Raw genomic sequence first — 60,948 nt, forward strand, 5'->3', positions numbered from 1 at the left:
TACTAAAGTTACAAACAGCCAAGATCTAAAATTATTCTTTGTCGACTAAGCAAATTTCTTGTGTTTAATTATCAGTGTCTATCATCTATCGTGCATCATATTTGTCACTGCATATCTGCTTATTGTAGTGGATGAAATATTAAGGAGTGATACTGGTTATTACAATTGTTTGTTATTGTTTTAATCTTCTTTCAGTATTTGCACTTATTGTTTCTGTGTTTTTAGTGTCTTGTCAGTACACGTGATGAATGTACAGTTACATGACCTATGTGTGTGTGTTTTCTTATATCAAAGCGACATACGGCTATTTGCTAAGTCCACCGAGGAAAATCGAACCCCTGATTTTAACGTTGTAAATCCGTAGGCTTACCACTGTACTAGCGGGGGACTACACGACCTTCATAAGCATACTAGCAAACCCGGTTAAATGTTGGGAAGTGGGGGAGAGGAACATGGATTTTTATATTATAAATCGCCCCCCAGTGGCACAGTGGTATGTCTGTGGACTTACACCACTAAAACCGGGTTTCGATACCCATGGTGGGCAGAGCACAGATAGCCCATTGTGTAGCTTTGTGCTTAATTCTAAACAAACAACAGTATTATAAACCACAATATCTATTGACCAATTTAGTTATTTTCTATTACACACTACATAACAAAAATTAGTAGTGCATTACAAAGAGTGCCTGGCATGGCCAGGTGGGTTAAGACTTTCGACTCGTAATCTAAGGGTCGCGGGTTCGAATCCCCACCGCACCAAACATGCTCGACCTTTTCGCCGTGGGGGCGTTATTATGTGCGGTCAATCCCACTATTCGTTGGTAAAAGAGTAGCCCAAGAGTTGGCGGTGAGTGGTGATGACTAGCCTCCTTCCGTCTAGTCTTATACTACTAAATTAGGGTCGGATAGCGCAGATAGCTCTCGTGTAGCTTTGGATGAAATTCAAAAAACAAACAAACATTACAAGCATTACAAAGTTAAATGTCCATCACTGTACTAGTAATTTCTTTCGCAAGTTGGGTCAGTGTTGCAAAACTAGTAAATATGCAATAATTAGAGACATTTACAGTCCGAAACCTAGTTTTCATTTTGTCTGTTTTGAAAATCATATTGTGTATGTAAAGTGTTCTCCTAAACTAAAATAAATAATGCACTAATATTCGGTTTCTATCAAATCATTTCAGAATTAAAAACCCCAGATACAACGCGAAGACATTTGTTACTTGAATAAACAGTAAAGAAAGTGTCAGATGAGCACTGCAGGTGGTTAATAAATAGTTTAACACTTTCCAGAAAATGAAAAACATAATTGATAAACAAAAATTGCTTAACTTGCATGCACGCAGCAGGTGAGAGCACAGATTCCATTTCCAATAAAATGAACACATCTTTAATGCTCTATCGACGCAAGCATGGAATGTACCTCACTTCAAGACGTTTGTTTGTTTGTTTTTCAAAACAAAGCTACATTCAGCTAACTGTTGTGTCTACCGCCGGGAATTGAATCCCGATTGTTATCGCTGTACCATCGTGTATACACGTGTTATGTAGTTCAGCACAACACATTAAAGGAATTAAAACGTAGATAAAATGTTCAGTCCCTAAACTATGTGGCTAAAGAATTAAAGAAGAAATTTCAACACGAGTGCCTGGATTTGAAGAGAGGTATAAAAGATACTTGAAAACGTTGAAGTGGACCCACTTATCTTCTGGTTATTGCAACTATGCTGAAGAGCATACTCGTCTCACCACTTTATGTACATGTACTATATGGTTATGGTTGACGTAATTGTTTTATGTTGTTTTTTTTTGTTGTTGTTGTTTTTTTTGGGGGGGGGGAGTGCACATGTTAAATTGGCTATTGGAAAACGCTCCGTTCAGTTTGTTTGTTCTTAAACTGCTTGCAAAGCTACTCGAGGGCTATCTACGCTAGCCGTCCCTAATTTAGCAGAGTAAGACTAGAGGGAAGGTACCTAGTCATCACCACCCACCGCCAACTCTTGGGCTACTCTTTTACCAACGAATAGTGGGATTGATCGTCACATAAAGCCCCCACGGCTGAAAGGGCAAGCATATTTGGTGTGACGGGGATTCGAACACGCGATCTTCAGATTACGAGTCGAGTGCCTTAACCACGTGGCCACGTCGGGCCGTATATTTTGAAGTATTCTAATGAGAGGTAGTAGCTTTAATAACATCTGAAGTAAAACGTCGAAGAGTTTGAAAATGAACTACGGTATGTTTCCATTATATTGTAGATTCAAATAAATTAATACCAGTAAACCTTTATCAGCCCCCAGCTAGTACAGCGGTAAGTCTCGAGATTTACCACGCTAAAATCAGGGGTTCGATCCCCTCAGTGGGCTCAGCAGATAGCTCTATGTGGCTTTGCTATAAAAAAACACAAACACACATACACCTTTATCAGATAGTAAGTGAAAGTAAACAGCCTCAACTTAGCAAGGTGCAACTAGGAATTAGGCCAAGATATATGCTCAGTAACACACTTGTAAAGCAGGTTGCCCTTACGGGGTAACACGAATTTGTTGTATGCGATGAAACAGAAAAGTGGAATCAAACTCTTATAATAATACAATCAAAATAATTTGTACACGTTTAATCTGAGAAAAGATTTTTTCGTATAGCTCATGAAAATAACGTCACTGTCTTTTAGATTGTTGAAACGATAGTGATTAACAGAAAGTGGAACTCAGTTCTGAAAACAATAAAAATTGAGTGCCCTTTTATTTTTGTACAAAAGCACTGGACAATGGTATGCTTGTAACAGAAGAACAAATAGAAAACTTGAGTGTGGCAACAGAATAACATTATGAATGAAAGTGGGAGTGAGAGGTATGAATATTGTAAACATGTAAACATTAAGTGACTTACAAACGATGGAACCAATCTTCATTGAAGTTTGTCATAAACAGATGAATAAGTTATAAAGTGTCTACCATTTGAAAGGAGTCTAAGAAAGTCTTCTTCTGTGATCTCGCATTTAAAAGAGATAGAAGAACGAATGGAAGAATAAAAACTCCATTACAAAAGATACCATTTTCTAATCACCTTCAAAACTGGCAGTGCAGCAGAAAAGTTGCATCACTAACCATCGTGTTGAAGATGTGACTCAACTTTTGGTTTTCGATTTTCTGGTTAGAGAATAGATCACAACATCTTCAACTTCAACCACAACTAAGTCCATAAGTTACTGTAAAGATTTTGTTTGTTTGTTTTGTTTAGAATTATGCACAAAGCTACACAACGGGATGAACAAGAGAAGCAAATTCATTGTAAAAATGAAAAAATAATGTAAGAACTTCAACTGCGGTTTTTCAAAAAAATAGAGAAGTTGAGGTCTTATCCAGTCTGCTGAGGTGATGAGAACCATTAATATAAAAATATAAGAAATTAGAGACCACTCAATGTTTGGTGATTTCTTGTTTACTACAGCAAACTGGTGAAGGTCTCAATAATGTAGACCCACTTGTTAACCTGTTTTAGTTATTTAATGCCTTCTTTTCTATTACAGACTAGAAAAATATTTTTTATTTGCAATTCTGAATCTGTAAAACATAAGTGCTTCATCTTTCACGTCAACAGAATTGCGAAGGGAAAATACCCTACGACCTCTGTCAGGTTGTGGAAAAGTTAAAACTGGATACTAAGAGTGGAACTAGTTAAGTCCTACTGGTGTTAAAAGTAATATAAGAAAAGTCTATAAATATAATGTCTGGAAAAGTATAAAACTAGGAATCTGTTTAGAGTATTAGTCGAATATTACTTAATAGCGCTTTATGGATTACAATCTGTTTAAGCTCTTCGTTTTATTCAACAGTATTTTTATGAATATGTAAAAAAATATTGTTAATTTTTAAGAAATTTCCCTTAACAAGTTTAATTTAGAAAAGCTAGCAATTATATAAAGCGAAAATGATCAAAAATTAATAATTATATTTTCCCATTCATTCAATTTTATGACTGTGAACGTTGAGCTCCTGTTAATAATTTTTTGGAATACATTAACACAAAGGAAGAATATTTTATGTACACAGTACGTTGCACAGAATAGCTGAATGAAAATGATCTTAACTTATTTTCTTTAACGAATAACACTCTAATGTTAATTAATGGGTTTATTTTACCTAACAATTTGCACTAGAGAATAAATGTAGCTCAATTATTAGATAACTGTGGAAAAGTTGGTTACAAAAAACACACATAATATTATGTTTGATTATTACAACAAAAGGAATCAACAGTAATAAGCGTTTTGTTTATATTTTTTTCTCTGACTCTTTAAATATACAGTTCGAGCCAATAAAGTTGGACCTTGTGTGTCCAGGTGGTTAGAATGTCATACTTAGAGAATAAAAGTATTGTTTCATGTTGTATCTCAGAACGGCTGGTATGGATATTAACACTTACGAAGGTCTAAACGTCGTTCTTTGCTCATCAATAAAAGTGCTAATACCCATACCAGCCGTTCTGATATACATTTTTATTTCAAGTGGGTTTCTCGTCATCAAGAATTGTTCCATACTGATTCTGTATGTTATCCTTATTTCAAAAATATGATTGTGTTTTTACATTGGATCCTCTAGAAACCGGATTTCGATACCCGTGGTTGGCAAAGAACAGTTAGCTCATTGTGTAGCTTTGTGCTTCGCTACAAACAATGTTGGTCAGTATGGCCAGGTGGTTAGAGAGCGAGACTTATAATCACCGGGTCGCGAGTTCGAATCCTCGTTCCACCAAATATGCTCACCTTTTCAGTCGTGGGGGCGTTATAATGTGACGGTCAATCCAACTATTAAGCCCAAGAGTTGGCGGTGGGTGGTGGTGGTGATGATTAGCTACCTTTTATCTAATCTTACACTGCTAGATTAGGGACGGTTATCACAGATAGCTCTCGTGTAGCTTTGCGCGAAATTAAAACAAACAACGACAAACACATCCATAGAGATTTACCTTACTTATAATACTAGATAACAAACTAGACAAAATAAAAGTTACCTTATTAGTTATGAAACTCAAAATATAGTGTCAGGAAATGGTTTTAAGTTGAACTAAGATTATTTAGGATTTTGTTTAAAACTATTTTTTATTCAAGTTATAGTTAGAGTATTTGATAGGATTGAACACAGTTTTGTCTAATGTCATACTCTGAGATTTTGAAATATTTAAGTAACTTTTCTTTATTTCTTATTGAATCCAATTGCCTATTTAATTCCTTTCTAAACTTTTTTTTGAGATGGAAGAATTAGCGTCCAGAAAACATTTTTTTCCCTTGTGTATAGATGCTTAAATTTATTGAATGACCCTTTGTGATTTCTGTTTTGTTTGTTTTCAGAAACGTTTCTGTGCGAATTCAGAAACCAGTTCATTAAGGTAACAATTTCTTATCATCAATGTAATTAGACTCGTGCGAAATAATACAAATTAATAGTTTTCAGATGGCTATGGCATAGAATGGCCAGGTACTTAAGGCACTTGACTCGTAATCTGAGGGCCACGGGTTCGAACCCCTGTCACACCAAACATGCTCGCCCTCTCAGCCGTGAGGGCGTTATAATGTGCGATCAATCCCACTATTCGTTGGTAAAAGAGTGGCCCAAGAGTTGACGGTTGGTGGAGATGACTAGCTGCCTTTCCTCTAGTCTTACACTGTTGAATTAGGGACGGCTAGCGCAGGTAGCCCTCAAGTAGCTTTGCGCAAAATTCAAAACAAACCAATGGCCTAGATAAGTAACCTACTGTTTGGTATACTTTTCGTGTTTATGTTTTTGCAGTCAAGATCATTGTGTTTAAAAACAAATGATGAAAAACGAACACAAAACACAATGTTATTAATCAGACTGTTGATTTACTGCTACACGTTTGAAACATTAAGCTAATTTTACAGGAGACACAGAATACGTAATAACCAAGAGCGTTAGAGTGGCTCATAAATTTTGATAATTATTTAAGTTACCGTTCTTATTGAAGATTTCTGTGCTCATTTTGACTGCTTTGTTTATTTTATTTTTACACAAATTTATACGATATCCTATCTAAGATCTGTCCATCGTGAGAATAGAAACCCAATTTTAACTTTATTACCCCTCAGATTTGCCATTGAGCCACTGTAGAGAGGATAGAGGTAAGGTTCGTATAATGTAATTATTACAAATTTTAGACTAGAGTAGAATGAAATAGGAACAAATGCCGAGAATAAGGCGTTCTTCTGTGACTGACAATCTACTAACTTTTATTTTACTCGTAATCAAATTTTGCCAACAGTTATAAATTCAGGAAGCTGTTTGATTTTTTCCAACTTATTATTGTTTTTTTTGTACTCAGTACTGGCACTCGTATTACTTCAAATAGTGTACAAAGCTTTAACATGTTTGAATTGTGGCTAATATGTGTATAACACTATTTACGTAAAGATTACTTTTATTTTATTTACCAAATTTAACAACTGCACTAGTTTGAACAACAAGATTAAAATATTTTAACTATATATTTAGATATTTACATCTCATCCTGTAATACGTTCCTTAAAATATTTCCATTCCGCTGTCACTCCGCCATTGGTTTAACGGCAAGTTTGATGCCTCACAACACTAAAATCTGGATTTCACAATACTCGTAATGGGTACAGCACAAATAGCCCATTGTAAAGTTTTGTGCTTAAGAAAAAAAATATATTTTGTTGCGAAAATTTGTTCGACAACTATTCCCTGTGTAAATACACTGCTTACCAAAATCTTAAGGCCAGTGAACATAAAAAAAATTGCATTTTCCGTTGTTAGACTCAACCACTTATTTGAGTAGAGCTTTGAAAGATGAAAATAAGAAAAGGGAAAATAAAAATAAAAACTTTTTATCAGTTAATAGGGAAAATGTGAACACTATGAAATTAGCCTAAATACTAGCTGGTCAAAAGTTTAAGACCATACTGAAACGAAGCATTAATCGGTAAACACGTAACGAAATTTAGTCATTTGTGTTCAACCATTAGCGTTGTCAACACCTCTCACTGACATCTCCCGTGTTACATTGGGTAAAAACATGGCAAAGGCTAAAAAGTTGACAGAGTTTGAACGTGACAGAATTGTCGAGCTGCAAAAGCAAGGTCTCTCTCAACGTGCCATCGCTGGTGAGATTGGGCGTAGTAAATCAGATGTTGCAAATTTCTTAAAAGACCCTGAGGTATACGGAACGAGAATTTCAAGTGGTCGGTCCAAGAAACTTTCGCCGGCGTTGAGCAGAAAGATGCGATGTGTTGTCTGGCAAGACACCAGCCGATCGTCAAACCAGATTAAGACCCTTACAGACGCAGAATGCAGCTCAAGAACAATAAGATGGCATCTACGAGAGAAAGGCTTTAAAAACCGTAAACGTCTTCAAAGGCCACGTCTCCTTCCACACCACGAAACAGCTCGGTTAAACTTTGCTGAGAAGCATCAAACATGGGATGTAGAAAAGTGGAAGAAGGTTTTGTTCTCTGATTAGAAAGAAATTAACCTGGATTGTTCAGATGGCTTCCAACGTTACTGACACGATAAGAATATCCCACCGGAGACATTTTCTATTCGACACAGTGGAGGAAACTCCATTATGATCTGGGGTGCTTTCTCCTTCCATGGGGTCAAACAGCAGCTGGCTACACTGGCATGTTGGAGAGAACATCCTTATTGAGTGAAGGCCCTCGCTTGTGTGGAAATGACTGGATCTTTCAGCAGGACAACGCTGCAATCCACAATGCCCGCAGGATAAAGGACTTTTTCATGGCAAATAACTTGATTCTTTTGAACCATCCAGAGTATTCGCCCGAACTGAACCCCATTGAAAATGTTTGGAGGTGGATCGCAAGGGAAGTGCTATAGAAATGGACGTCAATTCCAAACAGTGCATGATCTTCGTGAAGCCATCTTCACCACTTGAAATAACATTCCTTCCAGCCTTCTTCAAACGCTTATATCGACCATGCCAAAGCAAATCTTCGAAGTTATTCGCAATGACGACCGTGCAACTCACTACCGAGACCTTTTGTTGGGCATTTCCTACCCTGTTTAGGACTTCTTTTTGGCATGGTCTTAAACTTTTAACCAGCTAGTATTTAGGCTAATTTCATAGTGTTCACATTTTCCTATTAAATGCTAAAAAAGTTTTTTATTTTTATTTTCCCTTTTCTTATTTTCATCTTTCGAAGCTCTACTCAAATGAGTGGTTGAGTCTAACAACGCAAAATGCATATATTTCTCTATGTTCATTGGCCTTAAGATTTTAGCCAGCAGTGTATATTGTACGTAAATAATATCAAGTATTTAATTTAAAATACACCTGTAGTTATAAATGTTTATTTAATTACTTTTTATGATACTGAAATAACAGAGTCAAATAGGCTTATGGGGTATTGATTTCCTCTTTCACAGTTACTATAGATGTGAAATTTTATAAATTCAGTATTCTGACTTTCAATAAATTTGTATGTTTGTTTGTGATATTTATTTTGTAGACCACAGGTGCATTTGACTTCTTTCTCCTTTTTAATAAATTTGATGTCATTATACACGAAATTGAACAACATTACGAAATGGTGCCCATAACTTCTTTCTGATAGAGGTCTCTGCTTGCAGAGATCTGAATTGTCAATGCTTCATTAGATCTGACTCGCGAGTTGTACGTGTTTAAATGTAGAAGTAAGTGTTAATATTTATTTAAGAAAATAACATATTTATAGTTATTTTTAAATATTTAAATCCAGTAAGAAGTTAACACATAGTTGTATTTATACCAAGTTTCTTAATACATTTTAGTTGGAGTAGTTTTATGTATATTAATAATGTTTCTAAACTGGCTAAGCTACGCCTACTTATTAGTGGCTTTTCACATTTATAAATTGGAAATCGTGACTAGTAAAGGAAAATTATTACTAATTTCACAATGAAGCTGGTAGTTAATAAGCGATTACAAAATATTTCTGTTCGTGGAAATTTGATATAAATGATTTCCATTTCTTTCACGCACGTAATATATTGCATAAAAATTAACTTCATGAAAGTGTTTGTTCTTAAAAACATATTGTGAAACCAGTCTAAATGTTTTAGGTAAATTTTCAGATCTCACAATTTCATAATTGTAATTCAGCTACTGCTAACACTTTTAGTAACTGATATTTACCTACAGTATCTAGTAGTCAGTGACCTCAGGATGCATGAAACTCCAGAGGAATATCTCAAGATATTTCTTAACAGTGACTTGAATACAGATGTAAATGGTATATGAAGACCTGTGTATTTTGAAAGTTAAAATGGTTTTGAAGGGTCAGTTTCGTTGGCCTTCTCCGTAGATTATGATCCTGTGCTTTCAGTTGTACTGAGCTCCACCACATCTTAACACCATATTTATATTCTTTCTTTATCAATCCATTGGCATTTTCAATGCTGTTCACACCTAATATCTTTCTTCACTTCTAACTATATGTCTGAATCATCTGTTTTGCTTTTTTCCAAGATTTTACAAACACCAACTTTTTTTTTCATGAAATCATCTCAGTCTTTCTTACAAAGATATTCTGTGCATCCATCTTAACGTTTTCATCTTGGATATTTCTAAAACACCTCACTCCTTTCTTCTTATGGTGCAACTTTCTACACCGTAAAGTTTAACTATTATTTTCTGAAGTTTGTTCTTAAGCTTTAACAGTATTTCTCTATCAACAGTCATTCAGAGACTTCATTTTTTCCATCTAGCTCTTATTCTTTTCATCACTTCTACTTCACAACCTCTTTCCTCATTGATGCTGGAGCTGTGATACTTAAATATATTTGTTTTTTAAACTGCAACTCTTTTCCCCCCTGCTTAGTATTTGTTTTTCTCATTGTTTACCTTTAACCCACCTCTGTAGATGTTCCTGCTACGTCCTGCACCTCTTCCTTTGTCTTGGTTTTTATAATCAAGTCAATTACAAACAAGAGTTCCCAAAGCATTCCTCTCCTTGTCTCTTCACTCAAAATCTCTTGTCACTAACACAAATGGGACTTGAAGTCAAACCTCAGTGTAAACCTACTTTTACTTCAAACCTTTAAATTCTTCTTTGTTCTCTTTCTTATTGCTGCCTTTGCTTTGCTTTATTATACATTGTTTTGACTATACTTGCCAAATCCTCTTGGACTCCTTTCTCTCCGAGACACCAAAAAAATGATTTCTTGTGGCACCCTATAATACACTTTTCCAAATCCACAACCATCAATACAGCTTTCTGTTCCCCTCCAAAAACCTTTCCTTCAGCTACCTAACAACAAATATTGCATTTACTGCTGCCTTCCGAGTCATGAAAGCACAATCCATTTCAGCAGTCTTTACAACTTACCTTATCCTATATACTACTACCCTTTTAAACACTTGAAATATATTCAGTTACTTTAATTGCACCTTTATTTGTATATAGGAACCATATGATTTTCTCTAAATATGAAAATAATTTTTGTCTCTCCATATATCCTGTAGAAGCTGTCCTCCCATTCCAAGCATTTGTCATTTCTATTACTATTTCTGATGGGCTTTTCCAAGTTTCATTTTGTCAATGGCTCTTCACCTCTAACCTTCCAGGGAACCTTTCACAACTGCAACTTCTTTTATTTTATACATTCATCAATTCTTTACAATACTTTTTTCCATCTCTTCTTAATTTTCTTTTCATCAGCTTGAATACAACCTTGTTTGTTCATTATGATATTTTACTAAAGTCTCTTAGTTTGTTTGCTTAATTTTGCTACTCTGTATATTGCCTGCTGTCCTTCCATTGTTCCCAGAGTTTTGTACCACTCTTTCCAGGCTTCATTTTGGCAGCTACTTTCTGTGCTTTCTTCTTGCATATTCTATTCATCACAATTATTTATCATTTCTTTTAATGCCTCTCTCTTGTTTTATTACCTCTTGGTTTCCTCTAGTCAGTGTATAAAATTAATATTTTGGAACCTTTCATTTATTATCCCTGCTGCTACAGGTCAAAGGTCATGTCATCACATTTGTTGATTTGTATTCAAAAGTTTACTGAACTGTTGACAGAAAGTTCATGACAAAACTGTGGATTATAATTCAGAATTTAGTATTGCACATTATCCAGTTTCTGGACCACCTGGAGAATTATCATCCCAACTCAGTTAATATAAGCTCTGTAATTAGGGTAACAAAAATGCAAAAAATTAAATTGTGTTTTTCTACAACTATGTTAACAGGTTTCCAAGATCAATATACACAATAGTTGATTACATGTAATTGACATAAGATACAAAATATCTGCAGTATAACCGATCAAAAACTGAATGTCTTCATTGTGGCTTTCTTAGCTATTTTGATGTCTTAGGGGGTGCCATCGCATACTTTTGAAACAAGGTTTCAAGGTAGTAGGTTGTCTTTGGTCTACCCAATTTTGTATTTTTTAGGCCAAAGTATTGTAACTAAATGTGATAAATTATAATGGAATTTTGTGGTACTGATATAGTAATTTATCATTTTATTTATTCAAATGTGTATATAGAACCTAGAAAATTATCTTATTTAACCTACTCAGTGTGCAAAATTTCTTGAAGCTTGGCAACAGCCAAGTACAAAGGTTGTAACAAGAAAAGATAATTGTTTCCTTTACTTGTTTATTTATTGTTCTATGTTTTAAGGAAGAAAATAGGTTTAAGAATAATCTAGGTACATATATAATGTATAATAACTGAAATTATTATTTTACAAAATATTAGTCTGCTAAAACACAAGACAGGTCACTTTTCTGTTATTGGATATGGTTAACATGAATACACTGGATCATTGTAACTGCTGTGATGTTAGCCAACAGTGACTGAAAGTGAAATGAATAAGAATGACAAATATATATACTTGTATTTAGTTATGACACTTAAGATATTTAGGCTAAACATTTGTGTTTTTGAGTTATAATTTGTAGTCATTCTGGAACAAAAAAATGATTTATTTCCTGATGTTTTTTTGATGGTTACAAGATTGGTCAAATCTGCTGAACACACACAGGAATTCTGATTCAGTAGTGAAAATAAGAGTTTTTTTTTCTTAAGAAACATTTGATAATTATCTGGAGGTTATAAACATTTCACATGTGAAATTTCAAAATTTTCTGCTGCGTAAAAGTATTTTTAATCCTTAAATCAAAATTACCTTGCATGCTGGATAGTCAACATTCTAAAAAAAATTACAATAATTTTTTTTAAATTAAAAATTTTAATACTTAATTTAAAAACCTGATTTTTTTTATAAAAGCCTTGAATGTTTCCCAGTAACTTGCAAAACTTTGTAAAGATAGGTGTTCGTTATAAATTTATATATATATATATATACTCGTGGAAACTTTCATGGTTACAAGCTAAATGGATTCCAAACAATTCGTAATTTTGCTCTGTACAGTGTAGGAGTCTGTACCACTCCCAGTTACTGGAGTGATTCTTAACTCATTATTCCACTTAAGGAGGAGAGAGCAAAGCTGGGTGCCCTACTGGTAAGTCTGGATGGTTTTTCCAGACTGTATAAGCAGAACCAACCTATGAGAGGACTTCCTTATAATTCTGAATCAGAGATGACTCTTTGCTCTTCAGTTGAGTAAATCATGATCCTTCTTTTTGGTCATTCTCTTAGTTTCAATAATTGTAGAAAAGGGCCCTCAACTCTTTGTAATTTCACTTGCAGAGCATCAGTTCCTGTACCATTTGTTGAACTTTGTTCAACTTCCTCTTTTTAATTTTGAGTGCAGGAGGTATTACCTTGCCTTTCAAGTTGGAGAATTAGGAATTTGGTTCATGGTTAATCCCATGCTGAGTAATCTGTTTCTTCAGGTTGTGTGAGACATGGTAGGTCCAGTAATTCCAAGTTCAATGCATTGTATTTTGTCTTCATGTTGTGATGTGCAGTTGTACACTTTTGTGTTACTTGTCTTCTCATCATAATTTAATTGGCTCAACTTGCAACATTCTGTAATTTTCAGGTTTTGTTCCAGTAGTACTGCATTACTAAACAAGACCAAATACAAAGCAATCCTCATGCTCCAGTCACAACATCTTGGATCTAAATTTGGGTCCACAGCCCTGTAATCCCAGTGACAAAATGTGGAACCTGATCTGTCTGGTTGGAGCCTGTACTAATTTGTTCTTCTCGTTATGTTAGGATTTTGCCTTTGTGGCCATTTGGCATTTATTGCCCAGGAATTAGATTTTCTGTTATCAGGGTGAAGAGTGTACTTGTCCCAGAAGTAATGCAGACCCCATTAATGTGCTTGTATTATATCTCATTTTTGCACATTTCTATGCACCTTCTGTGTGGATCTTGCCCTCACTGGCCCTTCCACCTTGTCAGTGTGGGATTCTGGCTAAAGTGTGAGTGGAGGTGTGTTTTGAAACTTAAAATTTTCCTGTATTGAAAATATATTTTCATTAATACTTGTCCCCTCTCACATTCTCCTGCCTACCCTTCCTTTCACAAAAATGGCCAGTTTTGGGTCTACCAATTAGATTGTCTAAAAAAACTGAATGGGAAATAATAATGGGGAGCTTATATATGGATCTGGGATGGAGAAGCATTGAAATAGGTGGAGAGAAACACAATATTTAACTTGTTTGGACAATATTTTGAGGTATAAAGGCTGAAGCAAGTGGGGTAAGATGAGCATGGAAGAGAAACTTTCACCAAAATAGAGTTGAAGTGAGAAATGAGATCAGTGTTATTAGAAATATGTTTTCAGTATGGGAAAGTGTTAACTTCTGTTCATGTCAGTAACTTAACATACTCGTATCAGACTCAAATACTGAATCAGGAGGCACGTAGAAAATTCTAATGAGCATCTTTTTTGTTTTCCATCAGGTTTCTCTTCCCAAACCCTATATTTCAACACATAACCTTTTAATATTATAGGCCTTTCAGTCTATTTATGAAATTATTAATGTTTTGTTTTTTACAGTAAGCATACAGTGTTTATATCCATATTTGATAGCCATTCTGTGAACCCTAAAGACTAAATGTGAACATATCTTACAGTAATCTAAAACTTTTTTCTTCTCTTATCCATTCTGTGTATTGAGAGTTTAAGACATTTCTTAGACGAATGTTTCTGAGTAGATGAAACTTAAGGATATTGTGAATGTTTGTGATTAAACAAAAGTTCTATTTTTCATATATTTTTAGCTCACAAACATCCATGTTTTAAGACTGGTTTACAAGTAAAGGATGGAAGAACAGGTGAAATGCAAAAAATGTTATGTAGATAATCATAACTTTGAAAATGATTAAAAATGTGGCTTGAAGATGATGACAGATGTAGCCCAACCAATTCTGCCATCCCTGAGATACAGAATGAAAAAAAAACCTGTACAGATAAAAGACCACGTTGCAATTCGCCACCTTTAGAGGGAGGAGAATCACCTTGTGATTTTTTTTACCCAACATCTGGGTAAGTTGAAAAAAGTCGGATTAGTGACATATAATTAGACCAAATATTACATATGAGTGAATTATGAAGTAAATGATTTTTTTTATAAGACTACAAAATTAATCTTTACTTATGCAAGATATTTCTCAAAATTTATGAGTATAGAAAAAAAGTTTACAATGATACCTCAGAAGTCTAATATTTGAGAAGTAAGTTGTTGGTGGTTTATGTAAAATTGCATAAAACTTGAAACATTAATATGGAGTGTTTAAGTTTATAATCCATAAGTCGTATGTTTTAATTAGTAATAATAGTAAAAACATTTACTCACCATCATATCTTCAGGTACATTTTGGTTTGTTTAGAAATCAATAGATGGCACTTGTGTCATAAGTTTTTTGGATTATCAAAACTTGTGTCAAGAACTTGTATGGACACAACTAGAGTTTTAAACATGGTTATTTGTACGAGACCTTTAAATGTTTGTGAACAAAAATTACTTTTAATGTGGTCCTATCTATGTATATGAATCAGATGATATGGTCAATTTCTTGTGTATGTATGTATGTATATTTAGCTACACGTATGTGTGTGTGTGTATTCACCTGAAGCATAAAACAAAAAATTACTTTTCGCTAGCACGAGCGTGTGCGACTTCTGTACACTTTTTTCGACTGTCTTACCAAGAGTTCATTTATTTTTGTCTACGTAGTGTTTACTATAACTTCAAAACTTCTGTGTATATTATTGTGCACAGTAGCAAGTAACCTAAATCGCTGTCAGCCAAAGAATTTCTACTTGCCATGTTTCTAAGTTAATATGACCTTTGATTTTACATTTGAGCTCCCCTGTTTCCAAGAAGGATGGCGTATTCCAATTGAATAAGTCTTTATTTTATCATAAGTTTGATGTTAGTATAAAATGTACCTATCTGTATCTTAAGGTATATTGCTCAACTGTTAAGGAACGGTCGTAGTTTTCTGTACTGCTAGTAACTATTATCAGAAGCCCGGCATGGTCAGGTGGTTAAGGAACTTGACTCATAATCCGAGGGTCGCGGGTTTGAATCCCCGTCACACCAAACATGCTCGCCCTCTCAACCGTGGGAGCGTTATAACGTGACGGTCAATGCCACTATTCATTGGTAAGAGTAGCCCAAGAGTTGGCGGTGGGTGATGATGACAGCTGCCTTCCCTCTAGTCTTACACTGCTAAATTAGAAATGGCTATCGCAGATAGCCCTCGTGTAGCTTTGCACGAAATTCAAAACAAACTATCAACAGTGGCTCTTCCGAGTTTTGATGGTTTTTTCGTGCTATCCAGTAAGCACGTTTTTGTTGTTAATAAAACTGTGATTGTCAGGTGCCCGGAGACCTGTACGAGATTGACTACTGCGGCCAACCTCAAAAAAAAAGATAAAAAAAGACCGTTGTTTTAACAACATGGGTCTGAGGCAGCTTCCTAACTGAATTAACAGTTTAGAATATCAATACGTTAACAGCCAGAAATACCTTCCATAAGGTTGACCTTAATGAGAGTCGACCAATGGAGAATATTATTATATTATTATTCCAACCCCATGTTGGCGAAACATCCTCAGTCTTCATTGGTGTCAAGAACACGTGAGTTGGTGGAACGACAATTTAAAAGAGGTTCATGTATTTGGAGAATAACAGAAACCAAAACCAAATTCAGCATTAATGCGTTGATGACTTGCTGATCTGTAATAATTAATTGCAACAATCCAGATCATACCTCTCACTTTCTACAGACAAATGCAGATCAATTTGTTGAAGAACATACCCGGGGTTTAAACCCCGTGATAATCAGTAATCAGTTTGGCGATTCATTTTCAGAATTTGACTTCACTTTGATTTGAATATTAGTTTTGCGAGGATGCAACCTTGTATGTGCAGTTGGACCCAACTGACTCTTAACGCACTCTCCAACCATGACCGACCGATTAGCAACTTCCTGGTCAAATAACATATGGAGTGAATGAGCAGTCCAGTACGCTTGCTAGATTTTATTCCGATTGGACATGCGTAAGAAAGTGACATTTGTGTTTTAAAGTATTAAACAACCTCAAGATAAATAACTATGATAAAATAATATTACGAACTGCATTTGCTTATTACAGAGATGCTAACCATTACGATTTGAGCGTAATCATTACGATTTTGGTGTATACATTACGATTATACGCTCATACAAACAAATATTACAACTTGTTGCAACTCCCAAATTATTATATATTATATAGGCCTATACAATAAAGTGTTAAATTGTTCCCCCAGGGCTTGAAAAGGGTGAAAAGAAAATTTCTAGTGAGATACAAATAAATTTTTATAATAAATAAAAAACATAGTCCAAATGGCTACTTGCGATAGTCATGTTTGTGTTTGAAATAATAATAAAAAAATGTTTGTAACTCCGACGTCTATTAATAGTTGAGTGCGGTGCTTATCCATACTGGGTACGTGGGGGAATCCGTAGTTACGTCATCAGTGCTTGTCAACGCTTCCGTAGATGGGCATTTATCGTTTTCTAAGCGGCATAGAAACACCAATGCGATCGTTCACAAGATGGGAAAAAAGAGGCCTCGTTCACCAGATTGTCTTGTTTCTGGCAAATCTAAAAGGACTAAAACTGTGAATCAAAAATTTTGGAAAGAGTATAGTGCAAAATATCCGGTCATTGCATTAAAAGTCAGCGACAGTCGTGCGTTTTGTACAGTTTATCACGTTGATTTTTCTGTGGCGCATGGCGGGATAAACGATTACTCCAGACAAACAAATCGGCATCTCACCAATAAAAGGCTGAGGCGAAGTCATAAACGATGCAGATAACGTCATTTATAGGTAAGAATTCAGAATATGAAAAAGAATTTCAAAATATATTTTAATTAATTTATTAAATACACAAAACACAGTTATAAATGAGCAATCTGTAGCAGTAATAAATAATAATAGTTATAATAATAAACAGCTTAGAGACATTGGTCAGGTCTAGTAGCCGCAACTGATAAAGGGCTCTGTCTACAATCATTACGCTCAGTCATTTGAAATAGTTGGCATCTCTGTTGTTATTCTATATTTTCTGTTATTAATATATTAGACTTGTCAAAGTAAAAAGAAAGTTTAAGTGAAATATATTTTATGTTTTGTATTGTATTATAAGCTAAAAGTTTACCCTAATTTTAATTTGTTGCAAAGTATGCATAATATGTGTGCGCGTGTGTTTGATTTTTCCTTCAGAAATGTACAGGTGGTTGTGAATCTTTTTTGTTGTTTTTGTTAAGATGAAAAACTATAATATATACAACTGTTGTTGCCATAATACGTTGTTCTATTGGTGATGTACCTATTAACAAAGACGCTTGTACCGCATGGTTCACATCTAACCATTGTTAGTGAACTGGTAAACATGTATGATAGAAGAATCGACCATATTACCGCAGCAACTCGGTGATTTCACTCATTTTCAACTTGTTACATCACTGTTAGGCTCGCATTAGTGTCTGATTGTACAACGTGATAACAAATGCTTTCTGGTGATTCTTTATACTGCAAAGTCTACATTATCAAATGAATATTTCTGGACATAAATTTTAATAGTATACATTTGTATATAAGATCATATCACTGGTCATTTGGTAATTATTTGGTATAAAAATACTTTCAGGATGTCACTGGCGCTGTTTAATAACAGTTCTTATCATTATCTTATTATGTTATTCCCAATTTGCCCCTAAAGAAGAAAGAGACACCTTTGAAAATAGCTCAGATTATCGGATTTCATATTTTTGTGTTGAAATGGTTTCTTGAACCTGCGTGTTTTCTTAACACAATTATTAGTAATGTTTTGTTATTGTGAAAGCATATGAAACCCCTAATATCTTTTAATTGTTTTGAAACGTCTATAGTTACAAGGTTAAAAAAAAAGTAATATTTACATTGTCAAATATTCGGTTTCGAGACGGCGTTCGTTGAATTAACTAGACTTTTCGTGTTACTTTGTGCATTATTCCTGTGTAACTAGCGTATAGATTTAGCTATGTGATCTAAACTGTCAGTACGTGCTAACTGAATAACAGTTAACACTCCTACGAAAAGTGGGGCCTAATAGGCCCCAGAGCAACTTGAAAAGTTATTAATATTAGGCTAATAATTTTGTATTTAAATGAAATTTAAATGATATTTAATGAAATGAAATCAAATGAAATGGCAATTTCATTTAAATACAAATTTATTAGCCTAATATTAATAACCTTTCAAGTTGCTCTGGGGCCTATTAGGCCCCACTTTTCGTAGGAGTGTTAACAGTGCTAATTTAACTAAGCGCCTTAAAACAGCTTTACTTGTGAGTGTTATCATAGAAAAACTGATTCTTTTTTTAGGTCTGTTAGTAAAGTAAGGTAACTTATTGATGGTAGAAGAGTAAACGAAAAGACATCAGAAAAGTAGTAAAAATCACGGCCGTTACCAGTGTGTATAGAGAGAGAAAACATTTACCATTTGGTTACTTCGTATTACCCAGTTAATGTGTTGTTAGTTTTTGCTGGGTATCTCTAAATAGTTTTGTGAATAATACTAGAGGGAAATTGGTATTTTCGTAGTGTGGTACAAATGAGATAATTCACATCAAAATCACTTCATCTCATAGTTTTCTCAGTCAAGTGATATCGTGGCGTGTTATAAATTAAAACTTATCTGCGTTCGTGACTTCTATGGATTATTTTGCCTCAGTAATTTAGTTACTACTGTATGGGTCTATAATTGATCTAAACATCTTAAGCCACCCAAAATTTCTGGGATATTATTGAGATTACGGCCTTAAAAATGAGTTGTTTCCAGGCAGACTTTTGGTTAGACCCAGATTTTAAGTGATTTCTCCAGGTGCGTTCCCTTGGCTGTGGCTCATTGAGTTAATTTTGTTTTTTAGTTATAGCCCCTCTAGGCAGCTTACTTTGACAAGAAATTGTTAGTAATATCTGGTATTTGTTTTATAACAAATAAAATTAGTGTTTGCAATTAACCTGATGAAAGTGTTTGTTTTTTTTTGTCGCCACGCGGCGTCGAGGGAGATAAATTTATATATTCAAGTTCTGTGAGGGATTAATAAGGGTAAAGGGGATTTTCGAATTTCAGTATTAAATAAAGCCTTTCAGAGTGAAAGTCTTCGATCATTTAACGTGGGAGAATGAAGTTTGGGAAGCGATAATCAAAGGGCGTTATACACATTCTATATTGTTGTTTTTGTTAAGATGAAAAACTATAATATACACAACTGTTGTTGCCATAATACGTTGTTCTATTGGAGGTGTACCTAATAACAAAGATGCTTGTAACGCATGGTTAACATCTAATCAGATTAGCTTGTATACTTGTACAGAATGTTTTTACACTGCCACGACACACGATGTTACTGATAAGATTCAGTCGGCGACTTGAAATCCCACATCAAAGACTGGATTTCATCTCAGCATAATTTTGAAAACAGTTAGTTTTGAGCTCTTTTAACCGAGTGTTCGTACACGCGCATGTGTAACTTTAACACGAATGTTTTTTGCTTACGTTTTAAAGTTTCGCACACGAGAACATTGTGTTTATACGAAATGGCTCTATACTGAACTAAATATATGTCACGTAGGTTCGTGTCGCTACGGTTCATCACCTTGTATTCAACAGCACCCAAATACTGTTAATAATGCTTTTTTTTCTATCTATAAATAGCATTGGAACAGCTAGTAGGGCGATTGCCATATAGGCTGAGAAATTGTATTATGGCCAAGTGTCGGCACAAAGGTTTTTGTGTAAACATACAAGTAAGGAAAAGACTGGATGTTCATGTTAACAGCGGTTATCAACAGCAGACACATACTAATTTTTGTCATGCAATATGGAATCTCCGCACAAGTTCCAGAAACTAGATATTCACAGATATTTTGTAATTCCAAAAGAGCAAAGACCTCTCAGAAAAGAAAAAAAAGAGACCAATTTGATACAAGTTACTTCATGTGTTAGTAATTTTTAGCTTTTAATAATAACAAAAATTACTAAGAAAATACGCTAGGTTCTTTGACCTTGAGGCTAATGACTTGAAAAATGAGACTGCTTGTGTGACCCGTAAAAAGTTGTGTACATGAAATGGATGCGCATTCGGTCATCTGGTACGCATGACCTGGTTGGTAGAGCATTCAGGTCGCGGGTTTGATTTCCTTCACTGAATATGCTTGACCGTTTAGTCGTGGGAACGTATAATGTTATGGTCAATCCCACTATTCATTTGAAACGAATAGCTTGGGTTGGTGCTTCTTAGGCCTTTTATTGTCTGTCGCTTGAAAGTTGGGGAAGGCAAGTGTAGATGGCACTCGAATATCTTTGCACAAAATTCAACAAAACAAACAGTCATCTCTCACGCCATCGACAGTTCGTCGCGAATATCCAAATTTTACAGTCAAATGTTGACGTTAAAAACGCAGGTTCATTCGTTTAAGAGGGAAAGAGCTCGAGTTTCAAAACCTGTGATTGGTAGGTAAATAATATGGAGGATACAACAAAGGGTAACCGATTTTTATGCACAATGTAGGATATATCCTTTATTGAATTAGTTACAGAGAATGAAAAAAAAGGTGTCGGAGAGGAAGTTTCAGCCAAACACATTTAACAATAAAACCCAGAATAACCTGTCTCTGGTTCGTTTGTTTGTTTTCGTTATAAATTTACTATGAAAGTAAACTGAATTTGCGAACTAAATTCAGCGGAGAGTGGCTACGATTTTGACTTTTCTTTATTAATAGAAACATGAGGTCTAAACAGCAACAATTTCGACTTCGATAATTTACCGCTTTCCATGATTGGCACAGATAGCCTGGCTGCTTTGTGCCATAAAACACCAAATCAACCAACCAACCGCTTTATGAAATCAATAGAACAGTTATATTAAGTTTGGAGACTTTGAATACGCACACTTTATCTTGTCATAACTGTAAGTCTGGTTATTATGGTAAATGCCTACATAGGTTGAGGTTACACTGTATAAGTAACATATAAACTTAGCTATAAGATATTGGAAAGAAAGCTCTTACATTACTATAATAAATTTTCATATAAAATAGTATAAGTTAGGAAATAAGTCTTGTTGACAGATAAACACGTTTATAGATGCATGATTCACAAATTTCTTTCTTATATTATCTTTCCATTCTTATTTTTGCCATAAGAGCTGGAAATGTTGTGAAGTTATTTTTCAGTTGTCTCATCAACTTGTGATGGTAGAAAACTGGCTTAACTGTTAAGGACGTGTGTAACGGGTATGTACAGAAAGTAGACAAACACATATTGGTAGGGGAAGCCCCGTATATATAACGAACTTTGAAAGTGGATTAGATAAAGAAAAGAATAGCCGTGGTACGCCTTTGGTCACAAAGTTGCCATATGCAGTAACACTCAGCCCTCATAATGTTAAATATTAATAAGCGTTAAAATAGTAACGGGTATAAACTAAAACCTGGTGGTTGTAAAATAAACTGAATCTGTATGCGCAGATGAACACGTGATTTCATGGATATTTACGCAGCTCTATTTGCTGAAACTGTCAATGCTTGGCGCTGACAACGTCGGTGAAAAACAGGTTGTAAATATAACCTTCGGAACCGGGTCGAAGAGTATCACCAGCTTCAAGTTCAGCATAAAAATTTCACTTTGTATCCATACTGTACGCGCAATATCCAGTTCAGATTTATTTAAAACTGTGTAAGGGAAGCTACTGCAAATGTAGATAAAATTTAGTTTTGTCCAGTCACTTACGTACATGGTTTGAAGAAGTTAGTGGGGCTGAATAAATCTAGGCTTCACGATGCCAGTTCATGGAGTAAGTAAGAAAAGTCTTAAATGGTAGTTGTGTCTACGCTAATTGTATAACTGGAAGCAACTGATTGTAATTTATGTATATTACCGGTACTTTTAATATGTTTCTAGAGGACAGAAATTCGTGTTTTTTTAAGAATTATTTTCATGTATACCCAATGAACTTAAAATTTTATCTGTTATCTGTTGAAATTTTTAGGTCTTGCATCTTTAGCTTACTCTGTTTTCTTGTACCATATAAGCCTAATTCAATACTTTTATATTTATCTAAATTTCATTGTAAGGTTATTGATGATTGTTGTCACTAAAAGTATATTTTGTACACAAATATTAATATATACAAATTAACAAGTTGGCATGCTCAGTTTTATTATTCAAAATACAATTATTGTAGTCTCTCAAGATTTTAACTTTTTATTGTTTTGTCAACACAGAGTATTCAATGTTTAACATGCTACAGGTGTAAGTTTGGATAGATAGATAATAGATTATTTATCAATGCTGTTTATGAATATCTAGGTGATTTTGTGTAATGTTTTAATATACTGAGGGTTGAGTACATTTATTAAAACAAACTTGAGTTTTGTCACATCATTACAGACAATGCCACTGTGTCCAGTCATGCTGTTTGATGACTGTGCATACTGACAGTAGCCATACTGTTTGGAGTCCAGCACAGTAGTTTTTGTTTTAAAGTTGTCATGTTCAAAGTGTGCAACTTCACATTGGGTTTTCATAGTTCATCTAGGATACATGGATAAGAGTTTCTCAGCTCCATGTACAATAGTCCTGTCACACAGAAACCCATAGGTGTTACACCCAGTGTGTGTTTACATAGAATAACACATATACCCACTTCATTCTACAGCTGCTTGAGGCATGTAGTCATTGAAAGAAAGGTATGACTAGAAGCCTTATATTTGTGAACATATTCCCTGTTGGAATTGTTTATTTATAGAGATCCTGTTTTTTGAGTTTGTTGCATACTTTTACACAAAACAGTTACAGATTTTTCACCTGTTACTAAATGCCACGCTTTACTTACTATGACTGAGTTATAAATAATTTCAGATCTATTTCTGAATGGTCATAATACACCAACTTAATTGTTCTTTTATTTTCCATTGTCATTAAATACAAAGGGTATCACCATCTAGAAAATTGTAAATTGCCAACCTGAATATGTTTGTGATGTGTACATGTGAATATTTTGGGTTGTAAGGGGCTTTTACCTATCTTTCCCCCAAACCACCAGTTTTTGGTGGTATCCATCACACTACCTATGAAAAGCCAGAACAGTTACAAAATCTAATGCTTAAGTTCTGTTCCATACAACTTTAAATCAATTAGCTATCATTCGGGTGACCCGGCATGGCCAGGTGAGTTAAGGTGTGCGACTCGTAATCTGAGGGTCACGGATTCGAATCCCTGTCACACTAAACGTGCTCGCCCTCTCAGTCGTGGGAGCATTATGAAGTGACGGTCAATCCCACTATTCGTTGGTAAAAGAGTAGCCCAAGAGTTGGTGGTGGGTGGTGATGACTAGTTGCCTTCCCTCTAGTCTTACACTGCTAAATTAGGGACGACTATCGCAGATATCCCTCGAGTAGCTTTGTGCGAAATTTAAAAACAAACAAGCTATTATTTGACTTCACAATCATTTTAATATCTAATATACACATCTGTGTTTAACAGAGTAATTTTATTTCCTTTTGTGTTGTGAGATTATTAGTCACCTGTTTTGTAATAGATTTTCAAATCATTGGTATTTTTTTTCTTGAGAAATTTTCATGTGTAGCGTATATTGTAGTAATTACTTTTCACATCTATATGTTATGGATTTGACCAATAGATGTTATTTTAAAGTGGTTATCATTTCATAATGGTGTTTCTAAAATGAGAAGTCTACTTTATAAATATTGCTGAAAATGTTACCATTAATAGCATGCATGCAGACCAAGGGTTTAATTAAGAATTTCAACTGTTTATTGCTGTTTTTTGTAATTGTGAAAAAATGTTTCATTTAAATTGAATAAACATGATTTTAATACCTGTTAAGTTTCAAAGAAATTAAAACATTATCTAGAACGTGAAATTTTCGTAATTAAAAATTTCCTATTTGGAAGATACTACAATTGATTATTGTGGTTGGAAAAACTTGGTCTTGCTATAAACTCATTAAAACTGTCACAATTTCTGGAACTTTTTATTATTGTAGAAAAAAAACTGTTGCTTTCCAGTTCTTATCTGATCTCTCAGCTTGCAGAATGTGTATACAAGTGTATGGTATAATGATAGCTGGTATGTGTCATTAATTCTCATTAAGTAATGTTTTTGAACTAACCTAGATAGTGTTTCAAAGATAATAACCAGGTATTTGTAAACTGTTATGTTTGGCTTTGTGACAGCACATTTTGTACTACTATTTTGAGTGAACATTCAAAGATCCAGTTTTGTGATTAATACCATCATTGTTGTTAATAGTTTTATTTCACATATGTTGTTTATATATTTTATTATTTAGTTCATATGTATGTTTGAAACTAGTGGTACTTACTTGTAGATAGTTCTAAGTGTAGGTTTAAAAAAAAATGATACGTAATGATCTGTAAATGGAAGTCGTAATTTAAGTCTGTTTGCAGACTCTCTTTGTTAACCTGAAGATGACACAAGAATGTTGAAACATTGTTCTGTACTTAATTTTAATTAAAGTTTTAACACCCATACCAGCTGTCATTAGAATACAATTGAATAGTTTATTGGTTTTCGCAGAATAACCAAACATTTAAAAATCGTTTATCTATTTGTAAAAGCAAAGTAAAATTATTATTTCAAAAAACAAATAAGATAAAGTTTCTAATTATTAAAAGCTAGAAATATAATACTCTTCATACTGTAGTGGTATTAAATGATGTTCTTTATGGTTATTATATAAGTTTTAAATAGCTATTAAAAAGTTAAGCTCCTAGACTAAGTATCATTCACTGTAAAGGTTTCTTGGTTAGTGATATTAAATATATTTAATTGAATCTCATAAACAGGTAAATATTTTTATGTTGTTTGTGAAAACAATGTAATAAATGAATTTCATGGATTAAATAAGTAAACTTCTCAGCTTTTTATTTTCTAGCTCAAAAATTAAGATTTAAAAAAAGCAGTGTTAACCTAATTTTTTAAAACCTACTTTATCAATTGATATGTAGTTCAAATGATTGAGCTGTAGTTGATTATAATAATTAGTAAGTATGAAATGCTGTTGTAATGGCATTGTTTTGAAGTGAAGGGTATGAAATTTCTGTATATTTTTTGTGCATTGTCTAAAGTTTAATATATTTGTTTCTTGTAACACATAGATTTATATTCTCATGCACTTATTTCCATTACATTTTCTTATGTTCATTCTTACATACGTAAGAAAATACTAATAGTTTATTCTAGTTTTGTACCTATACATTTTTATTTTACTTTTTCATCTCCATTGTTTCCTATAGGTCTTAGAAAAGTTGTTCTAATAATACCTATAACTTATTCTACAGGCCTGAACAAGTAGAACAAAGAATAAGAAATTTAGAAGTGAAAGAAATTGATGATGGGCATAATCTTTCAAATCCTCAGGTAAAATGATGGTTTGAATTCTGTGTAAAATAACCACAGATAGTTAAGCAAATTGTAGTTACAAATATCCCTTTTTAATAGTGGAAAAATATAAGCTACTACAAATATAAATATTACAGAAATATAATTTGCAGATAAATTTTCAGACTTCAGGTTTTGAGTTCTAAACCATGCCTATATTCAGTGTACCTTTCCCTTTAATGATAGATTTTTTATCTGTATTTCTCTGCACCAAAGAAAAGTTTTAACACACTTCACTTACATTTGATAAGCTTATTTATTGAGGGGTGAACCCTGTAAAACCTTGAACCTATGCTGTCTTCTGTTTGGTTATTGCTCTTGTTTGGATATGAGAATATTTGAGGGGAGTGGGGTATGCTTGTTTTGTCATTAGCCTGTCCCAGGATTCTTTTTCAGCCATCAGTGCATCATACATATCTGTTTTTAAAGAAAAATAGCTTTATTATTTTCCTTTTATATTTGTATTTCTCCATATGCAAAAGTTCTTTTGTTTGGTTGTTTGTTTGTTATTTTGTGTTCCTTTTCTTTTGTTAGGCTCTTATGTTTTTTTTTGTCGTTACCAATCTCACCTTAAGTCTTAGTGTGTAAGTGTTTAACCTGGTATAACAGGTTGGTATTAGGTTTGATATTACAGTACAGTTAAACTGATAATAATTTAATTACATTCCAACTGCACTTGACATGATGTATGCCACTATGTTTTCAACCTGGAAGGAAGGATGTGATTAATTGTATTATCAGTGTCATTATGATGTAACATTATCACACCTATTACCAGCTGTTGCTTTATTACATTTGCCATAATGTTTTTCTGTGTTCTTGTTTTACTAAGAATGTCTGAATCTTTATCCAAATTGCTTTTCCTGTTTCAAATTGAGAGCTTATCTTATGAGTGATAACATTTTTGGCCATTAGTATTCTTTTACTGTCAAAATTTTTAGGTCACTTTAATTTTGAATTAATGGTTATTTCTGATTCAGGTGTTTGTTTTGACCAGTGTCTGTTGTTCTTCAGCTGTTATTGAATCTTTATGAACTTTGGACTTTTGTTTAGGATCTTTTATTTCCTGAGTATTTCATATTGAAATAATTTGTCTCCTGTCACACTGGCTTTACCAACAATTTCGTATAGTTTATTAGTTTTTTTTGTTTAGGTGGTTTACACAATTTCTTATCACAAACCATTAGTTTCTGCCTTTTAGGCTTTCTCACTGCTCCATTGGAGAGTCTGTAGATAAGTGATTCTTTTATTTCATGTTTATTACCTTTGTAATGGTTTCTCTTCATATAACTCTTTAAGTTAGTTTTTAATTAGTTTTTCATATTATTTTGATCATTTAAATGGATGCAGGTGGTTGTGCTGCTTTGTGCCAATAAAATCCAACAATCAACCAGTCAGATAACTTAGTCTGCAAGATGAGTGAAATATTGGATCATAGGTTGTATTGGTGTTGATGTACCCAAGATCAGCTGCTATCAGAATCCAGTTTTAACAATCTGAACACTTCTAGTGTGTGCGTATGTGTTGGTGGTCTGCAACTAGTTTCAAAACTCATCTTTAAATAAAGCATGCACTTATCACACTACAGTTGAATACATTTTTCAGAATGCAAAACAGGTATATCTTAGATGAAGTTGAAGAATTCATCCTCTTTCATTTATTTTCCTGTAAATCCTATAAACAAATCAACATGAATTTTGGGATACATTGTACTCTAGATCGCGGAGGTACGTGAATGCATAGTGTATTTTCATAGGTGAAGAAACTTGCCAATCTAGTGTTATAAATAAGATTGTAAAAACATCAGGTAGAGCAGTTTGGAATCAATGACCACAGACTTGCATTTAGCTATCTTTCTTGCTCATTGTCCTCTTAGCAGTTGATACTTTTGTAGAAAAGAATCACTTTACTTAAGCAGAGCACAGTATGTGCATTGTTCTTTGGAGTTTCAAATATAGGGCACTCTCTTTATACTTGCTGATTGGAACCAGTGTCTTTAATTTATAATCAATTTATTTGCTGTACTGTTCTTTTAACCCCTTTGCAAGGAGAGTCCCTTTAAATGCTTTATTAAACACCTTTAATATCAATTTTTGTGAATGAACTTAACATTATGATGTGTCATGATTTAGTTTTATCTGAATTTTATGCCCTATATTTCAAAATAAATCTTTAAAAACTAATGTATAATCAAGAGGTTTGAACATTTATATATATATATATCATACTTTGCACCTGTTCTCAATGCTGTTTTAGTAACTGTCATGTGCCTCAAGGGCACTGTTTACTTGTGCCGAAATGAATTACAAGTTGTGAAAGACATGAAAGGAAAGTTAAACATTAAAAATTAACCATGTGAAAAGAAAAAAGAGTATTTGGAAATTAACAAAAGGAAAATCTTTAAATGTATTATATAAAAATTTAAAGGTATGTTGTAGTTTATCTCTTACCTAAATTTAATTTAGTTCATAATGATAGCTAGTTAGTGATATGGTAGAGAAAATGTAAAATAAATTATAAAAATTTACCTTAAAAAAACTTTTAATATCCTTTTTGGAGATTCTAGAAATTATGCAAATGAAATATGAAAAATGTTTATACTTAAAATATAAATCTCTTTGCACTCAATTTGTTAATAGTTTAAATTTGAGAACTACAATAAAAAAAACATTTTTATTAAAACCAATTACAAAATTGTCAGTATTTGTGTACAAGATACTTATGACCTTCAGCAGAATCTTCCCAGTTTTTGAAAGGACACATTAAGAAATCTGAGCTACTGCATTTAATGTTGTACTAAGTTTCTGCAAATTACATGAGCCTGCCATGAAAGACTTGAGTAGTGAGGCCTATATGGACTGTGGAGGTAGGCTGAAAGCCTATTTCAGTTCACTAATTTGCATTGGTATGACTTTATCTTACTACTAATCTGATTTTTCATTCCTTAGATGTGGCCATTGTAAAAATGGTTATGGATATATATGCCCCTGTAGAAGGTGTCAGTAATCTCTCATGTTATTTCTTCATCTGGATAGATTGTTATAGGGAAAGTTTACTGATGTTGGGCTTTCAGTTTGTCATTTTTTGTGCACACTGAGTATATTATCTGTTGTTTCTTTCTTTTTTAAAGATAACTATTTTTTTAATCAAGTTGCTACTGCCTCAAGACAAGATGTTCTGGAAGTGACACTTCAGATTACTGAAAACAGTCAATGAGAATTTAGATAGCAAGACAATAAAAATATTTCAGTAAAAAAGACAATTTGTTAAATAGCTGAATATGAAAGTTACTTTTAAATCTTTTAAAGTTTTAACTGTTTTCCAAAGTTGGATATACTTTATAGAGATGGTTTGTATGGATATTAAAACTAAGATAAAACACAGAACAATGTTTTGACCTTCTTAGAACATCTTCAGGTTAACAAAGAACAAAGGTTCTGTGCTTTATTTTAATTAGTTTTAATACTCATACCAGCCATCTTTAGAATACATTTTCACTTCAAATGGATTTCTTGTCATTATGAATTAGACATGTTTTGTTTCCTGTTAGACATCTGTTGTTTTTCTATGATTTACCAAGATGAAATGTAAGAAAATAATTTTAAATGGTTTTATTTCTAAATAGGATGGGAAAACAAATACCTCTTTGCTAGCTACCTTTTATATAGTTTGACTTTTCTAATTGAGAATTGTTTTCCATTGTTGTTTTGTTATTTCTAAGTGTTAAGTAAAGTGTTTGTTTTCACTTTATATTTCAGTTAAATATTTTGTAGTATTAGTAATGGGAGTTATCCTTTAAGATTTAAAACTGCTGAATTTAATTTTAAAAGATTTTTTAAAGTAAAAATACAGTAAATAATTTTTTCCTTCGCCCTTTAGTATTGAAAAAAGGAACCTCTTAATTGTAAAAAATTTTGAAAGATCATGTAAACATAGCTTTTGTATGATTGCTGTTGTGTATCTGATAAATTTTGTTCATTGTTTTTCGTAGGTTCAATTAGCATTCTCACCACCTCATGATGACAGACTTGGAGATGGAACACCTTTCTTTTCACTGTTTAGCCAGGAGTTTGTTCCTTCTAACACTTTCACACAGACATTCTTGCAAGGAATCCTGTCATTTGTTGAAAGCAGAGATCCTGGTAAGGTTGACATACCAGGTATTTCAATACACACCTCCACTGTTGAAGATAGTGATGGCCATATGTTATGAAACTTGGGTTTCAGACCTATTTGACCACATAGAAGGCAGCATTGAGCATTCATAATCATGTTATATTATGATGACTCTGATTACACTATGTGGTACTCATTTCTATAAAAGCCATTGGCCAAAATAATGTTCAAGCAATTTTGTCTGAATGGTGAAAGGTACCTCTTGGGTAGATCAAGTATAATCTAATATTTTTTGTAACAATTTACAGAATATGGGTGCCACTATTAACAGCTATTGGTATATAAAATAGAATTAATTTAGTTATCAGTTGAATTTATCTGAAAATGTTGGTATGAATACTTTCATAGTTTTATTTATGTATCTATATGTATGCATTACATTTCATATTCAGTTGTGTTTCAGTCTTAGATTTGTTTTTGATGTAATCTCTGGCTTTTAGTGATCTTCTTGTTTGATGAATAACATTTCATTTACCAGATCTGTTACTTATTTATGAGGTGTTTGCAGCAGCCACTTTGGCAAGATCTTTAATCCCCTTTTTTATTAGAACTACCAAACTACTAATTTTGTATGTTTTTGAAGTATTTATGTAGAAAATGCTGTGAATGGTTGCTGTCTCAGTTATATACTGAATTGAAAGTGTTTGTACAAATACTACAGTTTAGATAGAAATGATATTAAATTGTTAGTAAATAATGTAAAAAATGTATCTGCTGTTATACACATGGGTTTATTGAGTTTGGTTTTGAAGTTTGTATTTAAGTTCCAAAAGTCCAAATGCCAAAATATCATAGTTTAAATGTGTAACTACTTTGGGCTAATTTTGATACATATTATATTTAAATTTGTAGTGGTGGCCAATGCTTGGATGGAAACCCTGCTTGATGTCATTGACTTACTTCCAAAAGAAATTATCAAAAGAGATGTAAGCTATTTTACTTTTTGCTTTGTTACCTATAATCACTGTATCTAATATATATAGTTGTTACATACATGGATACATATAGGTTCTACAAAACAAATCATATTCTGGAATTGTTAAAACTTATGATTGTACAATTTAAGATACACTAAGAAAAGGCTTATTGATAGTTTTCTATGCTTATAATGCTTAGCTGTAAATTCTGTGGTATCTGTCAAGTATTTTGCAGTAATAAGAGTGTTAAAATGGTGATTAATTTGTGTGTAGTTGTCTGATTTTCTCATTACTGTATCCATTGACATTTGCTGTATTTGTTTTACATCATGTTCAAGAATACTTTTTATTGGTTATAAGATCTGACAGTTCCCAAGAGTACTTGAGTTTAGGTGCAGTTTTTAATAGAACTATAAATAGTTTAAAACAAAACAATTGTGGCTACTTATTACATTACTACTGTACCTGTAACAACATTACTATTGCCAGAAATTTCTCTTAAAGGTGAGCTACATATGTAGAAGAGAATGAAACAAGCAAAATATAATTCGATAATGAAAATAATGTTTTTACAAACTGAGTAAAATAATTCTTAAATGTTGGAAAGAAATGTGGAAGAAAGCTAAATATTGTAAGGTTTTGATTGGATTTAGTAATTATTTAAATATCTTCTGTTAACAGTAGTTTCAGTCATAGTGTTAAAGATTATAACATAAAAATTGAAGGACAACAAAGGACCTGTCATTCTTGATGATGAGAAACCAACTTGAAATAAAAATGTATCTCAGAATGGCTGGTATTAATGCTTTTATTGTTAAAGAGAGAACAATGTTTCGACCTTCAGGTTAAGATGATGAAGATGAGCTAGGAGGGTTGAAACATTTTTCTCTCTTTAACAATAAAAGTGTTAATACCCATACAAGGGACCTGTAAGCCCATCTAAGTTATCTAATTCACTAAAATTTAGAAAAAATTCAAAGCCACCCATTATTTTTCAAACATTTATGGAACCTTCCCTTAACCCTTTCAGTATGGGAAGGTCAAAGTGCACATCATGACTTTTTTTTTTTTTTATTAAAGTCACATTTACAATTCAATCAAGTTGTTCATTTACATAACTAGAATTTATTTCAAAACATTATTAATAAATTAAGTTTTTTAACAGATATTTTAATTTATTAATTTCAAAAATAAATATTTAAACTAAATTCTTTATCTCCTTGTATATGTATTGTGACATTTGTGTGCTCTGAGTTGCCTATCATGTTTCATCAGTCCTTCTTTGTATTTCATGTTTAACATATACTATTCATTATAATATAGGAATTATTAAGGAATATTCTAATTTTACAGCCTTCAATCTTTGTTTTTGGAGATGTAAACTAGAAATTCAGTCATGCTTGCTACACTCACTTGTCACGTTCTCTCTTCCAAAAACTGCCAATAATCCTCTCTAAATTTTACTATTACATCATTTACAACCAACAAAAAGACACATTTTAATTTCACAAATGATATGTAATGCTACCTTATTTTCAGCTGATTTTATTTCAGGTACAGATAGAAAGTTACTATCATTGAGTTCAGACTGAGTAGCTAAGAGAATTATTTTAAGGTTATTGTGCATAAATTAGAAAGCCAGTTAAATTGTAATATTTGTAGGACATTTCTTGAATTTTATGTTTTGTTATTTTGTGTCCTGAAGTACATACTTGAAATAAAGTGATTTAAGGTAATAGCATCATAATTACAAAAAAGTAGGTTTAAGTTTCATCAACAATCTAACAGAAAAACAAACAAACAAGAGGCCAAATTTAACAACTAAGTTTCTTGTTTTTTTAAGTATATTTTTATTGTTTTCAAGGTAACTGAAATGTAAAAATCAAACTTTTTATTAAGGGTAGATTAGGTAAAATAAAAGAATTATTTATGAGATACTGTTCATGTTATCATGTCATTCAATACAGTAACTTGATTTATAAATTCAGTAGGTGATTTACAGCTTCTATTGATGGATTATTAGTTTAGATACCTTTAAAGGGCAACAAATCAGTAAAATTAGCTAGATAGATGTAGACTTGAGTCTTAAGATGTCTAGAACAAACAGTTGTAGTTTTTGGTTAGAATCTACAGTCATTCTAGAAATAAGTGACACTTTAGATATACATTTCTCTCTCTCTTTATTTTATTTATTGTGGTGGTGGTTACAGGATTGGCCAGATTGACCAAGTTCATACAGCATAAGGAAAAAGCAAAATAACATAAAACATAATTTTACTGAAAAAATATGAGGTTATGCAAATGCAATTTGAAAACTAAGATTAATAAAAATGTTAATCTTATGGTGAAAAATCAACTTGCATAGCAAACTGCTTTAAGATTGTCAACGTGGAGCAGAGATGCTCACATTGTAATTTAGTTTTCAGAGTTATCAGTGAAGTCGTATTTTAATTTTTCTTACTTTGTGTGCAGCATATATAATCATGTTTACTTCAATTTAATTTCTATTAAAGGTGGTTCTTCATCTGTCTCCAGTTCTATACATTTCTTTTTTAGGTATAAATAAATTTGTATTTTTTGCATTTAAATTTTAAATTACATTGCAACAGTCTCACCACCAACTGATCAGTCTTCTTCTTTCATTTCTTTGTAGTTTAAGTGTTTAAACTTTAACTACATATCATGTGTTTTCTTTTAGTCCAGTCACAAAATATCTCTGCAACTGTGTTGTCTGTTAGTCCCAACTACAAGATATAAATGCACACTTAAATACATGAATTATTACAATAGCTTATCAACTAACTATTGATTTCATGCTGTGCTATAAGACTAAATAATGGGTAGTGAAAAGCAATCTGTTGCTGTATTGAGATTGCCAATGATCTTTATCGTTCTATAAGAAAATGAAGATAATTAACAAAAATAAACTTGTGTAATAATCATTGTAGTTTAGAAAAGGTCATTGAACTATATCTCAGAATGGCTGGTATGGGTATTGTTATCTGCTTTATTAGTGAAAATGTTAATACCCATACCAGCCATTCTGAGATGCATGTTTATTTCATGTGGGTTTCTTGTCATCAAGGTCATTTAGCTGCATATATTTTTCATTTGATGTTTAATGACTGTAAGGAGTAAACATTGTAGCATAGTTTATAAATGTTCCACTAAAAAGTTACATAATTTTGTTTTCACAGCTTTTAACACTTGCTGTTAATAAAGGTCAGCTTTCACAACCTGTGTCCTCCCGACTTTTGTGTTGTAAGATGGTTGGTAAAATCTCAACCAAGTTTGATCCTTACATGTAAGTGAGTTATACGTGTTTTAAAATTACTGGTTAATATTTTGGTAATGTTGTACATTATCATTAATATATTATAGCAGTATATATAATGTTTAATAGCATCATACATATTAATCTATCATATTGTTGTGTGATACAGAATCTAATATACTGTTGAGTTGTATGTATTGAATTGTACTGTTATAAAGGATACACACTTTTAATACACCATTGAATAGTATGGGACAATATTATATTCTTATATGTGACACAGAAATTTATTAAACACATTGTTTGGTTTAGTATAGTATCACAGTGTATTGTTACATAGGATACAGAACTTTATTGTATTGTTTGTGTTGTTGGAGTACATGGTGTTGTAATTAATGTTACAGTAGTTCACTGTTTTAAAATGTGTAGCAATAGCTTATAACACTTTATTTATGATTTTAAAGATTTTATAATATGTACATTTGTAATTTTTTAGAATTAAGAAAGAAATTCTACCAGTTGTTCAGTCACTTTGCCAAGATGTAGATTTTGAAGTCCGAGGATGCATGTGTCGTCAACTAGACGCTGTAGCACGAGGAATTGGGTCTGTATTTATCAATTCTCTAACACTGTAGACATTATATCTTGTTCATTTTAAATAGATATGTATTCTTCAATCATTTGTAAACATTAAAATTTCTTTATTTAGGATATTTTGATTTGTATTTCATTGCTTAATTTGTTTACATGTGTCAGTGGATATGTTACGGTTATATTTTTGTAAGTTCTAAGTGCTTAGTGGACTACTGAACCCATCAAATGAAAATGGGACCTAAATCTGCAGTAAATAAGAAATTGCTCTATGTTTCAGTTTCTACTCATCCTTAAAAACAGCACACACAATTGGAGATCAACTTGTATTTGAAACACATTTTAATTGAAAGATAAGAACATTTGAGTACAATAGTGGTGGCTTGCTCTTGCTCAGTGAATACATACGTGTTACCATACATGTTAAAAACATTACTGATTCTAAACTGCTAAATAAATATAGTGATCCATAATTCCCTTATGGAGACTAAAACTGAGAGTGTGAACAGAAACTGATATTAGCTGTGTTTCCTGTATTAAGCTTTAATATATGTTTTCAATTTTAGCTGTTACAATTAATTTTAATCTTATTGATGAAATACTCTAATTTCAGGCTAAGAATTATAAATAAAAAATATAAATTACTAGAATTAGAAGATACATAGTAGTTAAAAACAATATAAAATGAAGCATTACAAAGTCTTAAAGTAATGTATGAGAAAAGATTCCAATAAACTGGACAGTGTTAAGATAAATATTTAGCCTTTTCTATTTAATATATATGTGTATATATTTGTAATATGAGAACTTGTAAATATTTTATTCAAATAAGAGGATTTTATGAAATAAATTGTGTTTACCTTCGGTTTGTTTTTGTTTGTTGTATAGTATATTTTGCTCTTTCTTCAAGATTTTACAAAGCTGTTGAATTTGGCATACATTTGATGCCTGTCTTTCCAAAGAGACGAACATTACCCTTTGACTACTGTGCCAAACTATGGGTCTATTATTCACATTCTGTTATAACAAACAAACAAAATCATGATTTGAAATTTGAGGAAATGGTTTAGGAGTAAAGAGTCAGTCAGATTTTTGTATTCAATTAGACAGTTGTTGACAGTGGATGCTGTTGATTAGTTGGCTTCTTTCTATTCTGTTTATGAATGTCTAAAGAAGAAAATTATCTTTCTAATACATGTAGTTCTGGATATTGTACGAATACTTTCAGACAACATTCTTTATAGTACTAAAGTCACATAATCCACTCTTAACATTTTGTATTCTGTAAACATTGATGTATTTATTGTTAATGAAAACTAAATTGCTCATTATTATTTTTGGTTTAACCACTTTGTAATGGGCAACAAAGTGGTAGGGCATGTCATTGCATTTGTTGACTTGAATTCAAAATTGTATTGAAATACTGACTTATGAATTTGTCAGTAAGCTTGTAGTTAAATTGTAGATTATAATTCAAACTTTATTATATATGAGTGAATTTTTAATCTAAAAGTAACTATTAAAGGAACCCACCTAAATATAGTTTTCAGTGAGTGTATTGAATATAGCATTGTTTAGAATAACATAAGGGCACGTGCACCATATCAGTGAAAGTTGTGTTAGCTAAGCATGACTGGAAAGTCAGTATAATAAGATATATAAATGTATAGTATTATGAGACTTAACCTTCTTACACTAAACATTTTTATTTGCATGTTATAATATGTAGTCATTCTAGCACAAAAAAGGATAATTTGTTTCCTATTTTTATATGATGGTTACAAGGTTGGTCAAGTGAAAGACCCACATATGTTTAGGATATATAAAATCAAATCTAAAGTCTTACTGAAAACAAATGTCTGAAATGCACTAAGGAGAATTTAGAGATGATGCAAATATTTGAGATTTTTTGGGACAAAGAATAATTTTCTTGATCATAACACAAATTTGCTTTGCACTCAGACTCAATGAAACTTATTTTCACAAACAAACCTTTAAAACATATTTCATGAAATATTTTGATTTTTTGTGTGTAAAAAAAGAGCTTTAGTTTTTATTAAAATCTACCAAAGTTTGTGAAGATACATGTTTTGTGAAACGTTTTAATGCAAATACTTAATGGGTGCAAGTGTGTGTACTAAACTCGTGTTTATTATACTGAGCCTACTGCAAATGGGTTATTTTTATTTACAGTTGTCATTTAGTGAGTTGTTGTAAAGTAAAATTAGTGACAGCAATTACTTTGTTTTTTTAATGTAACAATTTTTTTTACAAAAAACATGTAAAGCTAAGTAAGTTAATATATTAAAAGTTATAATTTTATTAAAGCAAGATATATTAAATAATTTGGTAAGTTTATAATTATGTATTTACATTTATTAATTTGTCAGAAATATTAGAAGTACACTGTTTTGTGTAAGTTTGAAAGTTGACTTTTGCGATTAAAAGATTTAGTTACATTGTGTATTTTCATAGAAGGTCAAACATTTAGTGAAAATATAGTTCTTTAAGTAGAAATGAACGCAAACTTGTAACTTTCTTAAAAAGAAACGTTTCACAATGAAAGCATCTGCTTATGACAATGATTCTGTTTACCTCAAATACAGACATTATGCTGATTGACCTGATCAGAAACATGGAATGTAGCCTTGTCTGAAACCAAAGCTTTTACCATTATCCTGTTCCATTCAATCAAGGAATTTCATTGTGAATTTCTTATGCCTTTCTTCATCTGTTTTGAGGATCTAGAGTAATTACTCTTTGTAGGCATGCAAACAAGGTCACTTGGGTGAATATTTGTTTTCTGTACTTTATTAACAAATTAAATTCAAGAAAAACACAATCAGTGGACGTTTTTGGGCTTCTAAGAAACACTTCTTGCACACAATCAACTCTTGTATCAAGACACGTGATTGTCCAGCTCATTTATGTTGTAACACACTACAAGTTGCTGGGGGTATTCTAAACCAAGTTTTTAGGTTATTCTTGATTGATGGGTCTTTTTCATAAATGTGTCGGTAATTTCATTTCACTGACAATATTTATTTGGATTCAGTAAACCAAATCACATTCATTCTTTTCCTCACGTGTTACTATTTCTTTTATCACATTTTTTTTTTTTTTCTCTATCAGTGTTTGACAGATTTAAAGAGGATTCAAAGTGGTGGATGTAGTTTTTCAGAAAAAAAGTCGTGAATTAGTTCCATTTATGGTTTGAATTAGTTTTAAAAATTCCATATCTTATCTGAATTGAAAAGAAATATGTTCATTTACATTATGTTATTAGGCATTCTTCCTTACATAGATTAAATATTTCATCTAGCCTTGAAGCAACAAAAAGTGCACTTCTGCCTGAACTTGTAGAATTAGCCAATGATGAGGAAAGTCATGTACGTTTGGCAGGCATAGAAACAGTGGTTCGAATGTTACCAATGCTTGATGATGGTAAGTGTTTTATGTTGTCATTTTTTAAACTTTTCTTATTAGATTTATGAATAATATTGTTATGGAGTTACAGAATAAATGGATGAAGCAAGAATGTATGTGTATTCAAATTTTCATGAATATAATAGGTAGGTTATATTAATATATCCCCCAGAAGCCAATGGTCATCTTCACACTACAATTTGACTATTAAAAGTAACTTTAATTTGGCAACTCACAAAGAAGGTGATTTTGGGTGTATCTTTTCAAGACGTTTTTATTTGTTAACTGTTAGTTTTTTAAGTTAAATACAGCATCCTCAAGTTCCATACTAGCTGGTACCAAGATATACCTGTTGTGAGTATATTCAGTATATATCAATAAAGCCACATTTGCAGCATCATTAATTAAGCAATTTCTAACCTTTTATGCTTTTGCTACCACTTTTTTATGATTTGGTAGGGAAGGTTGAAGCATCACAATAGCCATCAGTTAGATGAACAGACAGGAACACTTTGAAAGCAACTGTAGGTATAATATTGTACTCTGTTTGATTCACAGCATCTACCAAAGTGGTTATAAACAGTTTCTGATTTGTGTCTTTTGGAGCCTTCCATGCTTCTCATGCTTGGCTGTTAAGCTTTTGATGCATTGACTTATTTCAGTCATCTTACCATTTCAAACCACTTTTCACAACTTCACTGCGAAAGGAGTTTTTGGGAAATGCCTTCTTTTAAGCTAATAAGTATGTCCAAAACATTTCAAATTAAGAAAAACTGGATTGGGTAGGGTTGTTTTTGTTGTTTTTTTCACAAAAATGTCCCCACTGACTTGCAAGGGGCCTGTTAAAATATTATCGTAGTGTGTTAAAATATTTAAAATGAGATTGAGAAAGTTTTTCTGAAAATTTCATATTTTCATCTAGATTTATTGTGATACTTTTATGTAGTTAAAATTTGAAACTTCTCTCATTTTATAGACATATTTCTTTTACTATTGCTGAAGAAAATCTCAAAAATAACATTAGTTGAGTACTGATATACTTAATACATCTTTTTGTATGATTCAGAAACATGTATCCAGACTGTTATTCCATTGGTCAAGAAATGTTGCGAAAATTTTATGAAAACCAAAGATGCTGCCTTACCAGTAGTTGCCAAAGAACTGGGGAAGTTATGTTGTGGACTATCTGGTTAGAATTTTTTTTAGTGATCGAAATTAAGGATCAGGTGGTGAATTAATAACTTTATATTTATGACATATTCACTTTTGTTCTCATATACCCATCATAAAAGTTCCTTTTTTTGTTAGAAGTTTTGATATTAAGTGTCAAGTGTTTGCTACTTGTTTATTTCTGTAGTGAATCTTTCATCTGAACAGCGTATGTGGTTTCTCCAGTATTACCAACAGTTGGCTGGACTAATTCTTCCAACTACTAGGTCTTCCAATCAAGTCACCAATAAAAATCCTGTAAGTGATTTTTTTTTTAAATCTTGCATCAGGTGTGAATATACATTATTAAAAAATACATTTTTTTTGTCATTATGTATCATAGCTTTGTGAGGCCTTATTAAATTTTGTATGAATTACACTAGTATAGACAAACAGTGGATTTGGGGAGTTTCTCTGAGACATCAGAAATTGACTAGATTTCATCAATGATAAATTTAGAGTACTGAATACAGTATATGTTAAAAGAAATGGTAGGGCTGAATTCCAACTTTAACAGCAGCTTTGTGTCAAGATGCTAATGTTTGGCTGTATTTGATATGTGATTTATTACATGTGTATACATTTGATTTATGTTTATAAAATTGTGTTTGTGTGTCAAACATGATATTGCAATAAGAATTTTGTTACATTACATTAGTTTGCACTGTAGAATTTGTGGTAGCACAAAAAACTCGTATTTGTAGTTACTTTATATATAGAAAATAAATCCATATAATTTACGAAGTCTCTGTCCCTTCTAAATTCTTTTGGAGATTTTATCTCATTTTTTTCTTGTTATAAAATAAAATAAAAACACTTAAAGTGGTCTTCCAGGTATTGGAAACATAATTTTAATCATAATAACCAAATTGTTGTAGTCGGTTTTGACAGATTACTGATTATTTCATAAACATTTTACTTTGAAATCTTCAGTTTTTAATGTTCATTTTTTTTCATAAGATAATTTTATTAAATAACTGTTACAGTGAGAATGAATTCAAATCATTTTTTGTTTATACAATACCAGAATAAAAGAAAAAGCCTGAAAGAATTATTCTTAAACATACTGAAAGCTAAACAAATACTCATCATCATGGTTTGGGAAATGTTACTACCATTGCATACTGACATTTTACATCCATATTTTAATAGGTGAAGATTCTTATTTTTACAAAAAATAAGGAATGAAACAGATATTTGGAAATGATATAGAACTATAATGTGACTATAAATCAAATTAACTGTTTCATGTGTACTAATTCTGTAGATGCCTGACGTTGTACCTCAAGTTGAGAATCAGGACGTTGACAGATTCACCGAGTGCCGTCATGCTTGTGCTTACAATTTTCCTGTAAGTATTTACTGCCAAAAAGAAATAAAATGTCTTTTGGCATGTATTGAATAGCTTGTTACAGTGCAATTAATGACAATGTGATTTAATATCTGCAGGTTGCTATTTGTGATGTGATGTTGATAAAAGATTATATTAACATGTGCTTTAGATAATAATAGTTCCAAGTTGCCAATTGGCACTTACTAATTTTATGAAACTTTCATAGATTCATTTATAGTTCTTTTTCTTTCTAGGCAATGGTACTTTTTGCAGAAACTCAGAATTTCTACAGAGAACTATACAAGACCTTCCGAGCATTGACTACTGATCCTTCCTCTAGTGTAAGAAGAACTATAGCATGTGGAATTCATGAAGTAAGTCAGTGGTTGATAAAGAATATAAACACTGAGAGTTAGAGTTTATTAATAAAGAAGGGACAGTGTAAAGTAGTTAGTGAGTAGTAGAGACAAAACAGTGTAAAATAACAAGTAGTAAAGAGTGGACAGTGTAAACTAATGACTGCAAGTAGTAAAGAGTGGACAGTGTAAACTAATGACTGCAAGTAGTAAAGAGTGGACAGTGTAAACTAATGACTGCAAGTAGTAAAGGGTGGACAGTGTAAACTAACGACTGCAAGTAGTAAAGAGTGGACAGTGTAAACTAACGACTGCAAATGGTAAAGTATTAACAGTGCAAAGTAAGAATGATGAAATAAATAGTAAGCAGTGCATAAATAATGGCAAAGTGTAAATGATGCAGGACAAAGAAAGGAAATATTAAATGAAGAGTAAACTATTAAAGTCAGTATGAAAGATTAAGTAATGAAAAATAAAGAAAGTGGTTAATATAACATGAACAATGCAAAGTAAGGAAGGATAGTGAAGAGTAAGTAATGCAAGGTAAGGACTGTGGGTAGTTGAAGAGAAAATACTGAACTTTAATAATTTGTTACAAAGAGAAAAATGTGAAATGAATTCAGAGTTAGAGTGCCTATTGAGATAGGTGCTGCATTAAAGCATAAGATTAAATCATTTTCAAACATTTGCAACATGAAAATGTATAACTACAACCAAATAAAATGGATATATTCACTAATTACACAGGTTGCCAAACTACTGGGAACAAAAGCTTGTTTCATCAAAACAGAACTAATCCAGCTTTTAAAAGACGAATCACTTGAGGTAAGAAGCATTTATTCTTGAAATACTTATCTAAAATTGCTAATAATTATTTTATGATAATACAGAAATAGATAATGTAAAGCTGGCAGTCTGCAAAATGGATTTGTATGTGTGTGTATCAAACTAAGACTGAAAGTACAAAGGATACTTTTTTTATAGTAAAAGCTGTAGTACATAGTTCTTAAAATTACTGTAATTTAAAAGAAAAGAGTGTAACAAAAAATTATTTTTGTCACAAATTATGTATTGAAGAATAAATTTGAAAATTGTTAACCACAAAACTGGAACCTTGATTATTCGTTATTGTACTTTCTAAAAGAAAAAAAAAGCACTACCTTCTGTATTTTGTAATATTCAATTTTCTTTCTGTGTCATCTTAGGTTTTTAGAGTTCTCACCAGCTTCTCTTAGTTTTCAATTAACTGATTGTAACTTATACAAGTATTATAAGTAATTATCCACTCAAAAATATCTTAGGCCAGGCATGGCTTAGTGGTTATTTGCTAAGCTGTATCCAAGGGTCCATGATTTGTGTCACATTGCTGCAAAAGTGCACTTAGTATTTGGGTTCAGTAGATGTAATGTAATAGGGAGAGTCAAATCTTTTTTCAGTTAGGGTAGTTGAAGAGTTGGTAGTGGGTACTGTTGACCAACATTTCACTTCAAAATTAATAATGGTTAGTGCGAAAAGCATTTGCATAGTTGTGTATAAATACCACAAACAGGAAAAATATAGAGTCCCATGACCATTGTATTTATAGAATTGCTTAATGTTTAGGTTAAATGAGTATTATTTAGAGTATTATATTTCAATTCATATAACTTCAAAGCTAAAATGGTGATATTATCCTGGAATTTGTTTTGGTGGATCGACTTGAAAAGACAGGAACTTTAACATTTTATAAAGCTGGGTTATTGTTTTATATTTTTTCTCTCCCAAGGTTATTAAAGGTCTTGTGGTTCACTTACCAGAGACTTTAGAAGCTATAACTTCAAGTAATGAACTCAGAGATGAAAAGGTATATTTTAATAACATTATTTTATTCATGAAATGTACTTAAGATATTCTACAATAATATATGGACATGAAAGTTAATATGGTGTTCCTTTAGATAACATCTCTTTAAAAAAACAAAAAAATTAAGTTATTTGTGTTTGTTAAATTTCACAGTTCTGTGTTTTGTTTATATGGTAACCAAGTTTCTTTATTTGCTTTCCATTCACTGAAATAATCAATATGAGAGAGATTTACATTATTAAAGTAATGCTGTCACCTTTTCTTTCCAAATAAATTAACTTGTGTATAAATTGAGTTTTAGATAGTTTTAAGAATTTAGTAATTTTATATTTTAAAGCAGTTTGATAAAATATTAAATGTTGCAAATAACCTCTCTGGGGTGATGATCATCTGATTGAGTAAAGTTTATTGTAATGATTTATCTAGGAAAAGGAGAGTTTGGAGAATTTGGTAGAAGCTTTGTTAATCTGTGAGGAAGCAACATCTCAAACCAGTAACTGGAGACTTTATGCTGACTTCTTGTCTCGGTTAGTTTGTGTAGTACAGTGTTTTCCTGGAGAACATCTCACTTTTGTTCCTCTCCTTCTGAACAGACTTCACACTGCTGTAAGAGATTTGTTTAGCTCTATTGAGCATTTTAAATCACAATAAATCAAAATATTCAAGTTTTTATATATTCCTTCTCTTATGTTTCATTAGTGCTCAAATTGATCATATTTTCTGTCCAGAACTGTAGACACACCTATGTTTGTGCAACCCTAACCATTTATCTAAGTTCATTACTTGCTTAATTAACCCTATTATAAAAATATTCCAAACACTGTGATAATTTCTTTTGTCTTTTTCATTGGAATTCACTTGCAAATCTCAGTAACTCCTAGTGTTTCTGGTTTGATAACTTTGTAAGTATAATGAATTTAGATTTTAAAGAAGCTAGTGGAGAACAACTGGATTTATTTGGGTTATCCAAAAATACTTATTTTGACCTGTGTATTTCTGAGATTTTTTAGTTCATTTGAGATCTGTTTTTAAGACACTTGACTCAAATTAATTGTTAATATTTGAGAACTTTTCATTAATTATTTGGTCATTTTTTCTTCCCTTGAGAGAATAGCACAGTGGTATATCTGTAGGTTTATAATGTTAGAATCCAAGTTTGAGTATTTGTGGTGGGTAGAGTATGATAGCCCATTGGCTTAACTTCAAACAAACATATTTTTAATAATAGGATGTGTTTTTATTCTACCTGTTTTACTACCACTTAAAATGATGAATAATTGCTAACAGCATAAAATTTATTGAAAATTTCAATATCTAACTTGCTTTTTATATAATCTTTGTGTGTATTATTTTAACATTGACATGTTCCTATGTTATTGATGTTATTGGATGGTTAGCATAATTAAAATCGCATTACTATTAAGCAAAATCCATCAAAACAGTTTTGATTTCTTTCTTATCCATTAGAGGCCCATACCTTGTCGGCTAGCTGCAGCATATACATTGTTGGTGATAGTTAGAAACATTCCTTTGCTTGATCGACGGGTGTCTATCATTGAACGATTAATAGCAGGTATGTAATAGATACTGGAAAAACTTGGTTAAATTCTGTTAAAGCCTTTAGCCACTTAGGATACACTGACATTACATATCAAATGTTTATATAATTTATTGTATTGGTTAATGTTTTGCAATTACACATGTTAATGTGTTTTTTTTATGCCTTAGAAAATATATAAATTATGAAATATCCAGTGTACTGTGTAAATTTTCAATTCTTAAATGAGTTGTAAATTTAACAGGTAGTTTATAGTTTATTATTGGGTGGAGACTAGTCATTAAAATTAATGTACTAATTTGAGGCACACAAACCAAACATGAGACACAATCTAGGTCAAAAGAACTTTGGAATGTTTCATATTAGAAAGTAAAATTGAAAAAAAATGCCAGACCAAAAAAAATTTTTTTTAATTTGTACATTTGATTTGCTTTATTTCCTGTGGTGTTTTATGGAACATTACTCTGGTTTTAATATTGAGTTGTCTTCATCTGCTTGTTGTACTTTCTTCTTATTTTAAATTTAAATGTATCGTTCTTGTTTTCCTCTTTCGTATGTATTGAACATTTTCTTTAACTTTGTTGTTGTTTGTATGTAATCTTCCAGTTTGTACCAAATGTCCAAAACTATAGATATAACCATGTATATTACTATTTATACAATATTATATAACTGCACTCATACTTTGCTTGAAACAAATGTATTACTTTATTACTGATCATGTTAAAAAAAAACTGTTCATCTCATTTGAATTGCTACTTTACTAAATTAATTTTAGATCTATGCCATGGGAGGAGTTGTCACAGCAGAATGCTGTTTATATCAGTTTGCCAGCTAGTCATGGAACTCTTCTCTAAAACCTTTTTCAAACAGCATTTTTTTCGACCACTTTTGGAGCTGGCATGTAAGTATCAACAGAACTGACAATTCTTCTCACTTGTTTTAAAAACCCTCTAAACTGTTTTTTTTTCATCACTTTTATGGCTGAACACCAACTTTGTTACACCATGTAAGTTCTCACAGCAATGAATAAGTATTATTACTTGGTTCTCAAGCTTTCTTTAAAAAGAAATTAATCTGAATGTTTTTGACTAATATTAATACATTCTACCAATACTTGTAATATTTTCTAATCAGTCCCCAAATCCTTCTTTTCATGCTGTTTCTCATGGCAAGTGAGATCTATTGTGATTAGTACTGCCTGTTCATTCCTGTTGTAAACTGCAATGTTTCTCTTTCATTACTGTTTTAAATTGATATATATTTTGTTAAAACAATTCATCTAAAAATGTGATTTCTTTAAATAAAATGTGTGTTCTTTCTGTAATGTTGGTTATTAAAAGCAAAGTAACAGTACTTCGTGCATTTACAATATGGCAAAGTTACTCATAAAAGTAACGGATAGATCCTTCTACCATTAAGTTTTATTTTTTGTTTCTCTCTTTCAAAACATTTATTTTTTGTAGTGACTTATTTTCAGTTAATGTAACTAATTCTGCATGACATAACACCTTTATATTTGATACTTACTTGATGATAACAGAGATTAACTTTGTATTTAGAATACTAGCATGCTGGTACTTTTATGATGTTCTTATATAGTTTTTCAACCATAGTATTAATATTCCTTATTTGAGCAGATGATCCTGTTCCAAATATTCGACTGCGACTCTGCTCTGTTTTACCTCAGTTAAAATCCCTTATAATGATCCCAGTAGACAGTCCATTGCTCCAGGAGCTGGAATCATGTGTGAGTAGACTGATGACTAATGAAAAGGATAGGGATATAATAGCAGCTGTGGGTCTAGTAAGTTTTCACTACTTTGTTTTTAATATAGTAGTTGAAAAGTATGTACAATGGTCTTAACCTAATAAAGATGTTTACCTTTCAACAGAAGTGATAATTTTTGTAGTAATCAAGATACACTAAGTGATAGCTTAGTAATTTCTCACTTTCTATATTTCACTGTTAATACAAACTGTTGCACATTTTCAATGGATTTGTTCCTACTAGATCCATATTTCATAAACCAAATTTCAAAGTAATACATTAAAAAAATACATGAAATATAAATTTTTCAGTTTTGATTTAATTTTCTCCTTTTTATTTCTTCAAAACAAAACTTTATTTAGAGAAGTAAAACTACCACCATATATTTTAACCCTATTGTCACAGGTAAAAGGTAATGTCTTTGCATTTGTTGACCTGCATTCAAACTTTCATTGCACTACTGTTTTATGAATTTAAGCGAACAAGTTTTGTATCATATTATAGATTATAATTCAAATTTTAGTATTATACATTAATTCCTAAACTCTCAAGATGGGATCCGACTTTATGACAGATCACATGGCCTATTTATACTTGTTTAAAGCCTTTGTAGAGTTAACACTTTTAACTTTTAATATAATGTGTACATCTTCACAAAATTTAGCAGTGTTTCACTTCATATAAGTCTAATGTACAAAGTGTTTCTAACAAAATAAAGATTTGTCCATAAATTTATTAGGTATTTGTTTTGAATAGACCATGTGCAAAGTAATTTTCACGTTCAAATCAAAAATAATTTTACTTGTCTCAAAACTTTCGAACTTTCATTATATAATACCTAAGACCTCCTAAATACTTTTCAATTTTTTTTTAATTCAGTAAAACTTGATAGATGAGTGAAATTGATATTTAACTTTCAGAACATAATGTTATGCTACCCGTCATTTGATAGGTGAAAACTTTAAGCTTCTATTGATTATAAGTAATATGTAATTAAATGTGAAAGTGAACTGTTAGAATTGTGAAAAGGGGATGTGGCAGGAGGGCTTCAATTTTCTATACGATAGCTCTGTAACCAAACAGAGTTGAATACTAATAAATGTGGTTTATCTGATGAATACTAATAAATGTGGTTTATCTGAGCATGACAATGTAATAGAAAGTAATTTGTTGTGATGACGAGAAAACCCACTTGTAGAGAAAATTTGTTTGGTTATCGAAGAAGGTTGAAATGTTGTTTCCTCCTCTACTAGCACTTTCTCGACCCATACCAGCCATTTTGAATATATGAGAAAGTAATTTACTTTTGATTTTATACTTTTTCAAAGGGTGGTGGATGCAATAAAGATGGTGGTATGCTAGGAGCAAATGTGTCGCACTAGGGGAAATTCAGGATTTTTTAAAGTATTGCCTTTAAAAATTAAGAACTTGTAGTATTAAGATATGATTATTAGATAAGATTTTACTATATTTTAATTGGAATAACAGAAGAGTAGTTTAATAAAGTTTTAAATATGACACACACACTTTTTCATATACAGAGAAAAATACCATTAAGAAAAAAAGTTAACATAATGAACTGAAAGTTTTGTGAATCACAGTTGTGATAAGGCATTTCTGTAAATTTGTTTTAATGTGAAATAATGAAAATAAATTAAACATTCTAAATTGCAAAGAAAAATTATTCTTTGTTACTAAATAGTGTGTGAACTATAAGGTTTTCATGGTCATGCAATTTGTATAGTATTGTTTCCTGATACTAATCTATATTCTGAAATATAATTTGTCAGTAATAATATTCATAAATGGTATTAAAAAATTACCTTTTTTTTTAAGTTGAGTTTCCATTGTCAATTTTCAGGCTATTGAAGAATTGGACAAAATTGAGGTATCTGTGGAGCCAGTAAGTAATCATATAGTGATTCCTTTTTTTTGTAGTGGTACACTGTCTTAAAGAGAATAGTTTTATGTATATCTTCAAAGTGTTTTTATAAATGAAATCCTGAATGTTATTTCAAAATACCCAATTATTTATTTAGTTGAAAATATAAGACATTTGATAGCTTGAGAAGCATGAATTGTCATGACTTACAATATTCTCTGACATTATCTCCTAAACTAAATATATGAAATGTTCTGTAATATCATGTGACATTTACAAAACTTTGTAGACTTTAAACAACTTAATTCACTTAATGCATTTACAAGACAACATACTTGGAAAAAAACAAAATTTAACAACTCTCAAGTCTTATGCTGTCATCTCTCAAAGTGGGAAAACAAAGATTTCATGATATATACCATATTTTGTTCAAAGTTGTCATGATGATGAATCCAGAGATTTTTATTAAATGCCTTAAGTGTGATGGTTTCTCTTGTGTTTAAATAGGGTTCTCAGCGATCTTCGTTTGCTGAACCAGAGGTGGATTTTGAAGATTTAAGGAAAGAAGTAGAAGAAAGAAAGCTGTTAGAGCTTGTAGGTTCAGCTTTAGTTTGATGATACTACAATAAAGATGTTTAAAAACTATATTGTTCTTAAGTTTTTTTTTAAATTAACAAATAAAATTTGTTATAAATGCAAAAACCCAGTTGTGATGTTGTGGAACTAGTTTTAGTACACTGAATTATTGAAGACAAAGAGTTTAATCAACATTTGTTAATCAGTAGTTTGAGAAAACTGTCCTGTTTATAATAATCTGATTAGTTTCTTAAGAATGAATAAAAAAGTTGTATGATTTAACTTTCTATTTGGATTTTTATGCAGGAAGATAAACTTCGAAAAGAGTTCAAAACTAAGCAGTGCAAATCTGATTCAAAATCTTGCCCTGGAAGTTTGACCAGAAAAGGAAAAATTCCTGTTAGAAAAGGTACTTCACCTGGTATTTACTAATGTAAAAATAACTTAAGGGGTGTGAATTATCTCTGTGGAAAAATGTTTGATTCTGGAGTGGGTTACGCAGCTTTGAATCCACGTGCGTGTGTGTTATAAGGGTGACAGCCAACCTTTTTACATTGGTGGTAGTGTACTACTGGCTTGTAGTCTTCCTTCTAATTAGTATTTCAAGACTACAATAGTACATTACTTTACTACAATGAACCGTTATTAAAAATATGTTAAGTTATCAAACTGAAAGAGCATAAGATATTCTTTTTTTCAAATTTTCTTTTAGTAAAGCAGTTAAGAATTTTATTTATGAAAGTGTCATTCAGAGACAATGTAAGCCTTATGATAAGTTTGTATGTGGTATGATGAAATCAAATAGCTGGAACTGCTTTATTTATAACATTTCAGACAGAAGGCCACAATTTCAAATTTTGTATACATAATATAATTTTTATAGAGAACTTTTTAATACTGATGTTTTCTATCCAAAAACACTAGCAATTTGAGTAAACTATTAGTTGTGCTGTGATTTATCAAATATGGCTTGTTACACTTTACTGAATAACTCAGTGATGTTACTTCTTATACAGGCGAATCTCTACAACAATGATAAAAGTTGCAGTACTTATTTTTTTTTCTCAGTATCTGAATCAATACTAACAATGTAAAATAAATTATATAGTTAGCAGTATGTTATTTCAACAGAATTTTTTATCCCCAGAAATATTAACACATCTGATATAAATGGAGGATATCTAGTAATTAAAACTTAATAAAAGTTGTTCTACATATTTACAGTTTATGAAATTTAATCCTCTGATGATCGTGTTTCCCCTTTATGAAGTTACATTCAGAATTTTGACACACCAATTTTACAGTTATAGAAGGATAATAGTTACTTTTGCATTTATTTGTTTAGATAAGCCTGCATCAAGAAGTTCAAATATTAGAGAAGAAAATGAAAATCAACCACTAAGGTCTTGCAGATCACTTTCACCTCTAAGAGCTACTGTTTCTGCTCCTTCTAGCCCAATAGCAGCCAGAGCAAAGAGAAGTATGCACTTCAGATGGTCTATTTTTAATATATTCAATAGATAATACAATATATTATTTATTATCATTAATTTACTTTTTGTTTTTATTTCTGGAAGATGGCAGAATCTCTCAGGTGCTTAATAAATGTAATACTTAGATGTGACTTGTCAAATGTTGTGTTTTGTATAGTCAGTTTTCAGTATCAGTTGGTGTTGTAAAGATTTGTGTAATATAATTTTTGTACATTATTTGTTATTCTTCAAAGAACACGAGTTTTTCATTGTCTGTTCTTCAATGCATTTACGAGTTAAATGTGGCTTATATAAACAATGGTTCATCAGTTAACACTTGATAGAATTTACTTTACATTTATATGGTTAATGAAATTACACTAATTCTTTGATAACCATGTACTCTTGAAACTCCTTTCTGCATGTATTTTGAGGTTTTACGGAGTTACATTCAAAATTTATTCAAACAACATTACTATAATTCTATTTTAATGATATTAGCATTATCATGTAGGCTATAATTCAGTTCTGTATTATATAAATTTGAATTCCTTTATTTGAAAAGAAACCTTCAAAATTACTTAAACTTCAGGTTTTACTTTTACATTTTAGCTAATAAGCTGTTCATTTTTGTCTTAAAATTCATATATTTCAGAGGTTTAATTACTGTTTTTTAATATAACCCAAACTTTGCCTTAATTCACAATGCTTATGTTATTATGCAAGAGCAAAAACATTTTGGTGAAGACTAAATTATCTGCTAATGGTACTGTAAAATGCTCTGTGGTACCTGTTGATATGTGTTAAGATAAACGATGAATGGGTAAACCATAAATGAAAAGGTAAAGACATGAAATCATGAATATAACCCCCAAAGAAAATATTTTTAAATTACTTGAAGAATTAAAATGCATGTACATATTTTTATTTCTTAATTATGAACACTATTCCACTTTATGTTGACTGTAATATATCTCCAGCTACTGATATGGTAGAGAAAATATAAAGAGTTATAATTATTTACCTTATGTTCTGGAGGTTATTAAAATAAAATTGGTAAACTGTAAGATAAAATAATTTTTGTACTTAACATGAAAGTCAGAGTACAAATAAGTACAACAAATAATGAGTATTTAGTACAAAAGAATAAAATTTAGTATTTTATTTTTTGAAACTGTGTGTCTTTTGGGAAGTTTCTGTCAGGTTTCAAATAATTTCATCCATTAGTTTCATTTTTGGAACATAGTATGAGAAGCTTTACATTACATCCCAATAATGTAAGGATGTGATAGCTGAAGGTTTAATGTGGAAGGTGGCACTGATGTCATGTTCTTAACATCAGAGTATTGATAAGGTCTTGAGGGTGTTATTGACCATTCCTCTAAAAGAAATGTTTAAAGGAATTTTTATAACCTGGAGTTCCATAATGAGATGTTATGCCTGCTGGAATTGAAGACTAGTGGGCATACAAGTCAATCCATTATCAAAACTTATTCCTTTTCACATTATAAACATTATATTTCTATATGAAAATGAGCTTGGACCTTGTTCTAGATTCTTACCAATTGAATATCTATGTGCCTGTTATTTGGCTGTAGTGTAAAATGCTGTTAATCAAATTAAGGGTATTACTTTAAATCTTATTAATACACTTTTCATTTCTTTGTATTTTTGCAAGCAAACTGTTTTATATCTTGTTGTGACCAGAATGTACTTCATTGAGTGTTACTTATGACAAGATCTAGTGAAGTTTGTTTTTAATCCATTTACACACTGACATCTGTGAACTTCTAAATCTTTCTTAAAACAGGTACCTTATGACCAGACAGTTCACAATCAACAGACAGCATTTACCTGCTTGTTTTTGGTTTTTTTTGTATGTCTGTACAAGTGGTTTAGAAATTGCTTCATGATCTGTTAATGACACTTGATGTGTAGCTAAGTCACCAAAGTGGCTGTCCACTTTATAGTTCGTTTGACTTGGACGTATGAGAATAGATTGATTGCTATAACAAGTGGTCCATTTCTTCAAGTGTTTAAGTGTACTCAGTTGTCCATCATATTATATTTTTAGCAGATATAATTTGCAAGTTAGGTGAAGTTTTTAATGCAGTCTGCCATATTCTTCTAAGAGGTTAAGTAGATGATCCAGTTTGTAATTCTTCTGTAGATCAATTAAATGATCCATTCTGTTGTGATTTTCAACAGATTAAGTGATCCATCCTATCAGGCTCTTAAAGAAATCAGAGATGATTCACCCTGTCAGGTTTTTTTCAGATCAAACAGTTGGTCCAGTCTATCAAGATTTTTAATGGAGAAATGGGCAAGCCATCTTTTTAGATTCTAAACAAAAGTAGGTTATTTGGTTTGTTAGCTCTATAACAGTTAAGCAGGTATTTCAGATTGTCAGGAGTAGACATTCCACAGCATGTGTGATTTTTAATGACACACATTTAGTTCACTCTGTCAGTTATTATTCATCTACTTAGAAATCCAGTTTTTTATCTTGTTTCTTTTAAAGTTTTCTGATTTATTTATTTTTTTCTGTTAATTAAACATAATAAATGGGGAAAAAAATTCAAGAAAAAAAACAATTATGTGGTGATTGTTTTATTGTCATTTTAACATTGTATGTACCAACTTGAAGAGAGAACTTACAAGGTGAAATATCACAATACATATAAGATTTTATTTACCCACAATCATTCCAGCTCTTTAAAGAACTCTATCAGCTGTGTGGCTAAGATGCATATTAACAATGTTGTATTTGCATAATAATTAGTTAAGTAGATTCACAGTTTTGTAAAACATAAGGATGTTAGTAAAGAAAATAGTTATACATATATAACTGTAGATAGTATAAAGGGTAATAAAAGAAACAATAATTGTTTCAAATAAGTAACAGTGTCCTTTAATGTGTCAAACAATAGTCTATTGAACTTCACAAATTTCAAATTATATGTCAGTTAGACTGTTTGCGAGTAGGACTTAGAAGCCCCATGTGGAGATAATTATCACTTGTCTTGTGTCTCTTTTGTTTCCATTTTCTGGACCTGTGTTTCTTAGTTTTATTGGAATGACTTCTTGCTTTACCTTAAATTCTCAATCAAATATTGTGGTGTTTTCCTAAACTGTATCTCTGGTAGATATCATTCTGCATTTCATGATGTTTAATGGTGACTGGGTATCTAAGGTGGCTATTAGTCATTGGTGTTTCTGAAGTCTAACCTTTAATGGTAATCTTATCTTTCTAACATTATTTGCCACATTTACACAACTCCACGTACAATATGTTTATACTCAGACTAGTACGAGATTTCTTTACTTTTGTTAAAATCTGTTTAAATGTTTTTTCTGTTTTTAAGTGCATCCCACATTTTGTGTCTGTCACAAATACGATAAATATTTGGAAGAAATCCCTAGTAGATATGGTACAATGGTTGAGATAGGTTTTTTTTCAGTTTTGGATTTTTGTGAATACTAAATTGTTTTTTTTTTTGATAGGTGTTGATTTATTTTTGTAAGGAAAACTGTTCCATGAAATAAAAGCTATGGAATCATTGTATTGTTGATAAAATAAGAACATCTTTGAATCAAAACTAAATGCATTTATCTGCTGCTTTTCTTTTATAGCAGTGACATTAAAGTCTGATATTCATCACAAAAGAAAGTCATCAGGCTATGAAGTGTGTAATCTAGTTTCTAAAGAATCAAATCTGGCAGCTGAGAAAGATGTCAAAGTACAAAACAACTCATCAAAAGGAAGCAGTCCTAACTCCTCCAACACAGGCAAGGTAAAGGGAGTGGGTCAAGTCCGAGCATACCCACGCACCCCTGTCCCAAGCAGAAAGGCTGTTGCTTCAGCTGTTAACAAGTGAGAATATTAAATATATATTTTTTTAGAAATTATTTCACTACTTTTTTAACATTAGATGTCCATTACAAATTTAAAACATTTGTTTTCAGAAGTCAGACTGGAACAAGAATTCCAACTCCACATCATCTTGGGTTGGTCAAAACTGCAGCAGGTGACCGTTGTCCTTCTCCATTGCCATCTCCCACTGGTCAGCCAGGAACACTAGACAAACTCTTACCATCCCTTCTTCATCCCATTGATCAGCTAGGAGCATGGGATACATTCTGCTCACTTCCTCAAGCCACTGAACTGCTTCCAACACCAGTATTGGCAAAAAGTTCTTTTCCTTATGGTGCAGCTGTGAGAAATAATGTTATTAGCCAAGGAACAAAACCTTTCTTAAGTGTTTCATCTGAATGCTTAGCTGAGAAAAGTAGTGTTTCTAACTTGGTTAAGAGTCCTTCATCTGACAGTATAAGTAGAACTATTTCCACCAGTTTGTGCGGGAACACTTCATCTAAACAGCAAAGTATAGGCAAGAAGAAAAGTTTGTCAGCTGTATCTTATCCTGAAGACGTTTCAGCCAACTCACTAGGTTTGTTTATAAGTCATATTATCAATACTAAATGTGATCTGTAGAAAACATCATAACAGTAGTAACTAAAATGGTAAAAGGCATTAATAGAAGACAGTTTATGGACAAAATAATGAAAGACGACCATCAGTAAATAACACTTTCAATCTAAAGTTGGTTAGTAATTCTTCCAGTGGTAAGGTAAACTTTATTAATGTTATTTCTAAATATTATCTGAAAATTTAAAGTAATAAAGTGAAAAGTACAAATTAAACTTAAATAATAGCTTGTAAATGAAAACAGTTGAAGTTTAAAGATACTTGTAGATGTTAAATATAAGCAGTGTAAGGTGGGTTTTGAGCTGAAAAAATGCCAAAATTAAAGCAAAAACAATTAGATAAAGATAATGATTCTGTTTTTTTACAACAGAGTTACCCAAGAGACCCGTTACACCACATCTTTACTCAGCAACTTTTCTATCTGGTAGCAAAATACCAACCCCAAAGTCAACTTTGAAGTAAGTGGCATTTTGAGGTCATATATCTTTAATAAAGTTAGTTTAGTTTATTCATAAGTTGTAAATGTTTCAAGTAATTTTTAGCTATTTAGAATTTTTTCTATATTAAAATTGTATTTGTGTTTTTATTCATTGTAAATGTTTGAGTTGCAATGGTGTGATCCTCAACTTGTAAAACAAAGATCAAATTAACATGGTCTTTGCTGTTAATTTAATTCTACCACTACCATGAGCATGACATACCATCCCCACATTTCAGATTTCTACCATGAGTTTCTAATTTTGTATTTCCTTTCAAATTTCTCAGTTTCAGGAGTTTGAGATAAATACTGGAATATTAAAAAGTCCTTTTTTTTTTTGGTAAGTTTTACAGTGAAACTGTAGTGTTTTGTAGTCTTGTCAAGGTTTTTTAAACTAATGTAACACAACAGTACCTTATGGTATAGCAACTTAAAATTGAGCTTCACAGAATAAAACATTAACTACCTGTGTCAAAGTTAAAAAATTAAGCATTGTGTTAACTACTGTGATGCATTTGCACCTTATTTGAGCTGTTATATTTTTCTGACTTTCTTTTAATTAGTACAATCTGTATTCCTTTTTCATTGTAAAAATTATAGTTTCTAAATCGCTTAAATATTTCACTTGTAGTACATCTTTGAGGTAATTGGTAAACCTACACCTCATTTTGAGTTAACTTTTATGACATGTAGCTTACTTAAGTTCACCTGCTGTTGAACTTTAGTTACAATAGCTTTAACTTGCACCAACTAGTGTCATAAATTGATCACTTTTATATTCTCTTTTTGTGCTTGGTTTATCGCAATGGCTCTCATTTATTTTAACTGTTTTACTGTAACTTGTAGCTCAATGTATATTTTTACATATTTGATTTGACTCTAATAATTGAATAAATATTTTCTAGGCACAAGTCCTTCACTGGCAGCTCATGATCATGTTGATGTCACACTGTGTAAAAATTAACTATCAGGCTTCTCACTTTAGCCATTCTGCTGGTGGTGTACGTAAATGTGTATATATAATCATTGAGTGGTGTTGTGATGAGTTAAGATTTATCTGTAACCTTGTGGTATTTTAATTTTCCTATGATGTATTTGTTACAGAGAGAAAACATGCTTGTTTTTAAATTGTACAATGAATTTTGTAGGACTAAATGTAAAGATGTGTTGGAGAAGATGGATGGAACAATTTTGTAAAAGTTGTAGAGCATCATCTATATATTTGTATTTGCATTAAAACCTATTGTTCGTTTTGCTATTTCCATTACATATCACCTAAATTTTGTGTTATGTAATTGGTTTTGGTGACATATTTCATATGTCTGCACAAAACCTTAATGTAATGTTGCTCATTGTTTGGACAAAATGAGGTTTTACTATGTGGTAATTTTCGTGTTCATACTAACAGTAAGTTGTTAAGGTTGCCATTAGGATGTATGGCTTTAATTTACCTGTCTCATGTATTACTCATCCATTTTGTGAAAAAATTTAAAGCAAACATTTCTCTAATAATTTTATAATTTACTAGGATGATAAATATGTTCATTTATTAATAGTTTTAACTATTTTACATAATTGTTTTAATGAAACTGTATTAGTAGTTTTCTAGAAGATCAACAGATTTAAACATTGTTTCTAAAGGCATTATCATAATTTAGCTTTGTGATAAAAGTTAGATATTCTATCAAAACTGTTTTATTTTCTTATCATTAATTTTGTTTAGAATTAGTAGTTTTATATGTATGGGTAATTTGTTTATAGTATCCAGTTGAATGTGTGTGTGTAAAGATTAAAGGTAAGTATGTTTGAAGAAATGGTAGGTTTTGTTAGTTGGCCAAAGTTTAACCAAGAAGGATATGTTTAAAGATGTCGGTTGGTTGGTTGGTATTAGGTATAACTACCTAAGTCTGTAATATTCAAGGATACATTTTTACATAAAATGTTTGTGATACATTTTTCTAAGATTGAGTCTTTTAAAAGTTGAACTTCTTAAGAAGTAGTGGTATTAAATAGTAGATGGTGAAGGTTTAAGTGAAGATTTCTGTTTTTTTACTGTATCTAATATACTTGGTAAAGATTAGCTATGACTAATAGTATTGTATATAAGACAAAATTAATTGGACTCAAAGCTAGTCTTCTCTCTGTGTCACATAAATTATAACTTTTACTAGAAAGTCAAATACTAAATACATAAGATGTATATGCTATGTCATTCAAATATATTTTACATAACTTTCTTTGTTTGGATATTGTTAATATTACTTGTTTTTAACATTTAGACTCTTCCTGTCACAGAAAACATAACTAAATACTCCCTGTCTCTAAATACTCTGTGTTTTGCTTTGTATCTTACAAAGGCATTGGGTGTTTTGTGACTCAAAGTACTAATGAGACTTTATATGTGTAAAATATGGTTGGTTTGGGTTGAGAAACTTTCTCAACCCAAACCGGCTGTTTTTACGTATATATTTCTCTACAAGTGGGTTTTCTTGTCATCACTGATTACTAATAAGACTTTATTATACCTATATATAAATTTCATGTCCAACAAGGGGACCTGTTGGTCCATCCTCTGAATTAAACTGTAAAAATAAAACATTCAGACTTAGCCCTTATCATTTGAATATACATCTTCCCTCAGATTAATTGCATACACCACATATGAAGGCAACCTATTCCACTCTGTAAGAAAAATATAAAACTTAATTAAAGATGATGCATGACCTGCCAAAATGTAATTTGTCCCCTAGTTTCTACCATTCCACCATCAAGAATGGAAACAATTATTTAAACCTGTCATTGTATAATCTTTTCATCCAAGGTATCATCCTAGGACCCCTCTTCTAACCCTTTCCAACAATTCATTATCATTTCTAATGTATTAAAACATTTAAAACCAACAACTGCAAAGCATGTGACCCCATAACATTGACTTAATGAATACTACTGTTTACCTCTTCTATGAAACAAGTGTATTATGAAAGAGTATACTAAAAGCTGTCAATTTTTAATGTTTTGGAAATTGTAAAATGATTAGAGAAGTAATAAGGAAGAGAAATTATTAGTTTTTTGATATAGTAGTCCACTATCTGAGAATAAACATTTAAATTCAGAAACTCATAAACAACTGCTTGCCTTTGAAGGGTGGTCATCAGGAAAAATATTAAGCAGTTTGATCATTTTTTTTACTTCTGCAGTCACTTTATATTGATTTATGGTGTTATCTTTTTTATCAAAATGGCTAATCATGTTTGCAGTAGTAACTTTAATTCTTAAATTCTTACTTTTGATCTAAAACCTATCATATCTAGCCTTCTGAAAATACATATTTAAATGAATATGGAATAGTCTTGTGAGAATATTGAAGGTGGCACTATTGTTTGAAATTAGGAATTTTTCTTTAAAAAAAACAAAACTGAAACCTGTTGGGATTTGAACCTCTGACTGCTGCTTCTGTAGTTAACTGAATTATAAAACCAGTGTTACATGCCTGTGTTCACTTCAGTGATTATGAGGGACAGAATTTGGCAAGACTCTTGATCTTTGCCAGTCACCATGTAATATTAATTTGTTTATTATCAGTTTTCTTCAGTGTAATTAGCTGAAGAATCTGAAAAAATTAGCAAAATTACAAAGTAATCTTGTTCTGATCAGTTTTCACAACTTCCGAAAAATTGTTGAATAATTATGCTTATTTCAACAAGTCACTCTAGCCTTTTAGTGATGTTAATACAGGCAAGTCAATAGACATGCAAGTTGTTCTTATAATAAAATATTATATAATGATAAACTTGTGTGAAAGAAATCATGGCCAAATACTGTACATAAAGTTCATTTTGTTAACAGATGTGTACAAAAACATTTACTTTTTAGATTTCAAAAATGTATTTTTGATCCAGTTCTTGTTTGTTGTAAACATTGATTGAATTACCTGAAGATTATTTTTTCACCAGTTTTATGCATTTAAAACTATTCACTAAATGTAAGTTTTTAGGAAGATGAAGATGAAACTAATTTTAAAATTAAAATTAAGTCTTCCAGTGTTCATGATTGTTGTTTTATAAACAGAAGACAGAAGTATTACTTTTATTTTGTGACTTTAAGTGAAACAGCTTTAATTGTTTTAAGGGTGTTACCTAAGTCATGTGTGCTGTGAAAGTTGTATGTAAAAACAAATGATTTTAAAAATCATGTATTAAAGAAACAAAGTACAATGTTAATATGTAATAAAGTTGTAAAAGTTAGACCTTTCTTTTTGGAATGTTGCATCTTTTAATTAATAAAAGGTATTAGTAAAGAAGCAACAAAATTCAAAACGTATCCTAACTAATATTTTATATAATTAAATTTTGTTTGAATCCTCATTAGGAGTTTCTAAAAGGTATCTCGTTAACTTTTTTCTAACATAAGCTGTTAAATAAAACTCGAAGAGAGGTAGCAAAGAGTTCACAATTTTTTTGAGATAGTAACAGTATTACAAAACTTTTCTGTACATGAAATATTTTGTTGATAATGAAAGTTACTTATTAACTATTGAAGAATCCCTAGAATTCATTGAGTTCCTACTAAATTGTTAAATTTTATTAGAATATGTGTGGACGGGGGAGGACTCATTTTGACTTTTAAGAGTTCAGTGTATACAATAATCCCACAATGAGCAAGTGAAACACCACACCCATAACTTCAACAAAAACTTGTAACGTGATAATACAGTGTACAAATTCATCTTCAGGTCTGGAATGATTCTTTCCAAAGTTCTTACCATGTGAAAAATGTTTCACTTGAAGAAAATTTAAACTGTAAATGTTAATTATGAGCATTTGTTTACTATAGCGAGAAAGTTCTGGTGGTTTGGCATGTAAGTTAGTTTTCTTCAATTGATGTAAAATTAATTTGCTCTTTTTGTGGTTATTGGTTACACAACTTGTGACAGCCTTGTACTCTGTTTTCAGCAGTGCTGTTGGTTTTATTACAAATGGTGCTCTTTGATATGAAGGATATGGTAATGTTCAAGATGCCGTTAATTATATTTTGTACTTAACATATGGAAATATGTGATTGTAATGGAAGAGTATTTTACATTTTACAACATTGTAAAGTATGTAATGTAAATTTAACTTTAATATTATGTTACGATATTCTCCTAATTAAACAAGTTCTTTAATTCGTTACTGTGAAATGAGTTTTAACTGTTTAGTTGTGTGTATCCTTAACTTAAAGAAGTGTTTACAGATTCAAAGAAATGTTTTAGCACATTGTACAGCATTACCTTTAACCTTCACATTTCCCTCGTCCAAGCTGACCAGATGTGCCAATCTCACTATTACCTTACTTAATTCGTAACTTTGTTTTATATAATAAATAAAGATATTTATATACATTCAAGTGTGTATTTGTTCTGTTTGTTACGTTCTTGCATTAAAAAGCCGGACATGGCCTGGTAGTTAAGGCACTCGAATCGTAATCTGAGTGGTGCGGGTTCGAATCCCGTCACACCAAACATGCTCGCCCTTTCAGCCATGAGGGTGTTGTAATGTAACGGTCAATCCCATTATTCGTTGGTAAGTAGCCCAAAAGTTGGCGGTGGATAGCGATGATTATCTGCCTTCCCTCTAGTCTTACACTGCTATATCAGGGACAGCTAGCGCAGATTGC

At 31.6% G+C, this 60,948-nt stretch overlaps 1 protein-coding gene across 3 annotated transcripts; it reads left to right on the forward strand.

The window, feature by feature from the left end:
- Positions 1–8,605: 8,605 nt before the first annotated feature.
- Positions 8,606–60,678, forward strand: LOC143226989 (serine/threonine-protein phosphatase 4 regulatory subunit 4-like). 3 transcript variants are annotated; one of them, XM_076458540.1, is made up of 26 exons: positions 8,606–8,693; positions 14,194–14,458; positions 25,844–25,922; positions 29,935–30,085; positions 30,972–31,045; positions 34,234–34,340; positions 34,807–34,914; positions 38,224–38,345; positions 39,394–39,516; positions 39,685–39,794; positions 40,804–40,887; positions 41,124–41,243; positions 41,973–42,050; positions 42,991–43,068; positions 43,494–43,673; positions 44,535–44,640; positions 45,404–45,529; positions 46,266–46,432; positions 48,258–48,299; positions 48,786–48,872; positions 49,161–49,263; positions 50,200–50,334; positions 53,960–54,200; positions 54,293–54,777; positions 55,186–55,273; positions 56,199–60,678. In XM_076458540.1, the coding sequence occupies exons 2-26, from the start codon at positions 14,301–14,303 to the stop codon at positions 56,224–56,226; spliced, it is 3,180 nt and encodes a 1,059-aa protein (XP_076314655.1). In that variant the 5' UTR covers positions 8,606–8,693; positions 14,194–14,300; the 3' UTR covers positions 56,227–60,678. The 3 variants fall into 3 exon arrangements, with proteins under 3 accessions (XP_076314655.1, XP_076314670.1, XP_076314662.1); XM_076458547.1 differs by lacking the exons at positions 8,606–8,693; positions 14,194–14,458 and adding an exon at positions 22,012–22,311; XM_076458555.1 differs by lacking the exons at positions 53,960–54,200; positions 54,293–54,777; positions 55,186–55,273; positions 56,199–60,678 and adding an exon at positions 52,604–52,671.
- Positions 60,679–60,948: the final 270 nt, after the last annotated feature.

Source organism: Tachypleus tridentatus, chromosome 1 (genome assembly GCF_004210375.1).
Source record: "Tachypleus tridentatus isolate NWPU-2018 chromosome 1, ASM421037v1, whole genome shotgun sequence".
Classification (NCBI taxonomy): Eukaryota; Metazoa; Arthropoda; class Merostomata; order Xiphosura; family Limulidae; genus Tachypleus; species Tachypleus tridentatus.

Bases quoted from the DNA above. Each gene is read 5' to 3' on its own strand.
- LOC143226989 (XM_076458540.1), top strand. From the start codon at position 14,301: ATGTGGCTTGAAGATGATGACAGATGTAGCCCAACCAATTCTGCCATC. The intron at 25,923-29,934 runs GTAAAATGATGG...TGTTTTTCGTAG, and splicing joins ATAATCTTTCAAATCCTCAG to GTTCAATTAGCATTCTCACC. The intron at 39,795-40,803 runs GTAAGTGATTTT...CTAATTCTGTAG, and splicing joins AAGTCACCAATAAAAATCCT to ATGCCTGACGTTGTACCTCA.